The sequence below is a fragment of the Ascidia mentula genome, chromosome 3 (genome assembly GCF_947561715.1).
Source record: "Ascidia mentula chromosome 3, kaAscMent1.1, whole genome shotgun sequence".
Taxonomy (NCBI): domain Eukaryota; kingdom Metazoa; phylum Chordata; class Ascidiacea; order Phlebobranchia; family Ascidiidae; genus Ascidia; species Ascidia mentula.
Window position 1 is genome coordinate 22,328,442 of NC_138568.1, and position 61,588 is coordinate 22,390,029.

The 61,588-nt window shown below is 40.0% G+C and overlaps 9 protein-coding genes across 16 annotated transcripts in view; 2 read left to right on the forward strand and 7 right to left on the reverse strand.

Moving 5' to 3' along the window:
- Window positions 1-5,369, reverse strand: part of LOC145894677 (heterogeneous nuclear ribonucleoprotein R-like) — a 5,551-nt gene extending 182 nt beyond the window's left edge. Inside the window, exons 1-13 of one of the 2 annotated variants that reach the window (XM_082983312.1) lie at window positions 5,154-5,369; window positions 4,978-5,087; window positions 4,613-4,744; window positions 4,161-4,274; window positions 3,673-3,849; window positions 3,264-3,399; window positions 2,878-2,978; window positions 2,610-2,714; window positions 2,110-2,259; window positions 1,925-2,046; window positions 1,530-1,763; window positions 1,244-1,377; window positions 1-473 (exon numbers count right to left, since the gene is read on the reverse strand). The exon at window positions 1-473 is cut by the window's left edge and continues 182 nt beyond it. In XM_082983312.1, coding sequence (XP_082839438.1) covers window positions 448-473; window positions 1,244-1,377; window positions 1,530-1,763; window positions 1,925-2,046; window positions 2,110-2,259; window positions 2,610-2,714; window positions 2,878-2,978; window positions 3,264-3,399; window positions 3,673-3,849; window positions 4,161-4,274; window positions 4,613-4,744; window positions 4,978-5,087; window positions 5,154-5,295 — 1,683 coding nt within the window. In that variant the 5' untranslated portion in view covers window positions 5,296-5,369 and the 3' untranslated portion in view covers window positions 1-447. Of the gene's footprint in view, window positions 474-732; window positions 1,378-1,529; window positions 1,764-1,924; window positions 2,047-2,109; window positions 2,260-2,609; window positions 2,715-2,877; window positions 2,979-3,263; window positions 3,400-3,672; window positions 3,850-4,160; window positions 4,275-4,612; window positions 4,745-4,977; window positions 5,088-5,153 lie in introns of those variants that run through there. The other variant, XM_082983310.1, reaches the window with a different exon arrangement.
- A 1,353-nt stretch (window positions 5,370-6,722) lies between these two features.
- Window positions 6,723-10,488, reverse strand: LOC145894130 (exportin-5-like). Its single transcript, XM_082982601.1, has one exon. It carries the CDS (start codon window positions 10,486-10,488, stop codon window positions 6,976-6,978), a length of 3,513 nt encoding a protein of 1,170 aa, XP_082838727.1. The 3' UTR covers window positions 6,723-6,975.
- A 17-nt stretch (window positions 10,489-10,505) lies between these two features.
- Window positions 10,506-14,265, reverse strand: LOC145894132 (PEST proteolytic signal-containing nuclear protein-like). Of its 4 annotated transcripts, XM_082982603.1 has the most exons (5): window positions 12,897-13,079; window positions 12,521-12,693; window positions 12,217-12,297; window positions 10,854-10,909; window positions 10,506-10,644 (listed from the first exon to the last, which is right to left on the reverse strand). In XM_082982603.1, the coding sequence occupies exons 1-5, from the start codon at window positions 12,925-12,927 to the stop codon at window positions 10,527-10,529; spliced, it is 459 nt and encodes a 152-aa protein (XP_082838729.1). In that variant the 5' UTR covers window positions 12,928-13,079; the 3' UTR covers window positions 10,506-10,526. The 4 variants fall into 4 exon arrangements, 3 of the variants coding, with proteins under 3 accessions (XP_082838729.1, XP_082838728.1, XP_082838730.1); XM_082982602.1 differs by lacking the exons at window positions 10,506-10,644; window positions 10,854-10,909 and adding an exon at window positions 10,947-12,045 and having other exon boundaries at window positions 12,521-12,662; XM_082982604.1 differs by lacking the exons at window positions 10,506-10,644; window positions 10,854-10,909 and adding an exon at window positions 11,824-12,045.
- Window positions 14,266-26,353: 12,088 nt separating this feature from the next.
- LOC145895972 (G-protein coupled receptor GRL101-like) lies at window positions 26,354-30,521 on the forward strand. The gene is made up of 9 exons (XM_082984738.1): window positions 26,354-26,364; window positions 26,435-26,507; window positions 27,258-27,437; window positions 28,571-28,735; window positions 28,810-29,106; window positions 29,449-29,629; window positions 29,696-29,873; window positions 29,933-30,144; window positions 30,202-30,521. Exons 1-9 carry the CDS (start codon window positions 26,354-26,356, stop codon window positions 30,519-30,521), a joined length of 1,617 nt encoding a protein of 538 aa, XP_082840864.1.
- A 4,510-nt stretch (window positions 30,522-35,031) lies between these two features.
- On the reverse strand, window positions 35,032-37,813 carry LOC145894185 (aflatoxin B1 aldehyde reductase member 2-like). Its single transcript, XM_082982676.1, has 7 exons — window positions 37,298-37,813; window positions 36,790-36,979; window positions 36,498-36,644; window positions 36,194-36,245; window positions 35,823-36,018; window positions 35,532-35,633; window positions 35,032-35,470 (listed from the first exon to the last, which is right to left on the reverse strand). The coding sequence occupies exons 1-7, from the start codon at window positions 37,393-37,395 to the stop codon at window positions 35,281-35,283; spliced, it is 975 nt and encodes a 324-aa protein (XP_082838802.1). The 5' UTR covers window positions 37,396-37,813; the 3' UTR covers window positions 35,032-35,280.
- Window positions 37,814-38,691: 878 nt separating this feature from the next.
- On the forward strand, window positions 38,692-39,349 carry LOC145896108 (mitochondrial import inner membrane translocase subunit Tim10 B-like). The gene is made up of 3 exons (XM_082984954.1): window positions 38,692-38,821; window positions 38,920-39,015; window positions 39,077-39,349. Exons 1-3 carry the CDS (start codon window positions 38,774-38,776, stop codon window positions 39,347-39,349), a joined length of 417 nt encoding a protein of 138 aa, XP_082841080.1. The 5' UTR covers window positions 38,692-38,773.
- Window positions 39,315-42,706, reverse strand: LOC145896107 (aflatoxin B1 aldehyde reductase member 2-like). 3 transcript variants are annotated; one of them, XM_082984952.1, is made up of 9 exons: window positions 42,321-42,706; window positions 41,935-42,057; window positions 41,329-41,518; window positions 41,126-41,272; window positions 40,921-40,972; window positions 40,661-40,856; window positions 40,303-40,404; window positions 39,750-39,953; window positions 39,315-39,452 (listed from the first exon to the last, which is right to left on the reverse strand). In XM_082984952.1, coding segments are annotated over exons 2-9 (975 nt in total). In that variant the 5' UTR covers window positions 42,018-42,057; window positions 42,321-42,706; the 3' UTR covers window positions 39,315-39,451. The 3 variants fall into 3 exon arrangements, with proteins under 3 accessions (XP_082841078.1, XP_082841077.1, XP_082841079.1); XM_082984951.1 differs by lacking the exon at window positions 39,315-39,452 and having other exon boundaries at window positions 39,727-39,953; XM_082984953.1 differs by lacking the exons at window positions 39,315-39,452; window positions 39,750-39,953 and adding an exon at window positions 40,073-40,239.
- Window positions 42,707-43,353: 647 nt separating this feature from the next.
- LOC145896105 (aflatoxin B1 aldehyde reductase member 2-like) lies at window positions 43,354-47,207 on the reverse strand. Of its 2 annotated transcripts, none has more exons than XM_082984947.1 (8): window positions 47,006-47,207; window positions 46,424-46,556; window positions 45,901-46,090; window positions 45,438-45,584; window positions 45,232-45,283; window positions 44,924-45,119; window positions 44,749-44,850; window positions 43,354-44,430 (listed from the first exon to the last, which is right to left on the reverse strand). In XM_082984947.1, the coding sequence occupies exons 1-8, from the start codon at window positions 47,100-47,102 to the stop codon at window positions 44,241-44,243; spliced, it is 1,107 nt and encodes a 368-aa protein (XP_082841073.1). In that variant the 5' UTR covers window positions 47,103-47,207; the 3' UTR covers window positions 43,354-44,240. The 2 variants fall into 2 exon arrangements, with proteins under 2 accessions (XP_082841073.1, XP_082841074.1); XM_082984948.1 differs by having other exon boundaries at window positions 47,044-47,067.
- Window positions 47,208-47,553: 346 nt separating this feature from the next.
- On the reverse strand, window positions 47,554-51,065 carry LOC145893783 (60 kDa heat shock protein, mitochondrial-like). The gene is made up of 7 exons (XM_082982121.1): window positions 50,879-51,065; window positions 49,666-50,303; window positions 49,440-49,584; window positions 49,254-49,375; window positions 48,902-49,084; window positions 48,496-48,656; window positions 47,554-48,164 (listed from the first exon to the last, which is right to left on the reverse strand). Exons 1-7 carry the CDS (start codon window positions 51,000-51,002, stop codon window positions 47,813-47,815), a joined length of 1,725 nt encoding a protein of 574 aa, XP_082838247.1. The 5' UTR covers window positions 51,003-51,065; the 3' UTR covers window positions 47,554-47,812.
- Between the last annotated feature and the right edge of the window lie 10,523 nt (window positions 51,066-61,588).

Genomic DNA, 61,588 nt, shown 5'->3' on the forward strand with positions numbered 1-61,588 from the left:
CCAGCACCGGATAAATTGGGTTGTTGTAGGGTCAAAAACTAGGTAAATTCCAAGGGGCAAGGGGATTTGCTGGGCTTGTCTGGACCATGATTGTGGCGTTTGACAAAATAATAACCGGTAAAACTGCAGAGCAGCAAAGTAAAACACAAAACAACGCACACGATATAGTGGAACATTAGACTGGTGTAAGAAAGATCTATCAAGCACAACCAAGAGAGCGTCGCTCTGTAAGTCAACAAACCATGTGTTACCCACACAACAAACGTATTCTGGCTTGTCAAAGTCGCGCACTAAAATGCGCAATGCAAGAGTTCTTCAAAATCTTGGGTTTGAATCACTTGCTTGAATGTGTGTAAGGGTTTTTATGTGTGAAAGCAAATGAGAAAAGGCAGTGGTTTTTGCTTCATGTTCAATAGCTGGTTCATTTCGGCATTCAACTTGCTGTGATTAGGAAAGGACCATTACGTACTCCTCTGCAAAAAATGAAAAAGGTAATTCAGTGATGGAATGTAAAAGCAACAGTTCGTTGTATAGTAACGCTAAATTTGCAAAATTTAACCAAACTTGTTACCAATGTAAGTCGGTGTGACGTCAAATTGTTTGGAATTTACCAGAATTTGTCGCCTCCGCGGTCGGCAAAACCATTGGCCGATTTGAATTTGCTTCAACCAATCAGGTTAGACGCTGATTTGAATTCCAATTTGGTGGAGGCAAGTCTCGAAACGAATCAAATCGGTAAAAATTGAATTTTATATTTTTCGCCAGCAAATGTTTCAACCAACAGGTTTTCACAAAAAGCCAGCACAAAAAGAAAAACCAAATTTTGTCACCAGTTTTTTTTTCTGGCTCAGCGGAGGCAGTTTCCGTTCACAACGGTTCAAAATAAAAAAAAACTAAATCAATAGAAAAAAAACAAAGTAGCTTATTTGCTCCAAACTATAATTGTTGAAAAGCAGAAGCCGAATCCATGCCCGTTTTGTGGCAACAATACAAAAAACAGTAAAATTCCGTCTCTAAGAAACAACACTGCCTCCAGTGCCCACATATTACTGTTCAACAGCGTTTGGAATGAGACACTCAGGAAAGCAAGTTCACCATTCCTCTTCTACACTGTCCTGAAACCACTGATCGCTGTTGGTTTCAGGAAGCGGTTGCTGCGCGATTGGTTCGTTGCCCCAAGCTGAGGTTTCGCCCAGCTTTGGAGCTTTAGCAGATTGTGGGCCGACGTTTGCGAGGTTCTTACGTTTTCCCTGAATGTTCTGACGGCCTCTCCCGCTCACCATGTTCCCTGGACCTCCTCGTCCACGTGGTTTACCGCGGTTATAATTCCCGCCACGACCACGACCGTATCCGCCACCATTTCCTCCTCCATACATTCTGTCGAGCAAAGGTTGGTTGTTAATCAGTCGAAAATCACCTCATACAATTTCATCAGGGTTCCTACAGGTTGCTATTCAATTCGTTTAACAATAAAGCAACTGAAGGTTCAGATGGAAAACATCAAAATTTAATCCAAGATTTTGGCATACCCCCTTGGTCCCCTGGTATTGCGGAAACCTCCTCTCTGCATCTGCATCCCATAGAAGGAATCATCGTATCCACCAAAGCCGTATCCCATGTAATCAGCGGTGAAGTAGTCCTCCCCATAACCACCTCCAAATCCTCCCATCATATGCATTGGACCTCCGTAACCCATGCCTCCCCCTCGACCGCGATTTCTTTGACCACCCCTTGGGGCGCCAAATGGTCCACCCATGTTCATGCTGTTAAAAATAAAAATTTTACATGAAAAATACAACATATTTATGTTATGGCTGAATAAATACCAAATAATAAAGTTCAACTTTTAAATGCGGGAAATAATTTAACTAAAAGCAATATTTTCACCTTTTTTCAGACATGCTGTGAATTAACACAAACTTACTAATTGTTGTTCATCATTTTTCTCTCCAGCTGGCGCTCTTTCTTCTTTTTATCGACAGGTTTTGCGAGACTTATCTCAATTGGTTCCCCCTCCAAGTTCAACCCATTCAATTCCTCCAAGGCCTAAAACACTTTCTATGTCTAACTTTGTTACAAAATATTATCACACGATTATCACTACATCACCTTGAGGGCATGGTCACGTTCTTTGAAATGAACAAATGCATAATCTTTAATTTTCTTCACTCTTTCGACTTCCCCGTAAGTGCTGAAAGTCTCCATTACAATTTCTTCGGTGGCTTTCATTGACAAGTTCTTCACATACAGAACTTTAACCTTAACACACAAAAACAGGTAAAAGTTAACTCAGATGCCTTGACAGATTCTTCATTTATGTGAGACCCAAACTTCATGCGAATCAAAGTAAATATCTTTTTCATGAAAACTACTTCCTTTGGCGACAACTTCATACCGAATATTGTTAAAATTATTAAACCAACATATACAAAAGGAAAGCCAACAAATTCGCAAAATTTGTATACTAAACAACATCAGAAAACTAATTGATTTTATTCTATAAATTGTTGCAAAATTTATATTCTGCCAAACATTTCTTGGTCAGTTACAAGCAATAGCATGTTTTGCTATAAATATAGAAGCACTCGTCGGGGCATGAACAGACTTACTTTAGCCATAATCTCATCAGAGGGTTCCTCAATAGGGTCAGCCCAATCTACTGATATCGTGTTGTTGAATGCCTTTAGCTTGTTGGAACTTAGTCGTCGGCGAGCCTGAGACATGAAGGAAAAGTTAGGATGAGGCCAGAATCACAAATAAACAAACTATAATGGTTACAAACTTCTATATTTTGCGGCATGGCCAAAAGTTAGTCTGTGTGGTTCATGTTGTTGACTTTTTAGTTCAGGGTAATTTTAATGGCAATACTCAGCATACCTGTGACGCAGACTTATGATCGACATATTCAAGAAAACAGAAACCACGATTTTTGTTCTTGTCTTCCGTTTGCAGGTATAATATCACATCCTTTAGTCCCTCTGTTTCAACAAGAAAAACAACAGTAAGCAGATTTGAAGATCGGAAACTCATTTAAATCAATGGTTCTCGGACACCCAAATTCATGGGATAATCTTAGGGGGGCAGTAAATAAAAAATTTAAAGTTTGTTCTTAAACTTTCCTACTTGTTATGTAACTTCCACCTTTTATTTGAGAAAGGTACGACTTCGTAAATGACAAAACTTTCAGGTAAATTAACGTAGAGATCCGCAGGCTTTTATGAAAGACAAAAAAAAGGTTGGGAACCGCTGCTTTACAAACTCACGAGTAAGAGAATTGAACTCCTCCATAATTTCTGCTTTCGTTTTGGTTTTTGGGATAGAACCAACGAAAAGGCGAACATTGGATTGGGAAACGCAAACACCGAGATGTTTCTTGGGGGCGATTTCATAGTTGTCAAGCTAAAAACAGACAAAAGTTAACCACAGTCCAATATTAACCTTCATAGGTGCCTAGTTTTCATATTACCAGGTTGGGCGGCTACATTTTGAAATGTCATAATTTGATATTATGACGTCATTTTGTTTTGCAAAACTATCTCTGAATTTTTAAGCACATGCCATACCAGACTTGACAATCTTTATTAAAAAAGGTAAATGCATAACAATGTATTTTTTAAATGAAAAAGTGAAAAAACGCCTAAATACAGCAGGACAGACAACATGTTTACATACCTGCTCAACACATTCTTTAGCAGCTTCTTTGGTTGTGTAAGTTGCAAAACCATAACCACGGTTTTGGCCAGTTAGGGGATCCATCATTAGCCGGAAGTCCCACAAGGTACCGGCTTGCTCCAGCAATGGCACAACATCATCTTCGAACAAGGAGCGTGGAATGCGACCAACAAAAACCTGTTGAACAACTGTCTTATACACAAAGCACTGGGCTAAATGGCAGTCCACATAGCAGTCTGCTTTGGTTTATGCACACCCTTGCCACTGAGTAACCCAAACCAAACAGCCAACTTGTTCTTGCATCGCAATACCTTAAACATTTTCAGAAACTAATGGAATAACAAAGCCCACACACAAGCTTTTATTTCCAGACAATTTACAATCAGACCCACAAATTAAATTACACTAGTTTAAATCCATTATAACAGTACTTTGCACTAAAAATTCTAATGTCTGTCATAATGGGTTTGTATGAATAAACTGTTTACCTGGCACCCAGCACCAGGCTCGGGTCCGTCATATACTTCTTTGGGGGGTGGACCACCATATCTTCGCTGACCTGTGGTGACATCTAGTGTATACTGTGTGCGATCCAACAGCTCCTGCAAACAATTATTTTGGTTTGTAAAAGAAAATCTAACATGCCATTTTGAGTAAGTATTCTATATGTATATATTGTGGAATAATTTGAAATTGTGAAAATACTTAAAAAATAAATTTTGCAGAGGTTTTGTCTGAGACAAATATTAATTACACAGGTTGGCCGAAGCTTTTCATAGATTACATATTTTTTTTTTAATTTGGAAATGCGCTTAACAATTTCATTCATATGGAATGTATTAAATACACTAAGATTAAAAAATAGCTGGAGCTTGCAAAAATACGTGGTTGAAAAATTTGGTTAAAAATATCTGAACATTGTTAAAACAAGGTAGCGAACCTTAATTTTGTCTTCATCAGGACCACTTTTATTCAAGTTGTTTCCATTAAGTTGTCCGTCTCTTTCAGCTCTAACACGCTGGCGGTGAATCTTCATGACACCACAGAGGAATGCAGACTTGTTTTGAACATGCTGAAATATACTTTTCAATTCACAACTTTTCTTAAGCTAGTGTCCACCATTGGTAAAGTTTTTTTTTCTGTGATTGAAAAACTGTTAAAAACAATATATGTAGGTACATGACAGTTAGGAAATTCAGAATTTGTGGAGGATTTTAGCAAATGTTAATTGTGGTGATAAATCGTTCATGCATGTCGTTCTTTTCAAACAGAAATACATGGATATAAATTGAAAAACTAAAAAACCTGCAGGTTGGAATCGTTAAACTGCTTTAAGACAGCCAGGGCACCTTCCTCATCAAGCTCTTTCAATGCATCTAATGCACGCTGGTCGAGATCGGAAAATTGGACAGATTCTTTGGAAAAAACAGAAACACAAGAGGGTATTATTTCTGTTTGGGGTTCAAAAAAATTACTTTTACCTTCTTTGAAGACATTGTCCAACGCATTTGCAACTTCTACCGACAAACCAGCTTCAATAAGTTTAGAATAATCCTCTGAATGGTCTGCCGTTTCATCGAAAGTTGATTCAATTTTGATCTGTGGCGCAATTTCTTCAGACATTTTTTACCACGAATAATATCCAAACAAAATAATTTGAAACAAATTTGATTGACTACTTAATTTGGAAAAGACCTTGGTCTGCAATAAGACACAAATGCTCTAATATCTCGTTTTGAGAGCGACGAAGATATCACGAAACAAACTTAATTGTATCGTGTATGTATTATTTTTACAAAGAACATCAACATTAAACTGCAAATGCAGCAGCTTATCCGGTAGTTCTCTGCGAAAACTCGAGATCGAGAAACCGGCTCTCCTCACGAAAGACATGTTGTAATCACTCATGTGTGACGAACCGCGTGCTCAATGCGCTTCCCACGCGCACGAGGTGGTACACCAGGCTCAAATCAGGGGCACGCAGGACCCAGAAAAAAAAGTGGGTACGTAAGTTTTAATTGCAAAAATCAACAACAAACATGGAAGCAAAATATACAATAATTAAATCCATAGTAATAAGTAAGTTTCACATGGTTCCTATGGATGACAGCGGCTTAACATGGCCCACAAAGATATTTGCACATGCAAAAAACAAAAAAATATAAAAAAATGCATGGTTGAGTGGAGGTAAATTTTTTTAAATTCATTATTTCCATTCTCACTTCCGGTGCAACTCGCAAAGTTACAATATAGATAGGTAGCCCCTACTGACATATAGTAGTCCGCAAGACAGGGGTGCGGCGCCTCTGTCTGCACCACGTAAGTTGTCGCATTTGTAAAGTTCGAAAAAAAATCTGCCTAATCTTAAACCCACTGTCAGGCTTATGGACGCGTAACAATTTAACCGTGGACCTAAACACGAAGTGTTTTCATCGTTCTTTTTGTCTGGGTTTTGCGAAAGGGCCTGAGAGCCACTCACAAAACAGTTGCAATCAAATTGCCAAAGGGGCGGTTGGAATCTCAGCATTTGAAGAAACTGCACAGGTTGAATGCATCTCCGTCTTTCTCTGAACTATATTCCGTTAGTTGTGATAGGTTGAACGTAATTTTATTGCTCAATAAGGACGCGCTTATTCCTTACACTATGTTGACCAAGTTTTAGATAAGTTCGCTTACTTAGCTGAATTCGTTTAGTTGCAAGCAGTGATGAGTTGCACACCGATCTCGTGCGTTCATTGTTATACCGCAACCCTTATGGCCACGCCCTCATGCATTGAAATTAAGAGGCAGTTTTGCGATGCCTGACACGTCATAATAACAAACTATGACATCACAATATAGCCGAACTTCTGGAAATGTGAAAACTAGGCGCCAATGGGTACAGCGGGAATACATAAAATACTTCCTACTCTTATAGTGTATTTCAAAGTACCCTGACATAAATCTATTCACTGCGTAGGAACGCGCTAACGAACCCAGCTGACACAAAAACAATTAAATTTTCCCTAACCGACATAGTTCAATAAATCTGAAAAATCAAAACAAACGGCATTTTATTTTCGCAGCAACAAAAACACACAGTTTACAAACGTCATGATGAGACTTTGGTACTCACTCCACTAAACGCTGATTTTATTCCTTTTTAAAACGCTAACAAACGTTTTTGTGGTGACGATAAAACCGTGACGGGAAGTTAAACGTACAGGGAGATATCAGAAACGGGTTTTCCCGAAATGTGGAAGGACAGGTCTTTTGTACGAATAGAACATGCCGAAGTACGCGTGAAATACGTTTACATTCCAATTATTGAGGTTGGAACAAACGTGCCAAACCATCCACCTTCACTTCATCGAGGGTTCGTTTCGGCCGCTTGCCACCACGTGCGAAAAAAGGCGCAAAAATGTCCATTTTCGGGTCTTCTTTAAACTTCTCGCCGACGTGTCTTTCAATAAAACCACATACCAACTTCTTAAAGGCGGCCTTCCGTTGTTTTTCACTTTGCTGTTGGAACGTATCCAAAAGCTTTAAGATTTCGGCTTCCTTCTGCGGCAAAGCAGCAACGAGAATCCCGCGAAAAACGCCTTTACTGTCCGGCAACCCAGAGATTAACATAAGAGCCAACGAAGCCAGCTGGGTTTGGCAAGCGTCGCTTTGGCCATGCCGATGAAGGCCACGCAGAACTCCCTCAAATACAAAACGCGAAACGTCGCCAGTGAAAAGATGCGCTTGCTGTTGCATCAGAAGCTTAAGCAAAGGCCAGAGCAAGGCGACAGACTTGTGACAGGTGGAGGTGTCGTGCCAGGACATTGCCACAAGTGCGTGGATTAAGACGTGTTCGCAAGCGGGCGTTGACGAAAGAGTGGTTCCTAGTTGTGAGAGTTGAGCAACTGGGCTCATACCCAAGCACTTGTCCTCACTCGTGATCGTAGGGGCAGTTTCTTTCTTGCTCGGTGGATTCTTGTTCACGCACACAGATACCAGAAGGTCGAGATGCTCGCGCGTTGTAACACGAAGAAGTTGTTCGTCCAGTATTTCTTCGTCGGGTTTCTCGGCGTTAAAATCATTACCGCGGTCATGGTTGAATGCGTCTCCAACTCTTGCTGCTTCTTTAGCCGCGAAATTTTCCCATTGTGGTCGTAAACGATGCATTACGATGCCGCAGTATTCTGTAAGCACTGGAGAAGCCACATCTAGGACGCGGTTGTTTGGGCAGTTCTTGAAGAAGGGGGTTAGGAACTGACGCAACATACATCTGAGCTGAGGAGCTGGCAAGCATGCGACGTTTTGCAGCAAAGATCTGACCTCGGTCTGGTAGACGATTTCTTGGTAGTAGAAGACATTTGCGAAAACCTTGCTGGCCAAACCGAGGACGTTGTAGCAATTGGACAAATTGCACTGAAGAAATGTCTGCAGTGTTTCCCAATAGTGTCTTGGGACACCTTCAGATTCTACTTGCTGCCCATTGCCCTGGGGCTCTGCGTTGCTGCTAACTAAAGCTCGCCTCTCGCTTTCTTTGATGGCCAGAGCTTTCATATTATTGGGATGCACAGAGCTCTGCACATCACCAGACCACATGGAAGAAAAATGTCGAGCCAGGACGAAGATGTGTTCCACGGCGGGACCAACATGCGGAACACACGGGTGATTCAGGATTCCATCGACACTGAAACCACCTGATACCTTATCCTCCTCTCGGTCGGGAATCTGGGAGCGACAAAGAAGGGCCGAGGCAAGGGTGACGTAATAATATATGTCAGAGCGCAGATTTGCACTTGCAGGATCCTGAGACGCAAGGCCGAGACCGACGGCTGAAGCAAAATTTTCCGTGCTCTGTAGAGCGTTTTGAAAGCCGCCAGATTGCGCTAGAGGGGCCGCGGTGTCAATTATATCTTTAACAAGGGCAGACTGGGCTGGCAAGTTTTTCCATTCGTTACTGAGAAGAACGAGAGACTCGAACATGGAAACCTTTTCAAAGGGCGAAAAGTGACCTGGTTTCTTTTGCAGCCGCTCCATTATCGTCGACTTTAAGTGGTCCATGAGAGCGAAGCATATAGCCGGGTAATACTTGGAAAGTCGAATGATCAGAACGCCGACTGCTCTCCTCAGAGAAGACACGTCTGGTTCGCGATGACGTCCAGCCGTTTCGTCCCACATCTCGAATGCCCGGTCAAAAAGCAATTTGAAATATTGCAGAGGTTCAGACGAAAGTGCGACCAACTTGCAGAGCGCCAGCGCCGAGTGAAAAAAAATCCGCTGAAGATCCGGATCACCAGGGTTTTTGGTGGCAAAGAGGTACAAGAGCTGTTCTGCTTGCGCCACTGGTAACTTGTGTGTGCTGTTCCAGTTCTCCGATGCAGTAACAACAGATCCCGTCACTGTTTCGAGGTAAGTGAGCAAGCCTTCGAACCTCAGGTGCAGTTTTTCTTTGGTGGGCGAAGATTCTGCGAGGTTCGCGTACACTGTCTCGAAACACCTCCCGGTGACTTCCAAGGGAAGGGCAAGGGTCGAAAAACGCAACAATTCGATGCAAGAACTTCGAAAAGTTTTCATAAAACGAAGAATTTCCTCGTCGTCGCTGAAATCCAATTCCTCCACAGCTGTGAAGCGACCTTGTTGTGTGTAATCCTTGCAAAGATGTTTGGTGATTAAATCAAGCAAATGGGGAACGATTAAAAGCAGAGTGGGTTCTTTGCGTAGTTCGGGATGACGTAATAGACTGACCCATGACGTCACACAGGGCTGAGCGACCACACGACTATCGTGATTGGCCAAGCGGAACAGTACGTCAAGGAATGGTTTGTAGTTCTCCAGGGTGTTCGAAAACTCGACTTTGTTTTTTTCGGGCTCGGGAAGGACAGCGATCACGTGACCCGCGAGAGCCCCCATCACCTTACCCGAGATTTTAAGAAACAAAAACGCGGTTTCGTCGCAATTTTGATCCGTTGTAGCGGACTGAATGGCGCGGACGAATTTCTCCACAAAGTCGTTCTCGGCCAACTTGAGTAGAGTTTGTCGTTCGGGGATTTGTCCTTTCCTGTCCACCATTGCCAACAAACACTTGGCGGCATCAACGTGGAGGCCATACGTTGGGTCCAACAACTTGTAAAGCATAACAACGACACTCCCAGAAGAACCTTCTAGAAACAGACAGTCAATGTTAACCCATTCAACGTAGACCTCCAGAGTACGAAGGGCTACAGCACCAAGTCGGTTTGAGGAAGTTCGAGTGGTTATTGGTTGGGTGATAACGTTCTGAAGAAAGTCGAGAATCGATCGACTCCCAGCGGTCATTGCTTGTCTCAGGTCACGTGCGCGCAGTTTCACCGTGACGTTCTGATACAAAACCACGTCTTCGGTGAGCGAAAGGAGCAGGAGAAGAATTATTTCTGTTGCGGAAATGTTCTGCGAATCGCAAAGTGCAAACACATCTTGCAGCATGCTGGGCCACTGCTGAGGCCAAACGTGCTTCGCTAATTCGTTTAGAACGCTTGAAATCACTGACCTCAAGTAGAGGGGGGCGTTACTAGGACACGAGCCCACGCCCCTAAGCAACCGTTTCTGTATTTCTACTTTAAATTCTTGATTTTGTTCAGTCCATCTGTGTCTGACAACGTGTTTGATGAGTTGCCAGCCGAAATAACGCACTGTTAAATTGTCTTGCGTTTCGGCCAGCGCAAACCCGATTTGTGAACACTGCGCATGGTTTTTGTAAGTTTCGCAAAGATTTATTGCCGCCGTGCGCTTTGATTGTTCCACTGTAGGGTCAAGGACAGTTTCAAGGGCGTAGGTCAGTTTATCAATGTCTTGTTTGTCCATGTTTGGAAAAAATAGTTCGTTTCAGCAGAAAAAAGTCTCTACTTTTTGTGACTTTCAACGATTTCGTTTTGTTTAAGTTCCCATAACTTCTGGCTGTCACAAAATCCGAGCTTTCCTTTGTTGAAAGAGTTTGGCCCAGCGGACGTTGGCGTGTCCCTTCACAACAAACATAACCAATTTATGAACTGTAACGAAATTTTCATGTAAAAAAATGCTACATGGATTAAACTTAAGTTTCTTTGCTTTTTTATGATTCCATGCTATTTATAAACACTCCTGAACGTTGCAAACTACCAAAATCAATACTGAGGAAAGCTTTTAAACCATCAAGGATTTTTTAATGAATTGAAATGACCTTATCTTACCTGCCAACGTTTTTCATTCGCATCCGAGCTTCTGGGGGCATTTCCTCTGGTTCACTCTACAATAAGAAACCAAAACAAGATGAAAAGACATTCTATTAAACTTTCCAGCAGTAAATGTTTATATGGAAACTAGTTCCTGCAAATTAAGATATTTATACAGGATTATTTTTAGTAGCATCATAACTGTTGAGAAAAATACATCAAACAGAACAACAATGCAATAAATGGCACATCGCTGTCACAAAACAAAAAAATATTTGCTTTATAGAACATCCCACAAAAGACAAACTTGTTTTGTAAACCATGAAAAATAAGTGTCAAGCATTTTTGTTGCCTTTCAAGAAAGGTTGGTCAAAAAGTTTATGCAGAGCTCTCGCTTTAATTCCACCGATTCCTGGGCATAAACCAAGCTGCTCCTCAGAGGTATCAGCAATATCTGCCACAGAGCCAAACGTGCTGAGCAAAGTGTTTGCATCAGTGGAGTTAACCGTCCGCACTGAACTCAACACTTCCACTGCCCTCTCACTATGTTTTGTTGCCTGTCTTGTTTTAATCATGTCAGCAGGTTTGTTCTCGTAAGCCTTGAATGTTTCCAAGTATGTCGCAGCTTCGTCATTACTGAAAGCCAGGAGAAATGTGACACTGGAGATCAGACAGGCTTTGGCTAATTCCCGAACTGCATGTGTGGAGTCCTTGACATCAACAAGACACAGCAGAATACGAAGGGAAAAAGAGCCTCCTTGCCTCAGGCCCTTAAGTCGATCATAAATGTATTCTGGCTTCAATGCATGGTACCGCAAACTGAGGAACAGACAGCAAGTGGTTGGACCAAGAATGTAATCCACAGCTAGAGTTGAAGTATTATCAGCAAACTTCCAGGGTACTCCCCTTATAAGTTCCAGCAAGGGGTTTCCCCTCTGACATGGATTAACAATGATAGCATTTCCACTGCCAAGTAACGATGCCTGGGCACTTGTGGAGGGCTTTGATTGATCTTCTTGCTCTTCCTTAGAACTCTTTCCAAGGAAACCAAATGCACTAGCAAAGCTTGTATGTTTTGTGGTTATGGCTGAGTGGGAGTCACTTTCCTCAGTTATCAGGGCATTACATAGTTCTTCATCAGCCACATTATCAAAAAGGCTTTCAATCTCGTTTTCAGTTTCTTTTGACATTGTTTTATTGCAAATGAATTCTGAAACGAAGAGTTTTTATATATGTGGTAGTAGTTTAAAAAATAAAGGTTACATGTCACAGCAATTACTCAGATATGTTTAAATAGTGTATCTGCCAACCTTTGCATAATGTTTTTAAACTCAAATATGAAGTTTAGGTTAGTGTTTTGTGTATATATCAATCTACTTACATCAGAATCATCATTAAAAATCGCAGCAGCCTTTTTCGACTTTGCAACAAGTTTTGTGTTTTTAACTTCTTTTTCTTCTTTCTGTAATAATACCATACACATTACGTACATTGTATTGATAGACTAGCTCATATTTTTTTATTATTTAATTCACAGAAACTGATAATGCATATAGCATATAATCAAAATCATTATTTTTGTATAAACCTTCTGACATCAATTAGCGAATTGTTGCTTCAAAAGTCGTTATATTGACAGCATATTTTGAACTTATATTTATAGCAAAACAAAACTAAGAATTCACCTTTTGAAGTTTAATAGACACCGGCACAACTTTCGAAGACTTTACTTCTTCCTTTAAAGGTTTTTTGAATCCAAATCTAGCAGCAGCGGATAAGTTGATCTTCTTTTTTACTGGAGCTCCTTCTCTGCTTGTTTCAGAAGATCTTTTGACAGACGAAATAGAGTGGGATGAGCCTATCAGGAAAACACTGAACACGGTGAACACAAGCAGGCATATCGCTTTAACCCTTTAACAAACATCCAACAATATCACACTATACAAGTATGTGCGCTGCTTTAAGTAAATACCTTAAATAACATTTTGTGCAACATGCATATACACTGCAAAAAATTGATGGTTTTTGCAGAAAAAATGTTTACGTTGTTTACATACTCACTGTTAGGTTTCTTATAATCTGATTCTGACATGACAACTTCATACACCTTACCAACATACACTACAAATACCCTGCAAAAATTCAAATAGAAAACTCTGCTTTATACAAATACAGTAGTGAAAACCAAAGGAAAACAAAGCAATGTAGTAAATGACATCAATTCTGTTTAGGAACTGAATTTTGTTTAGGTAATGGCTTTTCTGTGATAATCTGCCGGTGCAGTTTCATATTCGTTTACATCATACAAACTCGATATGCAGTTTTTCATGTAATTAAGTACGTCATTTACCCAATGAAGCAAACCTTTCAAACTTTTAGGGCTCAGACCAGTATCAGTTCCCAAAACAGCCCGCATGCGAATGAAGAAGCGAATAAAATGTGGAGCGCCATATATCTGACTCACAGTTCGGTCGGGAAATTTTTCAAGAATGTCACCATACTGTGGACGCTCAAACTTGTACAAAAGTTGAGTTCCAAGCATGACATTGAAGTATTCCTTTAGACCAGAGACCATTTCTTTCAATTCCTCCTGGTCAGCTGGTTTAACTTTACTTTTATCTTCCGTGTACTTTTGCAAAATCGCTTCAACAGTCACATGGGCCGGCAAATGAAACAGCATTTTCTGGCGAGTTACAAAATCCCAATCATCAACTAGAATAGGTTTTAATTCATCCGGGAGTTTCATCAAATCCTGCAATGGCCTGGCACAAATGTCCTGTATGTCCTCCAAAGAACTGACCCTCGATCGTTTACGTTTAGGTTCGTTGGAAGTTGGTGTAGCTTGGTTTGTGGTCGTTGCCTCAGGAAGGCTTTTCTTTTTTTCTGCTGATGAAGAATCTTTTTCTGCTTTGATAGTAGCTGCCTTGACTGTTTTGCTCTTTCTGGATTTGTCTTTTGAAAAGTGTTTTAGTGTGTCTTTCTGTTTGGAAAGGTTTGTGTCATTGTATTTAAGCACACGGGATTCTATCACCCATTCGTCCCAGTGCTTATTCCATCCATTGTAATGAACAAAATAACGTGGTTTTCCATCACAAATCTCAGCCTTTAAACATTTAGCCTCATAAATCAAAGGACCTTGGAAGCATAAGATCCTCTCATTTTCAGAAAACTTCAAAGCTTTGTCCGTGGTTTTGGGGCCCATATGTATATTCAGAAAACGTCACAAACGTTTCAACAACTGTTGTTGCTTCGGAGCCAGCCTCAGTATCATCCGTGTGCTACGACATGTGAAAAAATACTGCTCAACAAAACGTAATGGCCAATAACAAACACGATATATACTTTGGAAAATTAAACGCCAATAAAGTCTTAGCAACAGACGCAGCAAAACGTCACGACACTTACTAACCGCAACTTTTAACTTATCTCTGCCAAGGGGGCTGCGCTGCACACACCAGAGCACAAGTTGACAAAAAAAACGTCAGTTAAAACAATTTGAACGTGGATCACTTGGCCATTTTACGAGGTAGCGGCTTGAATTTTCACACGTTGTAGCACTGAGTCCGCCTGCGTTGTATATGGGGCGCCGTTTTGAAAAAAATTAACTTGCCGCAAGATAGCTATTTTTCACAATGGCATCGACGCGCCTTTTTGAAAAATATTAACTTACTGCAAGATAAAGCTAAGTTGCGGCAAGATAGAGCTAAACTTACAGACACGAAACTTTGTAAGTTTGACTCAAATGAAAGAAGTCTGCGGATCGCTGTTCTTGTGTATAATTCACTGTGACATCATAATTAAATATTCTGTTGGTCCGGGATTCGCCGAATGTTTTAATATTCATCCAAACCCGAATATTGACCGAATGAGTTAATTTTGCACAGAAGTACTTGAACATAAACAATAAATATAAAACAGTAAAAATGCCATGGGCACCGTTAAAACCATGCGGGTTATCCCGTCAACAAGCCAACATTAAACGATTAAATGGCAGGCGTGTAGGGCCGCGCACGAAGCTATCAATCAACTTGCAACCATGGTTGCAACGTCATGATTATGGGAATTTTTGAATACTGAGCAGGAAATCAGTCGTTACGCTGTGGAAGAGGGAGACCGAGTGTTGAAACAAAAATCTGCGGGAAAGCGGAGCTAAAACTCCGGCAAAGTTAAAATTTAATTTTGCACAATTTCTTCAACACTATCTTTTTGAAGGGAAGAAGTCAACACAACACTCACCGACTGTTTAATCCGCGCGATTCTATCACCAACACCTGCGGAAATTTTCTTCATTGCGTCTCAATATGAAAATATTACAGAACTCTAGTATACGAACGAGTGTGGGCTTCAGATAAAGATATTCGTAGAATCAACATAACGTCAAATGAAAGTGTTTTCTTGGAATCGCTTGTAGTTTATATGCGGGCTAACGGAGACTTAGTTCAACATACAGTATCATGACAAGAAATACCATTTTAGCAATGGTTGGAGTTATTTAATGCAGTCGTTTAACACAACGACGTTATATTCCGCCATCGGGTTGTTGACCGCACGTGGTCATTAAACAAAATATTGGATCCGATGGTCTTCAAATAATTTAGATGGTTTTTACCAGGGTGCATTGAGTTAAACATATGTCCGTTGACATTGCAAGCGATTTATTTGATCAAATATACACAATATCCTGCACCATTAAATCTTTAACTAAATCATATAAGTTGCAGCATCACTAAATATTTACAAATCCAATCCATTTCATTTTTAACAATAAAATGTCATGGGTCCATGAAACCATTTCCGGAATAAGTCTAATTGTCGCGGCAAAATCCAAGTTTAAACCGTAGGGAAATAAACATGAATTCTAACCCCAAGTTCAGTCCCACAAGGGCCAAAGAATACATATATATCTTTGTTAATTACCTTCTGTTCTTTTGTTGGGTTTGGGCCAATATACACACAAAATGTCGATGAATGGACGGTAATATGACTATGTTTTCCCGTTCGATGTATGCGAATAAATAAAAATTCCAAGACAACGTGATGTCAATAATTTATCGACACACGAGAAGCGCAGAGCAAGAAGCTGTCAATCAACTTTCAACCATGGTTGCAACGTCATGATTATGGAAATATTTAAATGCTGAGCAGGAAATCAGTTGTCACGCTGTTAAAGACGAACACTGAGCGCTTCCCCTTGGTTGAAATTATACAACCAAGGGGATTCTTTAACTTTATACGATGCATCTTACGAAACGGAAGAAGTCAACACAGTTGTTTTACAACATTCACTTTTAATCCGCGCCACCACAAAACAATATGCCTGTCCTGTGAATATTCTTTATTAACTTTATAATATTATCTGCTATTTTGACTTTTAAACCGAAATTATCGCAGGGTGGTGAAAGGATTTTATTTCGTCAAAACCGAGGAAATTTGATGCTGGTGAGTTGACCATAGACATCCCCACGCATAATTATCATTGCTTTTCTTTTGAAATTAGTTGGAAAAAACACATGTGTTTTAAGTTATTGCTTGTTGCGTCTTAGTATATTAAATATTATAGCACCGGAGCATAACAGTTTGTACCGGTTGGGATGTTTAAATATATTCATTTTACACATCCACGTTTTGTTTTCCCAGGGACGGGAGGAATTCTAGCATTGACTCGTGTTCAGCCTGCGTTGATTCAAACAGATGTCCGTTGAGTGCAAAACAGATTTATTCAATCAAATATACACAATATCTTGTACGATTACAACTTAACTCATCAATGAGAGCTGCTGTATCAACAAATATGTACAATACAATTACACGTTGTCACTGTAAAATCCAAGTTGATAACGGGTAATAAAAATGTGTAATGATACCGAATTCAGTCACACAAAGACCAAAATTAATGCATACCTTCCATTAGTCAACCCTGTTCAATGGGTGGGTAATGGGTCAAAGCTTAACACACAACGCTGCCGGGCCAAATGCAAATAGGCTAAGTTAAATTGCCTCTCCGAGCAGTACTTTCGCTATCGTTCGCTAAACGTACGAAATTCCTGTTAGACCACCTTGGTACACGTATTTCACCGAACAGCCAACGGTTAGTTTGACAGCCAACCTCAAGGATGAAGCTAAGTTTGAATTCCATTAGAAAGCAGAAGAAGTGCAGTTTTTTCTGTAAGGACTTGGCGTGTACGAGACAGTTAATTATGATAAGTATGGTTCTTATTACTAAGTGCTGGCAGGAACACAAATGTTTGAGTCAAAGGTGGTTGCGTGCGTCTCAACACATCAGTATTACAACCCCGGAACAAGCGAGTGCAATGGTAGACTGCATGAAACGAGGAAATCCTTTTCAACGTTTGTCATAATTTAGATTTTTTAATTTCACACAATGACGTTTGTTTCACAGGATGTCTTAGAGACGTGTGAAAAACAGTGGATTAGAAACTGTCAGTTTTAAATGTCAAAATATAAAGGAAGAATGCTTAAAATCCATATATTAGTGCGGCAATATGTGGATATTTTTAATTGCCGCCTATGGGGTGCGGATTTTAACCTATAGGAAGTAGAAAGGTTGCTTAAATAGAAACTAGGCTTCTCTCTTCAGTGAAATAAATATATTCAGCTTGATTTCCGTTTCTATAAAACGTCTGCAAATACTTTTGGTTGCAGGGTTAGGATATTTTGCTGTGATCTGGGCCAGCTTATTTACAAACAAACTTTTCAATCTTGTACAGGTATGTGTAGTTTGGCTGCAATAAATCTATGTCAACAAACATTATATCATAAATTCGTTGGCCTTGCAGAAGTCGTTGGTTGATCAGAGGGTGGATTTAAGACGGATAAGTGCGGGATCCGTCGTGTTGACCCCAGACCAAAATGGGAGCAAGGTTTGTAAGTTATTTAAATTATCTCCAAGTTAATAAATAGCCTCATTTTTCTCGAAAAAACATAAATAGGCAAAAATCTTGCGCGATAATAATGAAAATAAATATTCTCCCGGTCAAACCAAGCGCGGACATTTTTAACTATTTAATGTTGTTATTTCTCTGCAAAGTCTTATCATGGCTGGGACTAGGGTTTGTTGAGTTAGGTTAAACTCGGCCTAGCATGTGAATCAAAGTGAATAATCAATTTGTCTCATAAACTTGCCCCGTGTCTCACGCTTCGCCAGTTGCACTGTGAGTGCTGAACGAAATTTTGGTCCGTTAATATCGCGCAAAAATTATGCCAGGTCACAATCTGACATCTGATTATAAACAGTTGCTTACGATATTTGCCAGGCCACTGTAAGCGCTGGAAACCCGACGGATCGGCTGGAGTAAACTAAGCGTGGTTTAAAGTATTTATATCAGACATATGGTTGAACCAGTGTGGTGATTAAAACTTTTGTTTTGCCAAAAATGACAATAAAACCCTTTCAATGAAAGTTTCATCAAAAAATATGAATGGTTCCGTGAGCTGTCGAGATTTGGCGAAAACTACTGAATATTTATTCTAACGTTTGAGCAACAAGCGGATGAGAATAAAAACAAACAGAAAAAAGTGACGACTGTTTGCAAGCCATTTTGGAGGTTACCAGTTAACTTAAATCACCTTGCAGTGTTTCTTGGACATAAAGTTTGTAAAACTCCACTAAAATCCATGATGACGTCATTCCCCTGATTTATCGAAACATATCATTACAAGATATAAATTCTTTGTGTTTTTATCAGGTATTGGTTGAAGGTGGTTGGAATCCTGCTCTCCTTCATCACAATTGCTTCAGCACGGTATAAATATAGCGACAGTAAGTATTTTGTTACAAATCATAAACTCTCAATTAATTTAATATAATGGTTAGTTTTGCGGATTTTGATGGATTTCAAATCGATTTACGTTCATGTGTTTTGTGCAGGGTTCACTTGCGATGATGGGAGGGAGGTGAAGGCTGCGTGGTTTTGTGATGATGATGATAGTCGTGCTCTCGATTGCAGTGACGGAAGTGATGAGAAACCGGCCAACTTTTCCACTTATCCTGAAAACCCAACCAGTCCTTACATGAGGTAAAAGCACTTAAATATGTTCCCTACTTTCGTTATATTATTGTTGACCAACCAATAGACGATGTTATCAGGGTTTGACTTTACTTGAAATAACAAATTTTGAACAGTTTATAATAAAGTCGGGTCAAATAAGACAGTTTCAAAACCCCACATGTTCAGAAGTGTTTTTACTGTAATATTTCAAGGGAATTATTGATTGCGAAACGCTTCCACGTAATAATAATGTTGTTGAGGTATGAAGTGGCCAGTGGGTGGCGCAAAGAGTGAATCTAAGATAAGTAAAGGTTTATATCAGTGGTGGCCAACACGTCGATCGCATCACAGTTTGCGTTGATTTTGCAAGATTTTAAATAAACGTAATCGTCAATCTTTTTGCATAATTTACCGAGAAAACTAAAAGTTTCATGTTCGCCAGTTTAACACATTGTTTTTAAATTGAGCATTGTTACCAAACACGTGGCACATTGTTACGTAACGATTATTACCACACATGTGGTATTATTCGGCAATACAAAGAAGCAACATTCTGTGCATTCAACATTCATAAATATTGGATTACTTTTATTTTTGTTATGAGTCAAGTGGATCTTGGACATTTGTCATGTTTTCTACAGCTGGTGACGAATTACTGTTTTGCAGCAGATGACAAATTTGTGAACTTCCTTCATAATTTTGGCAGGTTTTGTTTATCTTGCATACAAGCAAAGTGGAGTCAATAATATGAATTCTTTGAGCTGCAGACAGATGGCCACTGTTTCTTTTCTTTTTGTTCGGAAAACTAATCCGCCAACACGAATATCACACAAAAACTTACACAAAGCAATAGAAACAGAAATAATGTAAACGATGGCAAATAACGGAAAACCCATGTTACATAATATTAAATGGAAAGAAATCTGTGGGAGAAGAGTAAAGAGGTTGGGAAAAAACGCCAGAAAGAGGAAGCTATGTTAAACGTGAAGAGCACAAAACAACACAAATTAAGTAATGGCACAGAATTAAGTTTTGCGGATGTAAGAATGGGGTGGAGAGAAGGTTAAATAATATATATTTATAGAATGTTTGAAATCGCGCGCCACTGTGAAAGTCGCCTGACGGACACGCTGAATGATAATGACCCAGAGGGTTCGGAAAGACTAGTCGTTCTTTTGCGCAACTGTTGCTCGTCCCTAGAGAAAATGGTAGGAACGTGTCGCCAAGAAATTGCCACGCAAAACGGTCACCAAGAAGTTGCCACGCAAGCTTCAGGAAAGGTAGGTCACCGTTTCACTAGGCGTTCAGGACAAAACAGGTCGTGTCGCAACGTTTAGGGACTTCGCTAGCTACGTAATTGAGCGAAGTCGTGAAGGTAATTAAGTCTTTGGAAGATGTTTGTTTCAGAACACCGCAGACCGGCCATCTAATGTTGCGACGAAACGGCAACGAGTGGCGGTTTGCAAAGTCACGACTGAAGCCCAAAAGGCCGAAAGTATTCCGAAAAGTTCCGATCAGTGCTTGTTCTGTCACAACAAGCTTGAAGACTGCAACAACTTCAAAAGAAAGTCGTACGATGACAGAAGGAAGTTCGTGTGAAACCAAGAGTTGTGCTATCGATGCCTGGGATCGTAACACATGTTTTCGCGACTGCGGAAGTGCAACGCAGATGTCGTAGCATCAATCACCACGCGGTACTTCACAACTCGAAGTGGACCGAAAAGTCTCTAGTGGAAGAGAAACCAAACGTTACACAGAGCACGAGAGCCGACTGTATGAACTCCTTGTCGGGTCCGAACTATTGAAACGTGCTCCCGCTTACCTTGATATTGTACCCGTACGCGTCAGTAACGGGAAATGTGAGGTGGAAACGTATGCGCTACTCGATTCGGGATCTAATCGGACGTTTTGTGAACGGCAGCTAGCCGAGCAGCTACAGGAAACAACGGAATCAGGTGTACGCTTTAAAATGAGCACCATGGCGGCCAATGAACCGGTGGATGTCGATACAAGTTCAGTGTCACTTGCTGTTATGCCTTTAAAAGGAAGGGAAAGTCTTTATCTGCCAGAGGTTGTGCTGGTGGACAGGATCCCGGTAGCACCAGGCAAGATGGCCAGCAAAGGAAGGTTGCAAAGCTGCGAGCATTTCCGTGGGGTCGACCTGCAGAGGATCGATGGAGGTTCGGTGATGCTGCTGATTGGAAACGACAACGCGATGGAACATAGGTGCCTGGAAAGTCGCTTCGCTCCCGACCCGCGCGAATGTCCCGATGCTATAAAGACGCCGCTGGGATGGCTACTAAAGGGACCTTCCCTGGAAGCGTCAAGTGAAAACGTAGTTACGTCGAACTTTCTGTTGGGTGCGCACGGTAGTCCTGCTGCACTGGAAGACATAATCGTTACTGATGAAGGCGAAGTGTTTCCGTCTTTAGATGCTGGGTTGTGTGACGTGGAATCACTCCTCTTCTGGTTGAAAAGCAACCAAGAAGCATCAGAGTTCGGAATGAAGTACTCACGTGAAGATGCCGTCTCTTATGACATGATGACCAGATCAGTCGAGACTGTGGACGACCACTATCTACTTCCTCTTCCTTGGAAGCAGAGCTGCAACGTTACGCCTAACAACTTGCCTATGGCTCAAGGTCGCTTGAAGGGACTGAAACGACGACTTCTAAGCGACCAGGCGATATGCGTGAATAACTTGAAGATCCTTTTGGACAAAGGGTACGCCGAAGAAATCCCCGAGGATCAAGTTGTGACAAAAAATCGAATATGGTGCTTCCCACATCACCCGGTGACTAATCTGAAGAAACCATAGAAGGTTCGCATCGTGTACGATTGCACCGCAAAGTTTGAAGGTCAGTCGTTAAATGACAGATTAATGAAGGGACCGGATCTGGTGAATTCGCTCGTCGTGGTGCTGATGCGATTTCGCAAAGGTCGCATTGCAATCGTAGCCGACGTAGAGGCCATGTTCCATCAGGTGGTGGTATCTCCGCCAGACCGTGATGCACTGAGGTTTTTGTGGTGGCCGGGCTGGGACATGTTTAAGACGCCGACAGCCCATCGGATGAAAGTACATTTATTTGGAGCGCGATCGTCACCGAGCTGTGCAACGTTTTGTCTGCATCAAACCGCTGAAGAGCACGGGAAGTTCTTTGATCCGCGAGTTGCAAGTGTCGTCCGAAACAACTTCTACGTTGATGATTGTTTGACGACGGCCGCGGATGACACGGCCGGGATAAAAATTGGTCGAGGACCCACGAAACCTGTTGGCAACGATTGGTTTTAAATTGACAAAATGGATATCAACAAGCAAAACAGTAGTGGAATCGGTGCCACATGAAGAAAGGGCTAAGGCAGTACAGGACGTCGCGCTTCTTGGTCAAGAACTGTGCCTTCAGAAGCTCGATTGGGACGAGGAAGTCCATGGAACAACTCGCTCGCGTTGGAAAAGGTGGAGCGACAGCTTGGCTCGACTCCACGACGTGAAGATTCCCCGTTGGTTTCAATCCGGAGAAACCATGTCTGGGTTTCAACTTAATTTTTTTGCTGACGCTTCGTCCGTCGCTCGTGGCAGCGTTGGTTACCTCAGAAGTATGGCCGAAGACGGCAGTATAACGTGTTCCTTTGTCATGGGGAAGTCGTTGCTATATGGAGCTGGAAAGCATACCATTCCTCGTTTGGAATTGGAAGCAGCTTTGGATGCTGTGAAGTTGTCTCGCAAAGTTACAAAAGAATTGTGTTAAGAGGACCGGCCCCTTACCCCGAATCATTTGCTGAAGATCAATCCGAGCGTTGGACTGCCACCTACCGTGACAGCGCTAACCGACTGTTACATTCGCCGCCGTTATAGGGCGGTACAATTTCTGGCCGACGAGTTTTGGCGTCGCTGGGTGCAAGAATACCCACGTTCAATCATGTCGAGGCAAAAGTGGCATGACAAAAGGGAAAACCTTTCAATAGACGATATCGTTCTAGTGATGAATTACAACGCTCCCCGGGGACAATGGCCTCTGGGTCGAGTTCGAAGCTTGTTTCATGACAAGCACGGGATTGTCAGGAGCGTGGAGACTACGATGGCTGGGTTGTACGACGACCAATAGCCAAACTTTGCGTAATTGTGCGCGCAGAAAGAGATACCAAACGAGTGAACGGAGATGAACACGACGGAGAAGGACTCTAAAGGACGCATACTGGTATTTCTATGAAAATAAGTTTTGGTGCTGGGAAATGCTCACCGTGTAGACCTTTGTCACAATAGAAATTTTAGGTCATAAAGCAAACCAGTAATGCATATAAGTCAATTTTACGGTTGAATCACCGCACGTGCGTGTGCTGTTGTCATGGCGAATTTTAGGGTGTTTGGGGCAGTTTTGGGCTATTTCAACCAGGTAGTTACTTGATGGTGGGTGCTGCTGAAAATTATGGTGAAAATGGAGCAAAGAATACAGGCTGTATTTGTGGAAAAATGAATGGTTTAAGTTTGCGATCATTTGTGATTTTATGAAAGATCCATCCCATGTCTACAAATTTTCATCAAAATTAGTCCCTCAAAAAATAGTTCAACCACCCTCCTAGGGGCATTTGCCCCCTGGTTAGTCAATATATTGGTAAAATAAGCAACAAAAAATGGAACCGGATTTTGAAGAAAAATGAATCGATTAACTGCCCACTCATTTGCGTTTAAGTCCCAACTATGCAATGGTATCAAATTTAGTTGAAAATCAACGGTCATTAACAAGCGCAACAGTCGCTAGATGCATTACAGCAGAGGGCCTTAAAAACAGGATTTCTCCAATTTAATACCCAATAGGTCCGCACGCGTCGCTCGAATCTTTTGTGAATGTAAATAATTGGAAGCGTATTTTATGATGCTCCTCCCATTTTGCCGGGGGAGGATGTAGATTCTCGCCACCATTATTGGTTAAGGGTGCTGAAAGCACAGTCCTTTTTTACGTAATAATGCGTGTGAACGTCACTGCCTTTTTTGGTCATTTATGTGCCATTGTCTTGGTCTGATGGCAGGCTTTCTTTCCTTAGTTTAATTGTCGTGTTTGGTTGTGGTGCATGTGCTCTTTTTAATCTGCTGCTTTCATAGATTCTATTTGAATAAGGAGGCGGTTAACAATAATTAACCTGCCATATGGGAGGAGCAAAGTTGCGCCCGCTATGGCTTGCTGCTACTCTTCGTTCATTGACATTTATTGCAAAGTCATTCTTTTCAAAAATAATCTCACCTCTGCGGTTTCCCTTCATACACGACCTCAACCGTTTTTTCCAACAAGCGGCGAGTACTTTTTGCTTGTATTATGACCACTCTCTTGCCACCGTACACATTGTGGTCATCTGAGATTCTTTCAATAGCTTAAAAAGTTCGTTTTTATAGCTCAGGGTTAAAGCGGGCTTCAACGCAAGGTTTTCGTCCGTTGCAAACGGATCAACCTCTTTCACACCACCGACCGAAACACTAAGCTGGAAAACTGCCTTCGCTTATTTTATGGTGCGGTTTCTTGTACGACCCCAGAAATAGCGCACGAGCTGGCCACTGGCATCTCAACTCTCCTCTTAAAACAAAAGCAGCCCTAACAAAAGCAGCCCTAACAAGAGCAGGACTGGCTTTGCACAGAGTGGCTTCGGTAAGTCTATCAGAACAGCTCATTAAACAAGAAAGCGGAAACAAGAAAACGTAAAATGGAAAACTTCACAACTTTCGCGAGAGACTTGATACATTTGCTTTTGCTTGACAGAGTTCTAGACACGAATAATTACCTGATTCCAATTGTTTTCTTCCACCTTGTTTTCTCCGTATGGATGCACCTAATTTGGTGCCCAACGGATGACGGTGGCTGAATGGTCACCACAAAGTAGAAGTATTTGCCTGATCGGATGTGACCTTATAGTATCATTATTAGCCATGATCGCCAGCATCGGTCGCAGCACTGATGACACCTTGTAGTACAAAACAGTGGTCAACTGTTTACAGCACACAGAATTTCTGATATTGGCCCCAATTTGATTTCTATTTATTATTTTTTTCAGGAGATGTTACGCGAAATTATTGTAAAGTCGTAGGTTGCGTTTTGTTATTCAGATATCTGCATACACAATCGTACATGACTAGTTGGCATTAATCTGGTTTATTTAAAACCAAACCTAACATTTACAGATGATCAGACTTGACGACTCTTCATGTTTGAACATTTACAAACACAATATGTCGCAAAACTATTGTTATGTGACGTAATACCTTACTTTTGTTACAGTTGCGATAACAAGTTGGACATCCGCCATTCAAACAAAGTATGCGCCCTAAGAGTGAAGGAGTTTTGCAAAGGAATAATCCAATGTGTTGGAAAAACACCTTGTGACGGTCGATGCCCCTCCAACTTCCAGTGTCCGAATTCATCTTGTTGGGAACGTTCGACTGTTTGTGATGGCGATCCTTGCAATGACTGTCCAGCTTTCCAACACCGGAATGTTGGACATGGATTCAAATGTGTTCGGAATGGCAGGAATTGCAATCTTCCGCAGATGTTTCTATGGGACGGCATTGCCGATTGTGATGATAAATCTGATTTGTGTTACACCTCGGAGAATGGAGATGTCAGGTATTTGTGAACTGTTGTGGTTGGTTAAAAATTCTTACAGGTTAAGATAAGACAGAATGGACTTGTGTTATTTGCAGAGACATTCGAAGTTCTCAGACATTTAATCATCGTTCATGTTTCCGATGTACAAATGACCCCATGATCATCTCAAGGTCAAGTGTGTGTGATGACGTCATAGACTGTCCCGATAAAAGTGACGAATGTTTTTGTCAACCTGGGAAAACCAAAGATTGTGGCAAGTTTCATTAGTAAGTGGCAAGTTTCATTAGTAAAATAAATTAATGCTAAGTAAAAGCATTAATTTATTCTTTGGATTGAAACCACTGACATCCATTGCGTCAACAGAAATCTATGACTTGCAATATTGTAAGGTGTGTTAAGTGTCTGTAAACACTACATGACTTGTTTTCATTGGCACGACTCATAAACTAATACAGGTGTTAAGGATTTCGCCGATGCAGGAAAATAACCATTCCTTTATTGTCGAAGACGTTTTTGACCTTGATATTGTAGTCGAAAAAGAATTTAAATACAAGTTATCGCATATCTGCAAGACTGGTTTGTGACGCAACAGTGTTTCAATAATGGGCGACCAATCATAGACAATTTGCTTTATGCCAAGTTGGAAGTTTTGGTTGTTGGGTTGAAGTGGTTTTCAATATGTTTGTCTGTTCTTCAGCTACCGTGTTTTGAAACCTATCAGGATAAAGCGAATCTTTGGAATTGTTTATATTTCTTGATGTTATTACAAGATTGTTGTAACAATCCAGTGTAAGGCATTTTTGCTTCAGTGGAGTGCAGCAGGTGTTTGGAGGTTAAACTTCTTTTCGTAATTTTGGGTCAGTTTTGAGCTGAATTCCCATGTATGGGTTTTTAAGCACGTTTGTTCAATTACTACATGAGTCGCAAGTAAATAACATCTGCACTGAATTTAAGTTTTTAATCATAAAATAAACGCGAAACATTCAAATATTTTCAGTGTTGATGAGAAGGGGAAGAACGACTGCTCAACAACAACAACCAACTACATACAGGGGACGTGGAAGTGTGTGGTAAGTGGGAATAAATAACTTATTGTTTAGTCGGAAATAAGTTTACCAGACTTAATGAAAATGGTTTAGATCAGTGCTTCCCAACCTTTTTCATTTTGCGACCCACTTTTAATGCAAGTTTTATTGTGCGACCCACAATGAGATAATGATGATGCAATAATTTCGTGATCTTATAGAAAACTGTAACATTTAGAAATACTTCGCGACCCACAAGTAGGGAAGCACTGGTTTAGATGTTTACGTACATTTGTAGGTTCTTACCAACACAATGTATTTACTCACTTGCTGGACTAAGTCCAGTTTAAACAAACGTTTGCAGCAATGTTTACGCAGTCCAACGTAATTATTACACGAACTGACAAAGATTTTGGCTTACTTCGTCAAACGTGAATATTTGTTACCTTAATGGTTTGGTTTCTGTATTTTTCTAAACTACTGTGGAACAAACCAACACTCAGAGACATGAAGCGAGTTACAACCAATGTTGTGGTTTCGCAATTTCACTTGTTTCAAAGCGAATTAATCCACGAGGCACAATGGAATGATTTTGTCGCCACCGGATTCACAGATTTTGTAGCAGAGAAATCTGTTTCAAAACTTACTAATGATAAAACCCCAGCCACGTAATTCGACAAGCCTTACAACAACTAATAAAATATTCGTTAATAATAACAAAATATTCCTTCCAGCATGAGCAACAAATCGTTCGCACAAAAACATACCAGAAACCATGTGATGTGTTTTGCACAGGATAGGCGGTGGAGGACGCTCGACAACAAACAACTGTGCGATGGGAAGCAGGATTGCAGTCGTTTGATCCACAATCTTGACACAGATCAAGGATTCGCCCACGATGAAGATCCTCAACTTTGCAAACATCGGAAACACTGCTCCTCAAAAAACGGACTTCTCAATATTCCTATGTCCAAAGTATGCGACGGTTTCATCGATTGCAAGGATGAAAGTGACGAATTTCCAGAACAAAACTGCACAAAGGAAGGAAGATTCTACTGTCCAGCGTTAAATGGAGCCAAAGTAAAGTTATTTCTTGTCAACAAAACCAGAAAAAATTAAAGACATCTTAATTGCAAGAGTTAGAGTAAAATTACTTCAAAGCTGTATTTTAACTATAAAAGACAAATAGGTTTCGGTGTATGTTGTTCAGTATTGTTTGTCATAATGTCCTTTGTTGAATCTTTCGCACACAGTTAATCACAAAGACGGTTTAAGTATTTCCCAGATTTCTGTGACAGATTTCTGTCAACGAATCGGGTGTTTGTGACCTCACAATTAACTGCGATGATCAAAGTGACGAAATAAACTGCACAAAGGACGGAAGGTTTTATTGCGAAAACAAAGATCCATTGTTCGTTAAGAAGGAGAAGGTAAACACATGTTAACAATATTTAAAGTTTTGTGTCCTGTGGCAAAGATGTTTTGATTCCGTGCATGTTAATGTTGTGACCGAAATTAATTCAGCGAACTCGAATTCGGATTAAAGTTATTGGGAGGGCGGGTATGGAAGTTTTAGGACCGATTTAGAAAGGCCTTTTCTCCGTTTTTTAGCGTTTAATTTCCCAACCTCAACTATGGTAAACGCTAAGTTCACCCTGCACTAACGACTCACCGTCAAAAAAAAGTTGGGAGCTGAACTACAGAGGCGGATACTTTCATAATTAAATAAAATGACGTCAATATGAATGAAACTTTAGAAGCGCCCAATGTTAAAAGGACGAATACTAAAGAATAAAGTGCGACCCACTGCACAAATCATGTTCTTTACACCTAACCACACAAGCACACCTCAAAGTTTGCCACCTGATGAGAACTGCCAGTTTACAAATTATTTCCTATTTTTGTCGCCAGATTTCTGGCTAATTAGCGCGTCACACGCCTTCCACGTACCCAAAACTACACATGCATTTTGCAGTACACATTTTTTGTCCAATTTCCATAGTTCCGTTGTTCACCAATTACATACAAAACAGTAATTTCGCATTATGTTTACAGACGCCAATATGACCAACTTAACTACAAACTTTTCTTTAAATTACCCCACATAGAAATTCAATGGAGTCGGCGACTGCTCTGATTGGTCAGACGAGTGCCCAACAAATACAAAAGTGATCAACGAAAACATATTTTCATCACGATACGAGTTGATTGCAAACCCGTTTCTACGAGCCATCGTGTGGATAATGGGAATGCTCGCCATTGTCGGAAATTTGGTAAATTAAACTAAGTTTGTTTTGTCTTTGTTGCACAATAGGAACACGTGTTTATTCCTCCAATTTGTTTTAAGGTTGTCATGGTGATGGAAGGCAAAACGTTGGTGACGACAGAATCACAATCTGCTGCATTTCGCACAAACCATCTGCTCGTTTTGAATCTATCCGTTTCCGACCTACTCATGGGAGTTTATCTGATCATGCTGGGCGCCGCTGGTGTCAGATACTCCGGAAATTTCTGTGCCAATGACCTTATTTGGAGATCAAGCGGAAGTTGCACCACAATGGGGGTATTGGTTTTGCTTTCAAGCGAAACATCGGTGTTTACAATGGTTCTGTTGACCATATTCCGACTGTATGCTGTGAAAAACGTAAGTGAAACAATTGTATTTGGTTAAGTCAGCTATTGCCAACTTCGTTGAACCGATGACGGCCCTTTCCAAAATTTTATGACAACTTTCTTTCTGGAAATCCTTTTTATGTCACTTTCACAGCTATTGCTAGAATCTAAGCCTGACATGAGAAACGAAACTGCAACGAATATTGTTGAAATGACGTAGTTTAGCTACAGGGTAGAGAAAGAGGAAACAATTTCCAGTCCGATGGGGTTCGAACTGACAACTACATTCCCAACTCCTCGTTTTGAAATAACCACCGAGCTTGCAAACTTATTGTTTTTAATGAAAACACGTTAATGTTCTCTTTTGTTTCAGCCATTCGATGCATCCTTGAAACCGGAATTGAAAACTGTCATCCTTTGCATTATCCTCTCCTGGGCATTCTCGTTTACAATTGCTTTTATTCCACTCACAACTCAACTTCAACATTTGTTTGAAACCAAAGCTTGGATGAATGAGAATCCGTTTTTCGACAATGTTGCAGTCGACTTTTCTAGTAAGAAATTGTCGTAGATGTTGGTGGTGAAACCAGTTTCAAATGACACTAGCGCTGCGTTTACAGGCATGAATAACTTCATGGATCGATTTGTAACTTTCCAACACAACTTCACAAGCAACGATTCCCAAGTACTCAATACTGCCCTAATGCGAGTGAATGATGCTAATTCCTGGGTGGATTTTATTGATATTCTAGAGGATTACAATTACATTGAGCTATTTGATATTTCTGGATATTTGGGGTTCGTTTTTATTTGCGCAAAATCTTCAATTCTTTCGCTACAAAATTGTTTATGTGTAGATATTACAGCAGCAGCAGTGTTTGCATCACCAAACTGTATGTAACGACCAACGACAAGGCATGGGGATATTCAATCGCAATCATTACTCTCAACTTCCTGGCCTTCATGTTCGTGGCAATTACGTATATTTGGATTTACAAAAAGACAACTGCCAGTGCCAGGCAAGTGAACGAGAGACCAAAGGATGGAAGGGCTGCAAAACAAAACAAAGGTAATAACATTGGTATGTGCAGACATATTATACCATTAATGCTGTTTGTTTCGGCAGAAATGCAAAAGAAAATCCTTCGACTGATAATTACTGATTTTCTCTGCTGGGTTCCAATTTCCATCATGGCATTTGTAAACTTCGGTGGAGTCCCTATGCCTCCAGTGATGTACGCTGTGTCAGCAATTATCCTGCTCCCAATCAACAGCTCTCTAAATCCCCTCATCTACTCCAACGCACCGAAACTACTTTATGATAGAGTTCGGGATGGCCTACATGCCGTTTTCAGGCGTCAACCACAGGAAGAGCAACAGGAAAATGTGGTTGTGGTTGCTAACCGAGAAAACTTACATGTGGTTGAAGCAGAAACCGATCTGTAAATAAACCTTGCATTCAGTTTGTGCAAAATGTGTTTTTCCTGGCATAAAATGGATAGAACTGAATCTTTTTTGACGTCACGCGAACCTTCTTTGTGTAAAATTCTATTTAGTTTGTGATGGCAAAGTAATTACAACAACATAAAATTGATATATCAAGTTACAACTATCCATTTAAAAATCTCACAAGTAGGACAAAGTAACATCTTTGACGTCAGACCCAAACAAAAGAACAAAAATACGTGGATTTTAGTTGGTGTACTCACTCGGTTTGCTTAGTTTTGCTTTTTGGTTGTATTTTGTGGGTCTTCATTTTCTGTACCATGGTATGAGTCACGTGATGAGTTAATCGGACTCGTCGTCCACGTTCACACGTTATCCAACACATGGACACTCTTATTATGTGTGAGTGTTGGAACGCTTGACATCTACTTGGGTAGAATCATTATGGATATTAAAATGATGCGGGGATTCCCCTTTCTTCCAGTGACTTCCTTACTACATTTTGTCTCTGGATCAACGTTCACTTGTAAATATGATATTTTTATGTTGGAAACATTCCATGCAATCAACTCATGGAATACAAACTGTCGGCAGAGGGAAATATATTCTGCTACCTTCAAATATCACCAAAAAAAATTAAAAACACCCCCCTCAAAACCCCCTCTCACACGCTTTGTACATAAACCTCGCCCTGTGTATTTTGTATATCATGGATAAATATGTTTTACTGCCAACAAGATGTCGTAAAATTCTTGGCAGGACAAATTCCCTTTGTAAATCGCATCATAATTTACATTCCATCGTTAACATTGCATCAAATTTCCAGATGCAAGATTTTTCGTTTAAAGTTATTTTTTCTAACAATCAATTACTGTTTGGCATTCAATATCGACTGGTTCGTTCGCGGCTAATTTAAACTTTCATCAAAATTGTATCGTTTTGTTGAATATTTTCTGCAACTGTGAATATTTTGTGCTACTTGTTGTTGTTATCAATAAACACAGTGTTGAGAGGGTAAAAGTGTGTGTATTCTTGAACTTGTGAATTGTGATGAGGTACAAGGTTCCAACCACACTTCATGAGTTTGTTGAGGAATTCATCACCTATTGGTTCGTGTTTAGTTGAGTTTCGCCTCCAGAAATTTGACTTTTTTGCAAATTTTGTTTTCCCACGAGCATGCTTGGTTGTATAGTTTTCCATGGAAACGTTTTGTAATTAAGAAATTGTTGGTGCAGGAGAGAAAAAACATGGTTTTATTCTTCGATATATCCAAATCAAATAACAACGAGGAATAATTGACATTTTTGTATCGCAATAATGCTTGCAGATAAATGCGATTTCCTTCGGTTGTATATGCTGCCAAGTATACATTTAGACAATCTAATAAATCATCAAGTTTTTCCAAGTACACAAATGGAAGGATACAAACATTCGTCTGCTGAAAGCTTGTCGGGGATGTTAACTTGGTCTTTTTTTATTTCTGGATGCCGATGGCTGAATAAACTTTAGAGTGCATTTTTAGTCCTCGTGACATTTGTGCTAAGTTTTCATTGAAGTCGGCAGTAAAAGAACGCAAGGCAAATTATTTGTGATGTTTTGTTTGAACATCCTTTCCACTTACTTTCATGATCTTGTAATCTTTCAATCGTTTACATTGTCTGCGAAACCAATAAATAATGGAAAGCAACCCGTTCGCCCTACTGAGCCCAAGCGGGCATGCGCAGTGGGTGATCATGTCTTGTCATGCGATGGAATAAAACACTTTAGCGTTATCACGTTACGATAGCTACGTATATGTGGAGGTAGCTATGTCTGGAATGCCATGTCGGGGAAAATAGACTTCAAGTGACTGATAATATCCGATGAGCTCGTGTCGACACGATCATGAGCGAGTAGGGACATCTCAATGAACCTCGAGAAGTAATCTACGACCAATAGATACATTTTACCTTGGAAATACAGCAAATGTGTTCCTACTTTTTCCCATGGTCTACTGGGCAGAAGAGAAGGAATCATTTGTTCTGCTGGCATATTTCTATTCCACTGACACTTAATGCAGCTGGAAACATATTGATTCATGTCGTTGGTAATACCTGGCCACCTGACGGAATCTTGGGCTCTCCGTTGACACTTTCCAAGCATCTCCTGATGACCAACATGGATACTGCGCAAAATTTCATTTCGCAAAACTTCAGGAAGTCTGAGGCCTTTGAGGTGCAATTCGTCCACGATATCGTTGCGCACTTGAAATATAGGATTCACTCGTTTAGGCCAACCGCTTTTAGTACGATGAATAACTTTTTGACTTAATACGTCACACTTTGTTGTGTCACGGATTTACTCTAGTCGCGTTTGAGATGCGGGAATTTTAGCAATTACCGCAACAACCTTGCCTTCAATTTCAAGTTGCAATTTAGACTTCAGAGAAGGCGATCTAGGAATTGCATCAGCGGCAAGATTTACCAGGTACATGAACTATATCAAAGTGATACCACAAAAAACGCATTCTTAATCTTTGCAATCGACAACTCATTAATATTCTTTAATTATTCCTGGGAGACTAATAAGCGGCTTATGATCAGTCTCCATAATAAACTTCAGCCCAATCAAATATTCACGAAACTTTTCACACGACCAAGCTACTGCCAAAGCTTCTTTCTCAATTTGAGCGTACCTTTGTTCTGAATCAGCAGAAACGACAGTTTCAGCCAAGACCAAACGATAATGAATCAGCAGAAACGACAGTTTCAGCCAAGAACAAACGATAATGAATCAGCAGAAACGACAGTTTCAGCCTGAGGATCATAATGTTGAAACATTAGCGCTCGTGAAAAGATCTTTTACTGCCTTAAAAGATTCTTCATGTGGACGAAGCCATTGCCATGGTTCATCCTTCTCCAACAGTCCACACAGCGGTTTAGATATCTCTGCCAAACGGGGAACAAATTTATCGATTTGATTTTCTCAACCCCTAAACCTTCGCAATCCCGTTATATCGTTAGGAGGTTTCATGGACAACTGCTTATATTTTTAGAGGATCTGGATAAATACCATTTTCATCAATGATATGACCCAAGAAACCGATCCGTTTTGCAGAAAAATACATACATATGTATTTTACGTCACTCCAGCCCGCTGTAGGCACGACAAGACTCCATCAAACGTTCGTCGTGCTGTGTTTGAATGTCTCCGAAAACGAGAATGTCGTCCACGTGCGCAAAGCTCCCTGATGTGAGTCCAATATTTGTGACATTTGTCTTTAAATTTAAATTATTGTCGCCACACAACACATGTATATACTATAAAAGGCCCAAAGCGTATAACTATATTATGACCGAGAGTTAAAACCAAAGTCATTGTAATCACGCGTTCAACGCATGTCCAAGTTGTAATGTCCAATAAAACGACATGGGAAAAAAGAAGAACTCATTTCCGGTTTAGGTCAATTCCTGATCGGACAATTTAACAGGAAAAACTTGCCGAGCTGTTGGCAGGTGAAAATTTGTAGCCGGTACAGCCACATTATAATTGTGTTATAAACCACTTAGACAACCAAATTAACTGCGTAAAACAAGTTAAAATAATCAGAGGCATTTCTTTGGCAAATAATAAATAAGGTTAATTTAAACCCAAGTCCTTCTTTCGCAAATGATAAATAAAGCTAAAATAAACATAACTACTTTTAGTTATTCTGAAAACAAAGTCTATCTATACATAAATAACCTATTACGGCACTTAGTTAATTAAGCTATATAAATAACTGACGTAATTAACCAAATCGGCCACCTTCAAGTTGCATTCAAGTTGCGCAACAACTCCAAATAAGGCATCAATACGTGTGGCCAACCGCAGACTATATAAGCAGAGCAACTAGCGCCTGCCAAATTAGTGTGTTTTAAATGTTGCTGTGTAAGCCAGGGTTTAGGCTGTTGGTTCTGCTTTAGTACACTGTTTAGGAGCCCCAACTGCACTGTACTGTACTTGGATTTATCAATAAATGGATTTATGAACAACTTTGGACTGGTTTGAAGCTTGGTGGATGTATGTGTTTAGTCGGGAGTTAGACTATTTAGAAGACGCACAGACTTGTGTAAAGGAGTTCTTTAACTCCAACAGTAAACCTTGAGATAGAGAAGGCAAGTAGCCATCGAGACTCAGTCGGATCCCTTGGGGTGCGAGGCCGAGACGCAGTCGTACCCCTCGGTCACCCAGCGGGGACATACCCCGACAATGGGTAAACCGACATTATGAACTATGTCACTTTAATTCACGTGCAAAGGGAATCTATTGATGAATTTAAAACTTCACAATTGCCTTTTTATCCGAATGGATATTTGTATTTTCTAATTCAAACTCTACAGAGCTGGATCAACAACTCTATTTTAGGAATTTTCCGGTGGGTGATTTACCATCTTTTTAACAGTTTTCGAATACCCAACAAAACAAAGTTTAGGCCAACAGCCAACAAATTCTTGGTCACTACTTCAGCACAGATACAGTGACACTTTTTAATTGATTGTACATAATAAGAACACATACACAGCCGACAAAGCGTGAATTAATTGACACATTGACAAATAACTAGCATTAATATCTCAAGTTTGTTACCAGAAGAGGTGAAATACAACAATACATAGAAGGTATTCAAATATCTTCTATAGTTTATTATTGATGATCAATCAAACATGGATATCACAGTTCATATACTGTGAAAACAACAGTTTTTAATGCAAAAATAATTTTGATCAACTTAATAATGTTATCGAAAGTAATTCGGACATGTGGCTGACAAATTTCCCCAACACTTTTCCATTTCTTTTACAACAAGTTCATCAAGTGGTGGCTTGTTGGTGTAGGACAAGTTCTCATTCAAGTAAACAGCTGTGCTGGCACCTATGACCACACCATCACCTTTGCAGCTATCCAGTTTTGAGTGGTGGTAAAGCCATCTTTATTGTCAAAATAAATGTAATCAGAATATTCACCTTTAGGTTTACTGTTAAAACAAACCTGTATGCTGCTTCAGCCATTGGCACAGTTCCCAAACCATAAACTTTATCAAGTGTTGTTTTTATTTTTTCAAGATTCTCAAAATTTTTCTTTCTCCAATACCTGAACAGTATACGTTAATGTTGGGAACTTACTGATGAAATAACCAATCACACAACTGTTATGTGAAAAACATTCCCCTACTGAGATATGCAAAAGTCGAATTAACATATAAGCTGGCAGAATATTTTTATTCTTCTTAAACAAAACTAGTTGACATGTAAAAGTGGTGACTCTTACCCTCAAACTTACCTTTCTCTGTACAACTTTTGCCATTTGTTGTCACCGAAAAATCTTCCCGGTTCTGTTTTAGTCCAATCTTCAAACTTGTGTTTTCCACTTAAAAACCCACAAGCAAGGGGGTTGTACGCATAAAAGCGAATTCCATAATGTTCCAAGCAGGGAAAAAGCTCTTTTTCTACTTGTCTAGTTATGAAGTTGTACATACCTTTGCAATATAAAGGAACTGTAAACATGCATTTTGAAACACAAACATTTGTACAAATAACTATAAAATTACTTTCAAGTATTTTCTGCAAACTTAATCAGGATAATATAATGATTTGTTAAGTGAGAAATAGGATCAATAACAAAACTCTATATATACCATCTATATTAATTACCTTGATACACAGTTGGCAGAATCCAGTTCTTGGTTTTGCAAATAGTGTAAATCTGAAATAAATACTTTTTTAACTCTGCACAACATAAAAAACAAAGTTTTACATAAACATAAATTTGTATGTTGGTCATATATATGGCTACACGTTAAAACATTCGCCAGAGAGAACTAGTTCAACTCTCAGCCTTCCTAGTTGCTTTTAAGTTTTTATTTCAAGTTTTAAAAAGAATCTGATCAATTAGATTTTGTGCAAATACTATGCTGTTCTCTGTTGCATCAAATTTTTGCAAAAACATTCCCTTTACCTCTGCTACTTTCCAAGATGCATAGTTTGAAAGTCCAAACTCATTGAATTTTCCTTCCTGGTAAAGTTCATTAACGGCTTCAAGAGATTCAACAACAGGTGTTTGATGGTCAGGGGCGTGCAAGTAAAACACATCCACCTTCGAACACTGGTAAAGAAAACAAAATCAAATGTATTTTGCACAAAAAGCAACTGCACAGATGAACACAGAAAATGGGCAAAAAAAAATACAGGTTAACAAGTCAATAATACACAAACAAAAAGTTAAATTCAAATTAAATCTTAAGGCCTACTTGTAATCTTTCCAAACTCGTTTCCAGTTGTGACTTGATGCTTTTGGAGCTAAGAGTTTTACCATCCCAAGGGTTAGCTTTAGTTGCAATCTTTATATCTTTGTTATGAGATATTTCACATTTTCCAATGTATTCTTCCGATTTTCCACCACCATACATCCATGCTGTGTCCACTTCCACATTTCCTGAACTTGGAAATTTATGCTAATTAAATGTCTAGGGGGTATCCAAAACTCTTCTTAATTTGGGAAGTTTTATTACGTGCAGTTTATAAAAGCTTAAAGTACAAAATTAGTCTGTAATATATATTGCCAAATAAAATATGTGCTCAGCTCTTCTGGACTTTCAAGATGGTATGAGATATTCTACAGGCAGCTATAGGTTCATGGAGCATGGATAAGGTGTATAAAATTTTCGATCATGAATAAAGTGTTTGGCATCCAAAAAATAAGAAAATATTCTTTCTGAACAGATACTATAGTGGGTGAATTTGGAGACCAAAACACACCTGTAAAATGTAGTGATCATTTCTCTCGTACTTTCCGAACTAAGTCGAGTCCCAACATCACCACTGCCCAGAATAGTTCGAATTTTTGATTTCAACATTTTACACACATGCACACGATTTTGTGTTACTTGCTAAAGTTGCTGTTAAAGTATATTTCTGTTTTTGGTACTAATATTCCTTGACTAATATAATATTCCTATTTAGCATCAACCCAAAATTATCCCAAAAGGATCAACCACAGTGCTACACCCATTTTATTGAAGAAGGAATGTCAACCAATACATTTCCAGGCAATTTTAAACTGCAGTATTGTGACCAGTGCTAATGATCCGAACAGCATCAAAATCCGGTAAAATAGCCCTCGCCGTGACGCCGTCCCGGTAAAGAATTCGATGGTTGTTGTATCCCGAATAGTTATGAGAAACCCAAACTTAGTAAATTTATTCCCTTATTTACAAAACCTCACTTAAAAACAATAGTTGGCGCTCATGTAAAGTTAGTTGTGAAGTACGTTTGTGAACCTCACTTTTTTCTGTTTTAACGGCAAATGCCTTAGGTCAATAGACCCAGATTCCTGTTACCTTTTCCAGTAATATAATATTCTTAATCGTCCCTTCCGATAAAAAAATGGTTATTCTTTTAAACCTTATGAACCCAAACAGTGCATTACAGATTAGCAATGCATTGGAGTCTTGATCGTTGTATAGAATAAAACGGAATGAGCATAAGCAACAAACTGCTAATGCAGGCAGCCCAGAGCAGGGGAAACTATTTACGCTAGAACAGTGCTTCCCAACCTTTTTTGTCCTGTGCGCCCTTTTTGTCTATATTTAAATCTAATTCCCCCCTACAAATTTAGTTTGCTAAGATATCGTTTACATCAACATTTTAATGTAATTCTTAGAACAGAAATTAAACTAAGAGATTAATATTGTGACCATTCCCCCAACAAATTACAAAATTCCCCCCCTAGTGGGGAATTCCCTCCTGGTTGGAAACCACTGCGCTGGAACATGGGCTGGCACTTAACGGTTCACATGGGGAAACAGGGTCTGCGAACTCATCGGTTGCCGTCGTGGTAATGAAATAGCATTAATTTAGCTTCGATCAGAAATTTCTTTTCCTTTCAACCCTGCGCCACACCCATTGATACAAAGTCGGAACCATAAATACTCTCAATATTCCACTTCATGTCAACCAAGTAACCGATTGTGGCACTGCTTAAAATTTACGTTGTCAAAACTTTCAAAGAAAGCACATGTTCAGCGATTTTTCCTTTAAAACCAGATAGCAGCTTTGGTGTTGTGTTTCACAACCTTTGCACAACAACACATACGTGGCTGCCACTTCAAGTGTGAAGACCTCGGAGACTCTTCAGAGCTGGATCAGCAATTCTTTATTTAGGGGATTTTCGGGTGATTTACCATGCGTTGATGGCTTGCCGAATGCCGATGTTCATTAAATTTTTTCATTAAAATGAACATGCAAGGCGGAAATACAGATCCTAGTGCACAACTAAGAAATGTAAGTTGATTCTTAAAAACTGACTAGTTGTTAGTGTTTACAAAAATGTCAACAGAATCATAACCTTTGTACATGATCGGTGCAATTTAATTTGACAGGTAAAAGATTTTCTGTTAATCTACAATTCCTTGACAGAACATTGTTTCATGAAATGTATCTCAAACTTGAATTACCGCACGATGACTTCAACTGAGGTAATGCTAATGTAGCAATATTTGGAATTTTATTTTCTTGATAAAACAATTGCATTTTTAGCAATCTTGCATCATGAATTGTGCTGATGTTTTCACGAAAGGCAGCCAAAGATTCATGAGACAGTTTATGGAACACACACCAGAAATGGTCAGGAAGAAAAATGAAGAAGCTGAAAAGCAAGCACAGAAAATGGGAATGATGTTGGAAGCACCATCCAACCCGATCCCAGAACCTGATGTGGAACAAACTGTTTCCAAGGATCTAACTAAAGTCAGTGCTGCCATTCCTGAACAGAATTTGGCAGAAGTTTCTAATCCATCACCTGATCCTTGACAAAGCGACCTCAAATACTTTTGTTTGTATTTTGCAAACAAGTCTCTGATGTTTTTATCAAATATAGTTCGTTATCCATTCCAAGATTTTCTATTTTTGTTACCTGGTCGAAACAAAGTTTAGTTAAACTTCTGGCCAATAATTCCTAAAAATTTACATCACTAAACTCAAATGAAAATCTTATTTACAAACATTCAGTTAAACATATAATTCATTGCACTCGATAACAATACATATACAGGTTGCATAAACAATCAGTCAACACTTTACAATAGAATATGTTTAAAATAAATTTACTATTGCAACAATTCATGTTTTTGGCTGTTTTTTTTTGGACACAAACAACGCTGCAATTCAAAATTTCTTATGGGGGTGCTGATAGTATATGAAATTTACATACTATTGTAGCAATTTAAGTCTGACATAATGTGGACACCCATGGGCTGAAATTCCCCAACACTCATCCATTTGTGTAACGACACGCTCATCCAGTTTATCTTGCGATGTGTAGCCCAGGTTTTTCTTTAAATGTTCCATGGTGGAAGCTCCAATAATCACCCCATCACCCATCGTGGTGTCAAGTAAAGAATGGTGATACAACCATCTGGCAAAAGGATAAATTGCCTCATAAAGAATTACTCCATCTGATTTTATGTCATGAACATTTTGAATACATTTTTTCTTGTTCGATTTGACATGCTCCATATGTACAAAAAAGCCATAATATTGGAGAGCTGCAGACAGGGTGTATACACGCACTGTTTTGACCTGTAAGGTCTCATCAGTGCAGCTGTTGACTGTAGCACTGTGCTAGCTTTTTTCACTAGCGGGTCTGCAGCTCTTGACATGCTCTTATACTCATGTGAGTTCATGTCATCAAATCCAGTTTTCTGCAAGTGTTTTTTTTTGAGGCGCTGATGCATCTAGTAAGCAAATCATATAAACATATATACCTGTACGATGCTTCCGCAATGCAAACAGATCCTTTGCCATATATTTCATCCAATAAGTTTTGTATTTTTTCAATGCTTTCAAAGTTTTCCTTTTTCCAAAACCTGCCAATAATAATACGGACATTAATTTTGATAAATAAAGTTATAACTTTAACAATTGCTGGTGCACTTTTTTGGACAGATTAACTGTTAAAAAACTTACTTGCATGAGCTTTCGTGAACTTAATCTCACTTCACCAGGTGCTGCAAATCCAGCAATTATTAAAGTTATCGGCGTAAGACTGACACAACGTATTGAAGAAATAAAGTTATGCATTTATTGCTCTGCAATCAGCATAAATGATTAACCCCTACCAACCTGTCCCTGTATGCTTTAGCCCATGCTTGGCTCCCAAAAAATCTCCCCGGTTCTGTCTTTCCTGCATCCTCAAACTTGTGCTTTCCACTCAGTATACCCCCAGCCAGAGGGTTGTATGCATAAAATCGCATTCCAAAGTATCGCAAACAGGGAAAAAGCTCTTTTTCAACTTGCCTGGTCAGACAATTGTACATTCCTAGCAAGAAAGCAATGAATCAACTTGAAACTTTACAAAAACCTCACAGTGCAACTAAACATACCTTGATACACTGTTGGCAAAATCCATCCATTATTTTTGCAAATGGTGTATATCTGCAAATACAGTTTATAGACAATTAACAATAAACAGGTGTATTGTGACTATGGTAATTACCACTAATGCAAAAAGTTTTATAGTCAATATTTGTAAATCAAGCCATTACAACAGCAGTTTGTTTGTCAAGTTTATATGTATAATAATCCTACCTCTGCAACTTGCCATGACGCATAGTTTGAAAGTCCGAATTCTTCAAACTTTCCCTCTTGATGAAGTTTATCCACAGTTTCCAGGGTTTGAGTGATTGGCGTGGTTGGGTCAGGAGCATGGAGGTAAAATAGATCAACACATTCTATCTGTAACATATATGAATACATCATTCAAAATTATTACTTTAAAAAATTTCCTTTACCCCAAGTCTTTTCAGGCTTGTTTCCAGTTGGTTGCTTGCACTTTCAGGTGACAACGTCTTCTTGTCCCATGGGTTGGCTTTGGTTGCCACCTTCATTTTTAGATCATGGGTAACTTCAGATTTTCCCATGAATTCTTCAGTCTTGCCACCAGAATACATGAAGGCAGTGTCCAATTCAAGATTGCCAGAACTGATAAAAAAAATTGTTTAATAAGTTTAGGAACACAGACAACAGCCCAATCTTTCTTAATTTTTTATGGCAGATATTTATGCATTAAGATGTGACTGCACAATTACAACAAATTTATTTAGTTATAAATTTTCAAAATTCATAATGGGTCTAAAATAATCTATAGTTTTACAAAAGGTTTGCAGACTTGGCAGCCCAGGCATTGCAGACTAGCTGGATCAGCCACTTTTTCCTGACAAGTCAGAGCAAGATTTGAAAAATCAAGCTCCTGTTGAGGTTTGAACTCACAACCCTGGGCTAACCAGGCCCAACCGAGCTACAGGAGCTCAGTGGATTCACGGGGTATATTGTGGCCAAGGTACACTGGTGCGCAAGCGCACAACTTAGTTTTACAAAAAGCGATACCATCCACTTACTCCTGAAACTCCTTTAGCATGTTTTTACTCTGCTGCAAATCCAATCTCCGCCCCATTTCCATCGTTCCTAGTATAGTCTTCATTGTTGAACAGTTTCTTGACCCAAAGATTGTGCAAACCTCACTAAAGGTGCCCAAATGTGTTTTTTAAATTTAATATATTTACCAATCAGAGCAAATGTTAATAACAACTAAGTTTTAGTAATGTTCCGCAAACAATTTTTCAAACGTTTTTTACACAAAATATTCATCATTTTCCAGAAAGTCAAACTGGCATCGGTAACTGTCAACTCCTCAACAAAAATACATGCAAGTAAAACTGGAAAAAGAGTCGTTCACAATTGCCTCGCTTGCGTTATGCCAGTATTGTATTAATGCTAAACCCACTTTAAATTTCTTGTTTCTTTACTGCCGCAGAATCCGGTTTTGTTTCCAGACGTACAAGCGCTGCATGCTTACATGCGATTTAATCATCAAGAAGATCTACGATGATTCAACGAGCGCAACCTCCAGACTCATAAGATCCCGTCCTGGTCATCTCCGATCTCAGTATTCGGAAACCACCAGGTTCACTCGCATTGCGTTATCATGCAACGATACAATTGATATTATTTCCTAATATGCCTTACTCTGACAGGGGTGATATGTTTCTCTATTCTGCGCCATTGCGATCCAAAACTTATCGTGATGTGTGTTTGATCGTTAGAAGACACAGACATTTACATGTGCCAGACAAAACAGTCTGTTAATTATAACGAAAATCAATCTTCAAAGACAACCTGTTTGGTTTGCCACAACAGCTTTTTTAGTATAAAACGTAATTCAGGGGGCGATCGCCCTATTTCAACCGTTCCTGGATACACCCTTGTACAGAGACCTTTATAATGGGCTACTGTTTACGAGGCAAACGATGAAGGACATAATCGAATGCCAGGCACAATAAACGACTGCAAACACGAACCAACCATCTTGAGAAATTGAAGAAAAAAACAAGCTTGCGTTTGCGTGGTTCGGCTTGCAAAGAAATCAAGCGATGGAAATTGTACACAACACACAGCCTACAGGCGCTCTACGCGTTCTGGCATATTTTCTACACAAATGCGTAGACTCCAGGACCAGCAGGAAATATTTTTCAGCCGCAAAATCTTGCAATTTCCGGTGTAGATGTGTGAAGAATGACATCCCAGCAAATGATAATTTTTAATCGTCAGTGTGGCCCAGGAAGCAGAGAATAAATAAGCATGTTTCGGTACAAACAGGGTCGCCTGAACCGACAGTTCTTTTGAGTTTTCTTTTGATAATCCATTCAAATGGTTCACGTTTTATTGTTGATGCACGTTTAAGTTTTGTCCAAAATTGAATTGAAAAAAAATTGTTTTGTTTCATTCGTTCAAAAGTTAAACCTAAAATTGTCGTAAATCTGTCCGTGGCCTTTTGGGAAAGTAAATATGTCCGTGGCGTAGAACCGAACTTATCAGTACTTTGGGTGAGTAGTAGCTTTATGAACGTCAAGCGTGACTTGTTTTGGCCACAATTATTCAAACAATCCCACGGAAGACCCAAGAGGGCGGAAAAACACTACCTGTAACGGAAATCGTCAGTGTGACGATTTTGTGTAAATCTCGATCTAGATGTGGAAACAATTAAGAACTTGAATCCTTTGTTAATTGTGCGGCGAAAATAATTTCTAACCATGCACACGTGACAACAACAGCTATATGGACAACCCAAGAAATACACGGTTCAGAAAAAGTAACACAAGCGCGCAAAAAAAAACAGAAACTGAACTGTTTCCTGTCCAACATAGGACTTGCATTCAACTTTCTTTGTGCCTGAACACAACAGCACAACATCACGCCGGTGGAACTGTAGGCTGCAGGCCGCACACAGATTTTTTTTACGTACGAGTTGAGATTAATCAAATCATTCCCGGTTTTGTGATCCACTTTTCACACCGCAAGCTTACAAAAATTGAATAATTTAAAAGACAATACAGGATATTGGTCGGGCCTGCACCTTCCTTAACACCAGGGCTGTGATGTCGAAGCCGCAAAAAAATCCCCTATCGTCTTTGGATTAAGGCAAGATCAAATCCATTACAAAATTGCTTTAGTTGTAACTACAAACAATGACTCAGTTTCAAAATTAACATATGATGCATAACCGAACCACACAGGGATCAACTGAAAATTTATAATTAGTGCAACAAGGCATCTTGTACCGTTGGAAGCGCCTTTGAAAATATTCGGTTTGCCCAAACACTGTACACATTATGCGCCACATCCCAAAACTTTTACAATTTAGGAATTATCTGAAATAGTTTGGACACCCATGGGCTGAAATTCTCCAACACTCATCCATTTGTGTAACGACACGCTCATCCAGTTTATTTTTCGATGTGTAGTTGAGATTATTCCTGAAATGTTCCATGGTGGAAGCTCCAATAATCACTCCATCTCCCATTGTACTGTCCATTAAAGAATGGTGATACAACCATCTGACAATAAGGGTTTTATGTTATAAACATCTTGAATAACTTTTTCTTGACATGGAAACAAGAATCATCCAAGCTTTTATACCTACACCAATGCCTTTTCTTGGCAATTTTTGACATCACATTAATCATGAGGTCATTACATTGCCATGACAATTTTTCAGCGAGTAATTTTGATATGTAAAAGGTATTTTTGTGACAATCAGTTTCCTGGCAAGATTCTAAGCATGATAAATGATTTGAAATATTCATGGTCAAATGTTTTGGATTGCATGTTGCTTAGAAACTGATGCATAAACTATCAAAATCATTAAAAAATACCTGTAAGATGCTTCAGCAATGCTAACAGATCCTTTGCCATATATTTCATCCAACAAGATTTGTATTTTTTCAATGCTTTCAAAGTTTTCCTTCCTCCAAAACCTGTCAAGATCAATAAATAAATTAATCTAAGTTCTGCTTTCACAAAAATCCCATTTAATTAACCCCTACCGACCTGTCCCTGTACGCTTTAGCCCATGCTTGGCTCCCAAAAAATCTCCCCGGTTCTGTCTTTCCTGCATCCTCAAACTTGTGCTTTCCACTCAGTATACCTCCAGCCAGAGGGTTGTATGCATAAAATCGCATTCCAAAATATCGCAAACAGGGAAAAAGCTCTTTTTCAACTTGCCTGGTCAGACAATTGTACATTCCTAGCAAGAAAGCAAAAATGGATCAACTTAAAATTTTACAAAAACCTCATTAGAGGTTAGCAACAAGTCAAGAATAAGTTTTAAACAGCGAAGCATCCTTTTCTAAACATACCTTGATACACTGTTGGCAAAATCCATCCATTATTTTTGCAAATGGTGTATATCTGCAAATACAGTTTGTAGACAATTAACAATAAACAGGTGTATTGTGACTGTAGTAATTACCACGAATGCAAAAAGTTTTATTGTCAAATGTTTGTAAATCAAGCTATTACAACAGCAGTTTGTTTGTCAAGTTTATATGTATGATAATCCCACCTCTGCAACTTGCCATGACGCATAGTTCGAAAGTCCGAATTCTTTAAACTTTCCCTGTTGATGAAGTTTATTCACAGTTTCCAGGGTTTGAGTGATTGGCGTGGTTGGGTCGGGAGCATGAAGGTAAAAAAGATCAACACACTCCATCTGTAACATATATATTCATTTGAATACAACATGCAAATTTTGCAGGTCAGTCCAATGCAAAAAGGACAGTTTTTGGCCAGTCTAATTTAACATGATTTTCTCTTTTGTAATATTTTATTCTGTCAAAAACTTTTATGCAGCTACAGTGTTTCTAATCATCGAGGATTTTAACCAGTATCTGTATAGTAAATTAACACTTTTCCACTGGTTCGGAATTTACCAGACAAAGATTATTGAATTATTGTCTTCTGCAAAAAACAGAATACAAACCTTACGAAAGTAAGTATGATAAAACAAAATGCGCCATTTCTTTTACCCCAAGTCTTTTCAGGCTTGTTTCCAGTTGGTTTCTTACACTTTCAGGTGACAACGTCTTCTTGTCCCATGGGTTGGCTTTAGTTGCCACCTTCATTTTTAGATCATGGGTAATTTCAGATTTTCCCATGAATTCTTCAGTCTTGCCACCAGAATACATGAAAGCAGTGTCCAATTCAAGATTGCCAGAACTGATTGAAAAAAAAAAAACATGATTGTGCTGCAGTCAGTTGTGTAAATTGCTCATTGATTGTGTAAATTTATAAGCTGTAGTCAGTTGATTTTTTAGGTTTAGAAATGCAGACAACATTCCTATGTTTGTGAATATGAGTTTAAATTGTTTTCGAGCAGTGATATAATGTGTAGGTTTAATTTTACTGAGATATTTGTACTAAACTTTCTAGTTGTTCCTGTTTTCTGTAAGAATTTTATAAATGTAGATGCTACATATGTGGACAATAAACTTTAATGACAAAAAATGTACTTGGACATGTTAGTTTTACAAATAGAAACCGTCCACTTACTCCTGGAACTCCTTTAGCATGTTTTTACTCTGCTGCAAATCCAATCTCCGGCCCATTTCCATCGTTCCCAGTATAGTCTTCATTGTTGAAAAGTTTCTTGACCCAAAGATTGTGCAAACCTCACCAAAAATACCTAAAAAAAATTTATCCTTAGATATTGCCCTTTATTTGCACAAAATATATTCAGTGCAATAACAAGTTTAACTATGTTAAAAAATAATGTTAAGCAAACAGTTTGCCAAATGTTTGCAATATAATGAAATTGTTTGGGTTTTCACTAACTACAAGACCATGGTGGCTACACCCATAATAATTTAGAACTGTTTCTAATGTTAAACATGCTGGCCATTGCCCCTGAACTAAAAACTGCCCATCAGATCATTAGAAAGCATAAGCTGAAAACTACCTTATCTTGTTGGTGCTAAAGTTTGCTGAGTCAGCAGGTCTGTTAGCACCAATTGCAGCATGGCACTTCATTAAGTAAACATTACCCAATGTACACGAGTTAATTTAATGCAAGGCAATACAAGCTTAGGAAATGTATTTGTCCCTAGTATTTGCAAAAAACAAACAAATACAAACCCAAAGATCCCTTAAATTTATTCTTCACACTTTCACACCTGTAGCTACACTTCAGGAAATGTACAGCTACACGTGTCTGGGATACAACTCTTGCCATTCACAGCAGTTAATAAGTTGCAATTTCATCAAAACCCTCGTTTCGCAGAGAACCCGACAAGATAATAAACGGCGAAGAAGAAGCGTATTCAAATTCTCACGTCGCGGTTTGGAGGAAAGTTTAGACACGAATCGGATTTATTTCAGAACAATTCGAAATATTTTTGGTTTCAGGCAAAAACGCAATCAACAAAACGACTCTATTCGGCGTTTTGATGACTCAGGCAAAAAATGCGGTACTGCCGCCGCCGCCTGGGCCGTAAAAAAGTTTAGTTTTCGAATTAACTTACACGCAAGACTATTTTCTCTGAAAAATATAAGCAGTTATTCAAAAACACGACCTGCTTCTAACTGCCAGCAAACGCCTAAACAGTGATCAAAGTTTTAAACGTATTTTGCCAAAAAAAATTTCCGCTTAAACCTAGTCTTGATTTACAGTTCCTTCAACTCACACAGTATACAAAGCAACGTGTATTTGGGCAGGTAGACATGTCGAGCAGCACTTTCGGACACATGATACGGCAGGAATTACATGGTTCTTGTCACATACAATAATTAAGCACAAATTGCAATGAAGAAAAAAGCCCAAGTTATTAAACTACAAGAAACAAAGTGTGGTTGGTTTGGAAGTTTTGTCTGGCGGGAATGTAATACTGTCCAGTGGCCGTGTTTTTTTGTAAGCCTGTGTTAAGGCAAGTTTTGTTAGGGTAACTACATCATGCCTCCCATACCACCCATGCCTCCCATTCCACCCATACCACCACCAGCTGGCATTGGTGGATCATCCTTTGGCTCTTCTGTCACAACACATTCAGCAGTTGTAAGCAAAGAGGCAACACCAGATGCATCGAGAAGCGCTTGTTTCACAACCTTCGTTGGATCAATAATTCCAGCTTCAATCATGTTACAAAATTTGTCCTCTCTTGCATCATAACCATAGTCATTGTCTTTTTGAAGAAGTTTCTCTGCCACTAGTTGGCCTTCCATTCCTGCATTGTCAGCAATTTGCGAGCATGGGATTCGCAGAATTTTCTGGATAATGTCAACGCCGACTTGTTCATCTCTGAAAAAAGTTACGAAAGCATTTTTGAAGTTACGAAAACTGACAATGCTGAATTATACTTTTTATCAAACAACAAATGAGTTGTCTCTGTGATTGTGCTTTCGAACTCGTGGGAAATATCACAGGAAAAAATATTTACATATAAAATGCTAAAAATAATCCTAGTTTTAGCAGTTATTAAGCTTTTTGTTTTAGCACATGTGATAAATAATAGCATTTACAAGTAAATGGAAGATTTAAATAGTTTTAGAGTGCATTGCACAATGCTAAATAAATGGAGCAAAAAGTGGCTGAGAAAGCCTAGTTATTCAATTATTATGTAAAAAGTTACTTTGTGCTTCCTTTGAGGTTAGAAACAACATCATGGCACCGAAGGAGAGCGACACCACCTCCAGGAACAATACCCTCCTCAACGGCTGCTCTGGTGGCGTTCAAGGCATCTGTGACGCGATCTTTCTTCTCATTAACCTCAACTTCACTGCTGCCACCCACCTGAAAAAAGTACAAACCAATGAATTCACAGTCACAATCATTGAAAATAATGTATATTTGTAAGTAATATTTGCCAGCAGCCATATTTCAATGTAAGTAATTTCTGTACGACCATTAGAACAATAAACAGCGGGACAAATTTGTCACCTTTCACCCAGAGAACTGTTGGCAGAAAGCTTGAAATAACATATTTTTAAAACATGAAATCGTTAAAATAATTTTTCAGAAATAAGATCTTGGCTTACCTTAAGTACAGCAACTCCACTGGCAAGTTTTGCAAGACGTTCGTTAAGTTTTTCAGTTTCATAATCGCTAGTAGTTGCGTCCATTTGCTCATGAATCTGTGCAACCCTCCGTTCCACGTCTTCTTTCTTTCCCTTCCCTCTCAGCAGCAAACAATCATCTTTTGTGATGGTAATCTCTTCAACCTTTGGTTGGAAGTTCAGAGTTAATGTGTGCCCAATATGCATCAAGAAATAATGTACAACGAAAACAAATCAACAGAGTAATGTTAACAGCATAAAACACCAGAAATAACCTGTATAAACCTGCAATATACGCCCTATTGGGCACACTTATATTGATTTAAATTTGCACCTGTCCAAGGTCATGTAGCTGAACATCTTCAAGCTTCAGTTCTAATGCTTCTTCACCGAACACCAAACCCCCAGTTGCAACAGCCATGTCTTTAAGTTGGTGCTTTCGGTTGTCACCAAATCCTGTTAATAAAGTATGGGTTGGAATCTTCTTCTGTCAAATGGACTTAAGTTTCTACATGTTTACCTGGCGCCTTTACTGCAGCAATTTGCAGGCCCACTTTGAGCCTGTTAACAACCAGGGTGGTTAGAGCTTCACCATCAACATCTTCAGCAATAATTACAAGTGGTTTGCGTTGGGAGTTTGCAAGTTCCAATGCTGGCACAATGGACTAAAAAAAACAAGTAATTTCTTTACATTTGTCAACTAAACATTTTTCTTAATATTTTTTGGAGAAGATTTTCCTGCTTACCTGAACGGAACTGATTTTCTTTTCAGAAAGTAGGACATAGGCATCTTGAAATTCAACTTTTTGCCCTTTAGCAGTATTAATAAAATACGGTGAGATGTAGCCTCGATCAAACTTCATACCCTCAATAACTTCCAGTTCATCATGCAATGTTTTTCCATCTTTAACAGTGATAACCCCATTTCTGCCTACACGTTCCATGGCAGTCGATATAAGTTCGCCCACTTCTTTGTCCCCATTGGCTGAAATTGTCGCAACTTGCGCAATTTCTTCTGGTGTCGTGACTTGCTTGGACAACTTCTTCAGGTTATCCACTACAACCTGGACCGCTTTTTGAATTCCTTTTCTCATTTCAATGGGACTGGTACCTCTGGCAATTTTGTCACTTCCTTCTTTTGCAATAGCTCTTGCCAAAATTGTTGCTGTCGTTGTGCCATCACCAGCTTCTTCATTTGTGCTGTTGGCAACATCTTGTACGAGCTTGGCACCAATGTTCATGTACTTGTTTTTGAATTCAATCCCTTTTGCCACTGTAACTCCATCTTTGGTGACTTTAGGTGAGCCCCAAGCCTGCTCCAGAATGACATTTCTTCCCTTGGGACCCATTGTAATTGCTACTGCGTCAGCAAGCTTGTTGACTCCTGAAAAGTTTTCAAAAGTTATACACATGCGAGGATGAAAAAAAATTATATATACTTCATAGCAGGGGCCGCAAACTTCTCTAAAACCAAATTAAAACTTACTGAGTAACTTAAAAACACACTAAAAAAACTATGCTTTTGTTACAATTATGAAATGTTACCAAAGTAATGCACAATAGGAATAAACTGTAGTTGAAATTGTGTGCTTTAAAATGGTCTGAGATGTGCCACTGAAAGTTTTGTCAATTAACAATAATTTATGAAATGTTGCACTACACGTTGTAAGGTTGCAAGACCAGCTTACAAGAGAGCAATGGCTCCCAGTGATGAAACAATGGCAATAACTTTCCAAAAAAGGCTCTTACAGTATTTTCTCTGTATCACGAACAATTTAATCAGTTTCAAATAAAACAAATAACTCAAATGTAATTTGGAATTTTAGAATGCATCACTGGCTGCACAAGAACCGTTTCACGGCTGCACACGACCTGCATGTTTGTGAACTGTGGTTAATAGTTTATATACACACTTAGTTACAATTGAATTTCAAGTAAAAAAGTTTAGCAAATCCTTACCATCCAACATCTCGTCTCTTGCGTGCGTTCCAAATTTTAATTCTTTACTGGCGTATGCTCTGGATGCAATGATCCTTGACATAGGAACAGCATTAGCTTGCAAAACACGTGTTATTCTATGCATGGTTGCAAAATGATTTCCCAGTGGGCAGCGATTCTATAAATGAAGTCGGTTTGACCGTAACTAACGCCTGTAACAAAGCAGTAACAATATACACTTAAATGCTGGCATTTAACATACAGTGCAATTCAAAATTAGCAAAATGAAATCACAAACTGCAGTCTATCTTCCGAGTGTCAACGTCCACCGCACCGAACACGCGAGAACTTCTTTTACGACTGCGCGCACGTGTTGCCTTGAACGCATTCACGTGCGTCAGTGGAAATTGCTAGACTGTTTCGTCATCCAGAACGTGACGTCATTATCGCAGTTTTTTAAAATTTTGGTTAATTTTTATATTTTTTTATGATTTTCCAAAAATAATTTATAAACATGTTTCATAATAGCATGTTTTTATGAAAGTGTAAAGGCCCGTTTACACACGAACACAGTTTGGCACGGCACAGCACAGTCTGGCACACACGGTGTTTACACTACTGGAATAATCGAGCACGACAAGTGCAAGTGACAAGTTACGTTGATAATTTTTTAGGGATGTCACTCTTGCCTTGCATTTCTCTGCCTCGCCAGCGATATTATAAGTACAAATTGAAGTTGTTTCTACTGGCTGTAGATATTTATGAACAAAGGGGCATGTACTGTTTTACATAGTTAAGACATGTACTGTTTTACATAATTTTTTACGACGCAAGGTAACACTACAGTTTATTGAACCAAACACCACACATTATGAAAACAAAGATGGTATAATTGAACCAGGACAATGGTTTTCCACAGCAGCATCCCGCTGAGACGCCATTCCACATACCGCTTTGTAATGCAGCTATCGGCACCATTTCATACGCTCAAAACAATCGCTCACATGTCAAACGCGGTCACATCACACAACCACCACTAAAATAATATATGTCCTACATGTTTAGGCAGTCGCGCTGCACTTTCGCATCAATGTGTGCCGAAATGTGCCCAACTGTGCCCGAATTTATGCTCGTCGAGCAAAAGCGAGCACATCCTAGCACAGACCGGCACATCCAATCCCAGCACAACTCAGCACACGCGCACAATAAAACAAACACGGAATCGTCTGTAGTGTAAACGGGCCTTAACAGCACCTCTTTTCTTTAATCTCTTTGAGATTTTCCGTCACGCATGATTTCCAGCAGAACAACTGCGACTTTTTGCACGCAGAGAAATAGGAAAATATCGAATAATTTTAAATATTTTAACCGTTTTTAGAGTGTCGAAACGAATATATTATGCATGTTGAAGTTGATACCTTATGTAAAGTTATTAAAATGTATTGTGGAAACACGATTTTGGCCACCAAGGTAAATTAAAGTTGCCAACTTTTTACAATTTTATCCCAGGAGGAGTTCTACGGATGTGCGGATGTTGCCACAGGAACGGGACCAACTCTTGCTCCTCCAAACTGGATAAGTGAATTTCAATCAGTACAAACGCGGGTTGACACAAAAACTACGTTTTAATCCAGAACCCGCAATCGACTACGACCACTGAGGTAAATGAAGTTCCGGCGACCACCACAACCAGTACTACGACCAGTATATCTGTAAACGTCTTTGTTCGTTTTGTTTTTCACACGCTTTATTTCTTTTTGTATTTTCACTTCACCTTCACTTTTACTCACATGTTTTTCTTTGTTTACTTACACTCACCTTTTATAATATATTTGTAATTATTTCTATTTTACTCGTTTTTATACGCCCGAGCAGTCACGCTTGCGTGGCAAACGTGGACAGTGATAATTGGTGTAAGTGCTGGCGGCGAAAAGAATAAGCGAAAAGCTAGGCAGTTCTCTGGTGGTGGCGAATAGAAAGCTCTGTTTTTATTGTGGCGAGAAGTAATTGTTGTGAACGCTATATGTGCAGTGGAAAGTCCTTTTTGTATAAAAAACAACCGTTGTTTTATCCGTACTTTTACCATTTTACGCTTTTATACCTATTAGCGCTTCCATTTTATTACAAAACTAGCCACCTTGGTCGTGTGACTCCAGGTCTTGGCGATAGGCCGTTAGTGCGGAGTAACCTGGGCGTTAGCCGGTTTAGAGAGAAGCTAATTTCGGTTACATTTGGCGAGCACGCCAGGACTCTGCTATCGCTTATAAGGGGTCACACGGCTTTCAGAGAACTTAATGTCTTTTAATTTGTTTTTATCGCCACCGCGCTTTGTACCGGGACAAGATGTTGGCCAGTTTGTTTCCTTATTTGAATCGTACTGTGAGAGTGTGAAAGCTAGTGAGGAAGTTAAACGTCATCTTTTTTTGACATCAATTGATGATGACCTCCGCTGGCTAGTTCAGGGAAACGACAATAATGTTTTTCAACTGAAGTACGATGAGTTAATTAGCCGCGCCCTAAAGCAAGGTTCTGACCACTCGCGCCTCCATGAAACACGCGCAATGTTGTTTGGCCGGCGGCAGTTGCCACAGGAAAGCATTAAGGACTTTGTGTATGCTTTGAAAGCTCTTGGCGACAAGGCTTATCCTACGGAGGAGGCTGTTAAAAATGAGGTGTTATATTCATTACTCTTTGTTGGCATGTTGGACCAGCACATGGCCAGATCCCTGCCGCAACGGTTGGAATATAAACGGGACTTTTGGACGGCCGCTCAGATGGTCTTGTCCACGCATGTACCGGAAATGTCCCAGGTTTTAGGCGTGTGTCGTCGTGATGTTCAAGGTCCATCAGTATCAAAACAACCGGAAAAGGATGCAGACATCAGCGTTCGAGAATTCAAAAAAACTGTGACCGCGCTCCAGAAGGACATTGAGCTTGTACGCCGCGAGGTGCAGCGATTGGGGAAACCAACACCACATCAGATGGCAGACAGGTTGGATCGACGCTGTTATGCCTGTGGTAAACCAGGACACTTGCAAAGATTTTGCCCAATGCAAGGTAAGCGCGGCTTTCATACCAGTTTTACGCCTCGCAGGAATTTCAATAAAAGACCTGGTACCCCTGTGACCCAAGAGGCAAAAGCAAGTGTATGTTTGAAGGACACCGAACCCAAAACTTCGAATCCTACCAATAATCAGAACACGAACGAGAATCCCACCAAACCCCGATTAGTACGGTTTGTCAACATTTCTATCGCTTCAGAGCCGGTATGTGCTTTAGTTGATACTGGTGCAAGTGTCTCTTTGATTAGCCAAAAGTATTTAGAGACGTTGAACAATGATCGCCTCAAAATCTTCCCGCTGGGCCAAAACGAACGTTTTTCTGGAATTAACGGTAGTTTGGTTTCAGTTATTGGGAAAATCACTGTAAATGTTAAACTGGGAGGGCTAGATGTACCCACGTGTTTATATGTCGCGTCGGGCGTCGCTCACCACTTAATTTTGGGTTTGGATTTTCTGCAGAAGAACCGCTGCAGTGTGTGTTACGACCAAAATTTGTTGACAGCGGGCCGTGCTAAGGTGCCATTACTCTCGTCGTCTTTCGTACAACGTACCAGAGATATTTGTGTGACCGATGCCACAGAAGTCCCTCCAATGTCGGAGGTGTGGGCCACATGTCGTTACCACCTTGACGTCTGCGGAGAAGACATCCCTGACTTTGAAGTGTATATTGCGCGAAGACCGGGGTTTACAGAAAAGATTGGACTCTGTACAGCGAACTGTGTTTCAACTGTGCGGAAAAATGAGGTAAACATACGTATAGCCAATTTTACCGATGACCCAATCCTAGTACCATCAGCAACTAGGGTTGCTGTCGCGATTCCAGTACACGCTTTTGGCAACGTTGCATGTCCATTATCGGAATGGTGTGTTGTTGTTGAAGACAGCAGTGTGCAACCTACAGAGGAAGTTTGCAATATCTCCTATGCACAGACACCGACCAATGAAGAAAGTTGGGAATGCATTCACCAAGGCGTGAGTATCGGAGATGGGTTGTCAGCAACCCAGAGGGAGGATGTTTTAAAACTTCTTCGTCGCCATCAAAAAGCATTTTCGACATGTAACTTTGACCTAGGCCGGACTGATCTTGTTCGACATTCGATCGACACCGGGGATGCGGCACCAATCCGTCAACATCCTCGAAGAATGTCCATCCATCATAAAACGGAGGTTGAGAAGATCATCAACGAAATGCGAATCCAAGGACTCGTGAGACCTTCAACCTCGCCATGGTCAAGTTCGATTGTTCTGGTGAAAAAGAAGTCTGGTGAGTTACGATTTTGCGTCGACTATCGACAAGTAAACGAAGCAACCAAAAAAAACAGTTACCCTATTCCCCGGGTTGATGATAGCCTGGATGAAATGTCTGGGTCACGTTTCTTTTCCACCCTTGATCTAAAATCTGGCTACTGGCAGATCCCCATGGACGAACCATCAAGGGAGAAGACAGCCTTTGCCAGTCACATGGGTTTGTTTGAATTCACCGTGATGCCTATGGGATTATGCAACTCAGCGGCAAGCTTCCAACACCTAATGCGTATTGTGCTGCAGGGTATAGAGTGGCAAGGAACACTCGCATACTTAGACGATGTGATTGTTTATGGTAGAAATTTCAACGAACACATGCAGCGTCTTGAAGATGTTCTTTCACGCCTAGAGTCGGCTGGACTTACACTAAAGCCCACGAAGTGCGACCTGTTCAAAGATGAAGTGCGATTCCTTGGTCACGTAGTGTCAAAACATGGAATACGATGCGACCCCGATAAGGTACGATCAGTTAAAGATTGGCCAGTACCAAAATCTGTAAAACAGGTGCGTCAATTTGTGGGTCTTACATCGTATTACAGAAAGTTTGTTAAAGATTACGCTCGTATTGCCTCCCCCTTGCACAAATTGACAGAAAAGGGACGTCGTTTTGTCTGGACGGACAGTTGCCAGCAGGCGTTCGCCAGACTGAAAAGAATTCTGACAACAGCTCCAGTCCTACAGTATCCCGACTTTAGCCGACCCTTCGTGTTGGACACCGATGCCTCGGACACAGCCGTAGGTTGTGTTCTCGGTCAGGAAATTGACGGTAAGGAGCATGTGATCGCTTACGGCAGTAGGTCATTGAGCAAAGCTGAAAAGCATTATTCCACAACTCGCAAGGAATTGCTGGCCGTCATATTTGCGACTAAGTTGTATCGCAGTTATTTGCTCGGATCGAAATTTTTGTTGCGCACAGACCATTCATCCCTTCGCTGGCTGTGGAGATCCAGGGAACTCTATGGACAATGTGCTCGATGGGTTGAACACCTGGCTAGTTACAATTTTGATCTTCAACACCGGCCCGGAAAGAAGCACACAAACGCAGACGCGCTCAGCCGAAGGCAACCGGAAGATGACGGATTCCCTTACACAGTTCGTGAGGATGAGTCATTGGAAGAGGTACTTGCACTTGATTTAAAGGCGGAGTACGGGTATGAGTCCACCCATGTAGCAGAAGCGCAGTATGGGGACTTAAGTTTGCGTCCTGTAGTAAAATGGGTGCAACAGGGTATAAGGCCGTCTTTTCGCCACGTCAAACGCCTGTCGGCAGAGACAAAACACTTATGGAGCCTTTTCGAGCGGCTATCATGTCACGGTGGGGTGCTATTCATTACTGACCCTGGTGCGGTGCCAGGTTTAAACGATGTTCAGAAAGTGTTGGTACCCTTTGCCATGCGCAGCGAAGTGCTGTCCGCGTGCCACGACCAGGTACACGGCGGGGGACACTTGAGAATGGCTAAAACCCTGAGCAAACTGTCACAGCGTTTTTACTGGCTAAAATGGAGAGAAGAGACCGAGGCTTATTGCCGTAAATGCGAACACTGTCAACGAAACAAGAAACCAACCACTACCACCCGAGCACCGTTAGTTCCATCACAAGAAATGCGACCGATGCAACGCGTTGAGATTGATGTGCTTGGTCCACTTCCGTTAACCAGGACAGGATACCAGTATATCCTAGTCGCTTGTGATTTATTCACAAAATATGTTAGGGCGTGGCCTATGCGGCATCAAACCGCACATGAAACAGCGAGCATTTTGTTTCACAGGTGGCTAACGGTACATGGGGTACCTGAGGTAATTCACTCCGATCAAGGGGGGAATTTCGAAAGCAAATTATTTGCAGAACTGGTGAGGTTGATGGGTTGTAAAAAGACCCGAACGACGCCATATCACCCCGCGAGCAATGGGGGAGTCGAACGCAACAACCGCACCATCATAACAATGCTCCGCAATTACGTCCAACGCGATAGTAAACAATGGGATGAAGCACTGTCGGCGGTGGTGGCTTCGTACAACGCAAACCGGCATGAAAGCACGGGGGTATCCCCTCACTTTCTACTTACAGGACACGAACTGCGCCTACCCGCCGATCTCATTTCTCCAGATCATGAAGTGGCAACGACTCCGCTGGTTCATTTGGATGGGCTACGAGCTCGGTTGCGACTGGCCGAGGAGGTAGCCAGAGAAACCCTGACGACCCAACGAGTTCACATGCAAGAACAATATAATAGACGACGGCATGGAGACGAAATCACGAAAGGCGACATCGTTCTGTTGGAGAATCCGGTGGTTCCGCCTGGCGAGTGCAGAAAATTCATCAGACCATACAAAGGCCCTTTTAAAGTTATTGAGCAACACGGTATGGTGAATTACCTTATTGAAGGAGAGGATGGCAAACAGCAGCAAGTACATTTTAACCGCTTGAAAAAGGCAAACATGCCTTACCATGAAAAAGAACGCCGAAGCACGCAGCCGGATGAGCTCGGGCTGCACGACACAGACAATTTTGTTATCTACACACCACAAAGCGAAACACCCACGGACGCACCCACTGCGCAGGATACTGGGTTGCCTACACGGCCATTGATGGACGTTGGTCAAGGTTTGGGCGCCGACATAAATGACGCTGCGGCGACGATGAATGATAGCCGGCCACAGCGAAATCGGCGACAAACCAAATTTTATCAAGCGTCCTAACGGAGTAGGACAATTTTTAACGTGGGGGGTGTAAACGTCTTTGTTCGTTTTGTTTTTCACACGCTTTATTTCTTTTTGTATTTTCACTTCACCTTCACTTTTACTCACATGTTTTTCTTTGTTTACTTACACTCACCTTTTATAATATATTTGTAATTATTTCTATTTTACTCGTTTTTATACGCCCGAGCAGTCACGCTTGCGTGGCAAACGTGGACAGTGATAATTGGTGTAAGTGCTGGCGGCGAAAAGAATAAGCGAAAAGCTAGGCAGTTCTCTGGTGGTGGCGAGTAGAAAGCACTGTTTTTATTGTGGCGAGAAGTAATTGTTGTGAACGCTATATGTGCAGTGGAAAGTCCTTTTTGTATAAAAAACAACCGTTGTTTTATCCGTACTTTTACCATTTTACGCTTTTATACCTATTAGCGCTTCCATTTTATTACAAAACTAGCCACCTTGGTCGTGTGACTCCAGGTCTTGGCGATAGGCCGTTAGTGCGGAGTAACCTGGGCGTTAGCCGGTTTAGAGAGAAGCTAATTTCGGTTACATATCCACAAGCACAACAACCACTAGTGCAACCACTACTATAACACCAATTGGAAGTGGTCCTTCTTGTCGGGTTAGTGATGATAGTTATATGATTTACTGAACATAATTAAGTAGATAATTCTCTGATAGTGGTTACATACAAAGACTCTTTATGAAAACTGTCAACTTAAACTAAAAGTTTCACTACAGGAAGATTATTGTAAGGCTTGACGAGCCTTTGCAGATAAAACGAAGCCGAGTTTGCCAAAGATCAAATCCCTGTTTTATCCAAATGTCCATTATATGCAAAAATTTAAACATCTGTGTCACATAAAGATCTCGGATTTTTAACATTTTTACAACCACATTTGTGCATGGAGAGCTTGGCGCCTGGAAAGTACATGTACGAGTGCACCACTTACTACACGTGCACAGTTTCGGGAGGTCCCTACGTCTACGACAGCCCACCTCACACAGTGTTGGACGAATATCGGCAAATTTGTGACCATGACTACAACATTCCACATGAATGCGGGGTGAGGTTACGATTGTTCAACATATTTCTCCACGATTTTAAACTTCCTGCAGTTAATAATCTGTAACTAGGCAACACGAACATATGAGGAAGTGAAAGCTGTAGACAGGTGTACATACTGTTTCGACCTGTAAGGCCTCATCAGTGCATCTGTTGACCGTTTACACCTGTCTGTAGCTCCTAATGGTAATTATGGTTCTTCTGCACATATGTAAGGACTGTCTTCAGGTGGAAAAATTCATAAAAAAATATATTTTAAGACAAAGACTGTCGGATAAACGGAACGGCCACCAAAATTGGATTTGTACAGAAACGGATGACATTTGTCAATATTAGCACAATATAGGTCAATAGTATTGATCGAAGCTTGATCTAATCTTTGTAACAACACAAATTAAATAAACAGAATCCATTCAACGAGAATATTGTTGTAATTTTTGATGTTTTGTAAGGACATTGCAGGCAGATACTGATGGAACCCCCTCACATAAAGGTATTGATTTTAAAACAATATTTTTAGTGACGTTTAACATTTCGCCACCATTTATAGCCAACAACATTTTGCCGGCAACCGTCTTTAATGAAAGAATACATTGTCAAGGTCGTTATTGCCTTCGCTTCAATGCTTTCTTTGTGGTGAAATTAGAGACTTATAGATATTTATGGGGTAGGACTTAATTCATTAGCAAAGTTTATGGGTCAACTTAAAAGGTTCCAAACTTTTCATGCGAAGGTTGTGTTTTGTGCTGGAACTTTATAGCTTTTGATACGACTGTAGATTGTGATCTATAACTTTTTGCTACACATCCACAGCCACATATAGAAATATTTCCAAAACACTGACATCTCTTTAACCAGTAAAATGGTCACCATAATGTGGAAGTCTTCGTTTGGTTTTACGGGCAAGTAGTCATCAGGCAGCAAGCTGAACGGATGAGAATTAAATTGCTCGCAACAGTGGCGTAACCGCATCTCACTCCAATCATTATTGGTTCCAACACAAGCATTTTAACGTATATTGGATCCATTCAAATAGTGTACTGACTGTCCTTTTCACAACGCAATATATTTGCCTTTATTAGAAAGCTGTCTTTGATACATATGTTACTATTACACATAAACATTACACCAAGAGATATTCACCTTTATTGCTCAAAAATATTTTCAATGTTTTTCATGAAAATGTCTGACCACAAAGAATGGACGCAGCCAGACACATTGGCTACCTTGACCACACATAGTTTCATTAAATATTAAACTAGGATTCAGCAGGTTAAACATTCGATCTCAAACTCGCTCTTTTTTGTTCAATTATAAGAGATATTCTAGAATATATTGTATTTTTTCACCACAACGGGCTCCATTAATTCGTAGATTCCAATCCGCAAAATAATCTTTGTCCGAATTTCGGCGGTTATCCTGGCCAATAATTTCGATCAGGATACAGATCGAGTTCCTAATTGATTTTAACAATCTCATTATTTCCACAACGGATGTTCATTGCTTTATGTGGCGTCGATGAAGGCGAAATTCAGGCGATACAAGTGATGAATGAATTCAGATTCCCTTACATCCTCACCAAGTATGGTCGTAACTTCTACATTATAAAGTTTAAGAATGCACAAACATTTACCCTCTCAACACTGGGTTTATTGATGACGACGATAAGTGGCACAAAATATTGACGATCAACAAACATTTGACAAAACGATTGTTATATTTTGGTGAAAGTTTGAATATTTTTTAATGAACAAATTTTAAAGTAAAACCAGCCGCTAGTGTGAACCAAACGGTAATTGATGGCAAGAAGAAATAACTTCAAACAAAAAATCTTGTTGCTGCAGGTTTGATGCAACGTTAACCATAAAACGTCAATTCTTACTGCCATGAATTTTACAACAGCTTGTTTGCATAAAAACATACTTATATATGTTAACAATGATACACAGGTTTATGTACAAGGCGTGTAAGAGGGGATTTTGAGGGGGTGTTTTTAACTTATTTTGGTGAAATTTTTCAACATTATAACATCATATTTACAAGTGATCGATCATCCAGCAACTCGATTAGTTCATATCCGTCGGTAAACACACTGGTTTCATCCCCATTGTGTTCCAACTTCATCATATTTCATCTCATATACGATGGTTGGTACTTTGCACGCCACAAATGCACTAAAATGTTTCCTCCAATTCGATAGAAATCGAAATAAAGTGGGGAAGTCACTGGAAGCAAGGGGAATCCCCGCATGATTGTGATATCCAAAATGATTCTACCCAAGTTGATGTCAAGCGTTCCAACACTCTCACATAATAAGAGTGTCCATGTGTTGGATGACGTGTGAACGTGGACGACGAGTCCTATCAACTCATCAAGTAACTCATACCATGGTACATAAAATGATGACTCACTAAATACAACCAAAAAGCATGACCGGGCATTAATAGAGACAAGGAAACCATACAAAACGGTTTGAGCAGACTAGATCTGGCGTCTATGATGTTACTTCGTCACACTTGAGAGATGTTGAAACGGAAAGATGTCATTTGAAATATCAATTCTGTGTTCGAATTACTCTGCCATCACAAATATAATTCTACA

Coding starts and splice junctions, on each gene's coding strand:
- LOC145894130 (XM_082982601.1), bottom strand. CDS start 10,488: ATGGACAAACAAGACATTGATAAACTGACCTACGCCCTTGAAACTGTC.
- LOC145894132 (XM_082982602.1), bottom strand. CDS start 12,025: ATGTCAAAAGAAACTGAAAACGAGATTGAAAGCCTTTTTGATAATGTG.
- LOC145895972 (XM_082984738.1), top strand. Junction 28,736..28,809: donor TCGCCATTGTCGGAAATTTG/GTAAATTAAACT, acceptor ATTTGTTTTAAG/GTTGTCATGGTGATGGAAGG. Junction 30,145..30,201: donor GGCTGCAAAACAAAACAAAG/GTAATAACATTG, acceptor TTGTTTCGGCAG/AAATGCAAAAGAAAATCCTT.
- LOC145894185 (XM_082982676.1), bottom strand. CDS start 37,395: ATGTTGAAATCAAAAATTCGAACTATTCTGGGCAGTGGTGATGTTGGG. Junction 36,019..36,193: donor TCTGCCAACTGTGTATCAAG/GTAATTAATATA, acceptor TATATTGCAAAG/GTATGTACAACTTCATAACT. Junction 35,634..35,822: donor CAAAAGTTGTACAGAGAAAG/GTAAGTTTGAGG, acceptor TATACTGTTCAG/GTATTGGAGAAAGAAAAATT.
- LOC145896108 (XM_082984954.1), top strand. CDS start 38,774: ATGAACATGCAAGGCGGAAATACAGATCCTAGTGCACAACTAAGAAAT. Junction 38,822..38,919: donor CTAGTGCACAACTAAGAAAT/GTAAGTTGATTC, acceptor TTAATTTGACAG/GTAAAAGATTTTCTGTTAAT. Junction 39,016..39,076: donor GCACGATGACTTCAACTGAG/GTAATGCTAATG, acceptor TTGCATTTTTAG/CAATCTTGCATCATGAATTG.
- LOC145896107 (XM_082984952.1), bottom strand. CDS start 42,017: ATGAAGACTATACTAGGAACGATGGAAATGGGGCGGAGATTGGATTTG. Junction 40,405..40,660: donor GCTAAAGCATACAGGGACAG/GTTGGTAGGGGT, acceptor TATTATTGGCAG/GTTTTGGAAAAAGGAAAACT. Junction 39,954..40,302: donor ATTGCGGAAGCATCGTACAG/GTATATATGTTT, acceptor TCCTTTTGCCAG/ATGGTTGTATCACCATTCTT.
- LOC145896105 (XM_082984947.1), bottom strand. CDS start 47,102: ATGGCAAGAGTTGTATCCCAGACACGTGTAGCTGTACATTTCCTGAAG. Junction 45,120..45,231: donor TTTGCCAACAGTGTATCAAG/GTATGTTTAGAA, acceptor CTTTCTTGCTAG/GAATGTACAATTGTCTGACC. Junction 44,851..44,923: donor GCTAAAGCGTACAGGGACAG/GTCGGTAGGGGT, acceptor TGATCTTGACAG/GTTTTGGAGGAAGGAAAACT.
- LOC145893783 (XM_082982121.1), bottom strand. CDS start 51,002: ATGCATAGAATAACACGTGTTTTGCAAGCTAATGCTGTTCCTATGTCA. Junction 49,585..49,665: donor AGAAAATCAGTTCCGTTCAG/GTAAGCAGGAAA, acceptor TGTTTTTTTTAG/TCCATTGTGCCAGCATTGGA. Junction 49,376..49,439: donor TGCTGCAGTAAAGGCGCCAG/GTAAACATGTAG, acceptor CTTTATTAACAG/GATTTGGTGACAACCGAAAG.